The following is a 60,948-nucleotide window of genomic DNA, read 5'->3' as shown; positions in this document are numbered from 1 at the left end:
CAAGATTTAAAATTTCCAGAAAACTTCTGAAATTTGGAGTCTTGTCCATCCCTATTAAAAACAGAACAACCAGTGTGATAGTGACAGTGAAGTTGGTGGAAGAGGAAAGAAGAAAAGCAATATAATTTATTCACAATTTTGAAAAGAAGAAGGAAGTGACAAAGAGCATCCAAGTTATAGATGAAGACCTCCTCAGAGAAGTAAATTGAAGGAGAAAAATAAAAACGACCGGAGAAGAGAATGATCAAGAACTAAATTTCTAGTGGACCACGATGTGACTTAACGTTTAAATATTCAAAATAGATATTAAAGGTTTTAGTAGGGACAATTGTCGTACTAGGCAATAGGCATAGTCAGTTATTAGTTTCAAACCCAAATAGTTATTTTGTAACTGGTTAAGACTGGCTCTTATTTATTGTTGAAATTTATTATTGAAGTTGACTGTTTTATTTTGTTACTTTATTTAAAATAATTTCATGATAGGTTTGTCATTTAACATTTTTGTAAAACTTGGTAAAATCAACAGCTTTGTGTTGCTTTTAGCAGCAAACTAAAGTACTTGTTTACCCTTTGAGACAATGTGATTCATACTGAGTGTGTACCTAAGCGTAAAGTCCCTTTGATATGAACTTCAAACATTTTAAAGAAGCAAAAAATTTGGAATTCGTCGACACCCAGGTTTTCTGCAACAGGGATGTATCTGGGTAGGGAATTTATCTTTAATGAGACAAACAGCTATTGTTGTGCACATCTAATGATTCCATGTAAATTCTAAAAGCCCAAACATACAAAATTAAAAAGGAGGAGGATAGAAACCATAATTATTTTAAACACTGTTGTATATTTCATCACAGCTTTACAAAAATGACAACTAATTATTACTACGAGACCTACATTTAAAAGTTAAATATCACATATAAAAAACTATATTTTAAATCTGAATTAAATATGTTTCTCTAAAAATCGAATCAAACTACTTTAATAAGTACAAATATTTCTACAATTTCCAAAATGTAATTAGAACACATATCCATCCAGCATTAAGTCAAATCATTAAGGCGTAGAAGGTAAGCACCACAATGTAAGACAAAACAGAATTATTTCATACTGTATACCTGTAAATAAAACAATACTGCAGTTGTATATTTTAAATGATTTAAAAAGCTGTAAAATAAATAAAAGACATTAAACACTTATAACATCAATGCAATAGAAGCAATAATTGTCATCTCAAAGAATACTGGTTTTCTCCTAAAAATATATAAATAATAACTAAGACAAAATACATTACAACATTTGTTCCATCAAACTCTCTACAATGTTGATAACTTTTCAGTCTTGATCCCTGGACGTTTATCGTTGCCTGGCCTTCTTGTTGGTTGGCGTCTTCTTAGAAACAGGCATCTTGTTTTTAGCCTAATAAAAATAAATCGTAAAGTAGAGAGTGATAAAATTCATAGTAGGGTAACTTAACACTAATGAGAATTATAAAATTTACATTAATATGCATCAATTCAGCAATCCAATTCTAAATTATAATCTCACAATTCTCAAGTTATTAAAATCAAAAAGCAATGCATAACATTGACTCTAATTTCTAAACAGAAACATATTAATTTCCATTAACACATTGAGTGTGGTAAATATATCAATGGGCCCTTCCCCAGGGCCTGAACATTTTGTTTACCTTACATAAAATCTTATTTTTTGTTGCTAGAAGTGAGGATCCAGGTTGGAAATTGTGTTTTGAGCAGTTTTTCTCAACAAAAATGGCGTCCAAAACCGGGCCGCCCCGCGCAATGACGTTTGTGGGCACCGTGACAAAAATACTCCGTTTTATGTCTCCGAGACACTGTTTTTCACTTTAAAAATGTTAAATAGCAATAAAAGTAATATTTACAATTATATATAGCCCCTTTCTCCCTCCCAACCATTGTTTATTTCAATAACAGTAAATCATATAAGTGCTGATAACAATTTGGTATTGGGGAGTCCATCTTCATTAAAAGGCTTATAAACTAAAATAATAAACTATAAAATATATTGTTGTGTCACTTAAATAGTAAAAACACAAAAGAAATACGTCAATAAATGTACAAAGTCAATAAATTGTGCAATTTTCCCAATTCAATTTGAACTTCCTTCACTCAAAACTTCTTTAATTTGTCCTTTCTAATAACTACTAATAATAATCACATTCGAAAATAAGATTTTAAGAAAAATCTATGGACCATATTATGAAGGTGGTGAATGGAGGAAGAGACACAACAGAGAACTGAGAGAACTCTACAGAGATCCAGATGTGGTGTGTGAATTTAAGTGTAGAAGAGTTAGATGGGCTGGACATGTTTTACGAAGAGAGGAGCAAAATAAGTTAAAATTAGTTTTACTAAGAAATCCTGAAGGAAGACGACCGAGAGGAAGGCCAAAACAAAAATGGTTGAGCCAAGTAAAGAAAGACATGGAGCAACTAGGAGCAACTGAGGAGGATGCAGAGGATAGAGCAAGATGGAGAGGCTTTGTTGGTGCGGCCAAATATCTTCTTAGATATGCATGGCCCTGAGAGTAAGTGTAAGAGTAAGTTCTAATAACTACCTATAACATGACCTATGTCAAAATAACAAGAGTAAACCTAACTTGAAATTAATTTTGTTTGTGCTTGCAAAATAAGTAACTGTCATCATAAAGCCAAATCAATCTACTAGTATTTATTAGTCTTCTAAAAAACCTAGCTTTTAATAACGCTTAAGATTTATTGAGTATGTGTTGGGTATGTAGTACAGTAATCTAAATGAATCTTTGACTTTTTCACTTACAATCCATTTACTACAAAAATTATCTAATTCGAATTTTGGTATTGGCCCCTTGGTGTCTGAATTATCAAAAGTTCCACTGGATCATAATTGAGAAACATTGATTTGATACACACCATATTTGGAAAATTGCAGAAAATTAACATGTGCACTATTGAAAAGCTACCCCCTATAACGTTTGAATCAGTGCTTACCTCTTTGCTTGAAGTTGGCGAGCCTGGTACAATGTTCATAGAGTTAGGTGTCATAGGTCCGTTGACAGATGGCGTAGTGTTGTTTTTCCCAGTGTCTTTTGCAGGTCCCAAAGGCAGTACGTTGTCTTCACTTCCACTGTTACCAGTCTGTGACTCGCTCTCGCTGTTGGGTTCCCCTAAACATTGCTCGAGGATATTAATCAGTTACTCACTTGTATACAGGTAATAACACTTACAAACACCAAGAGGGAAATTTTCATATGAATATATACTCCATGTAAATATGCCATCATTCAAACCTCAATCACAAAACGGTTGGTGATTACAAAAGGTACTTTTGAATTATTCTTTTTATGGAGTGTTAACAAAATAATAAAAAATCAAATGACAATTTACCTTTTTCTGATGGTTCCACAAGCCCGCTAACAGCCTGTAAACAGAAATAAACCTGATGAAGTTTCTCAACAGAAAGTTGCCAAGCACATTACAAAATGCTTAATAAAACTATATATAGTGGACTACCCCTTATCCGGACCAGTCCAAAGAATCACTCAAAAACTAACCCAAATAGGATTATTTTACTTAAATTTGGGAGATCATTGTATTTAGATTTATGATCTGTGGTCTCAAATCTTTCCCACAAGAAAAGTTGTTTTAGTGGCCCACTTACTGCGGATCCAGTCCGGTTAAACATATGTGATAAAAGTTGCTTGGTTAAGAGATGTACTTGCCATCTAAGCAGGCACTTGGCCGATCGCTACTAGTATCTAGTTAAAAAACATTAATGTTCCGTCATGCGGGCTGCATCAACTGTCTTCGCGACTCATATGTAGGCGCTCAAGTACATAATACAAGGGGAGTCAACCCCGTGAGGCAGCGGAAATGTTTGCAGTCCGGTCTTTTTCCTACCTCCACCGTCCTCCCGCCTACACTGCCCGCGCTAGGCTAAGTGCCAGCTTAGATGTCATGAGCTGTACTTGTGGCCCTGCATAGTCCAGTTAAACCGATATCTGGTTAAAAGGTGTTCACAAAGGAGAAAGTCTACTGTAGGCCTACTGTAATGGTTTTAACACGTTCAGTGCGGCATAAATTCAAACAGGCGCTCACCAATGGCATCGAGGCCCGGGCAAAGCCCCGGTGCGCCGCCAAATCAGTGAACGCAATTGGCATTCAAATATTCCAGTCTAACGAATAACAAAAGAGCAGCGGTAATTGTGATGCGTTACCCCGAGAGAGTGTGGACGTAGTTCCCTGAAACACTAAGAGGTAGCAGCACTGCCTGGATCCGTAGCCAGTGCCTTTAATGTGGCTCGAAGAGAGAAAATTCCTGATACCGGGACAAAAGCATTGCCATACGGGATTTTACGGGAAATTTTAGTAGGTACCAACATACACCAAAATAAAGCTCGCATTCTAAGCTACAGGCTGGTAATGATTATAACGTTCCCCGGCAATGGCTGAGCTCATGTAGTGGGAGTTGCCCGACTACATCTATAAAAGTAGGCCGATAGGAGCGCTTGTGACGCACTACATCAATAAATGTAGCCCGCACTGAACCTGTTAAGATAAAAGGCTATCAGGAAATGTACGATAAACTGTGACTGTGTAAGTGTTCATGAATATGCTATGCAAGTTGCAGCCACATCTAGATCAAAATAAATTAATAAAACTAAGTTAGGTAGGCCTACCTTTGTAAAACAATTTTTAAATGCAGTGAGATTCATTATTAAGTAAAACTCTAAAGTCTAATTGTCGAATACACTTACAGCATTCGATGTTATAGAAGATTTTGAGAAGAGTCTTTCAGCTTCTTTGAATTTTCTGTTTCTCTTATCGGCTTTACTGTTAGTGTTCTTATTTGATACCAGGTATCGGTCCCAGCCCCTGATGATGTTTCCATACAACTGGGTATCTTCAAGATAACTGCCTTCAAACGCATAGATTTGGCGTTCCAAGTTGGCCAAAGTTTCCTGCAGATGCAATAGAATGGGAATTACAAATAAGCTACCTTAAAGGTGAGGTGGGGTTAAGAGCATAATTGGGGTAAATGCATAACCTGGCTCAGCATTGCTTATTATTTGCTCTACAGTAGCAGGATTTGCATCAAAAGCTTCCTTTATTATCATACTTTATTATAAAGATATACATCCATAGAGTGGTTTCAGTTTTTAGCATATTTTAAAAGAAAGTTTTACTAATAACTTAGGTAGAGATTGTAAAAGTCTTTTTAACATTAAAAAAGTTTTTTTAGTAACTTTTAAATAATATTATTGGTACATTTTTAATTGTACTTTTCAGTCAAATTTGTATTTTGTGTCCATCAACCAAAATTGTAAAAAAATTAAGGAGGGGTGTGTACCTGCTCCCATTTTTTGTTGATTTGAGGCAAGTGCGTAATGTTACAGGGAAAACCCTTACTGTATAAGTATACAGATGGATCGTAGTTCGGTATTACAAATAAGAAGTGTCTATTTAAAAAAAAAAAAAATCTATCACAAATATGTAATTAGAAATAAAATGTCCAAACAAGAAATAGAGGTAGGGCCTACATTATATTTAGATAGAGTGAGGCTGCCAAGAACTCAGAATCATCATACCTACTTGGGTCTTAAAATATTTATAATAGGCTAAGTTTCCTCTTGATTTCAGCTCTTTGCCTTTAAATGTATTCTCTGACAAACTGTTAAAGTGGTGTAAAATCAATCCAATGTACGATAGATGATTTTTTATGTTAAATTCATAAACAATTATCTAGATTTAGACTTTATAGACTTTGTATATAGCCTATTATTTTTTGATGAAATCTATTGTTACTGAAGGGAGTGTTGCACGACGTCCAAGTGCCACGACGTCCAATAATATTTTTCCAGTGCCACGACGTCCAAAACATAATTTTTGAGTTGTTGCACGACGTCCAAGTGCCACGACGTCCAAAAGTACAGTAACTGCCAAAAATATAGTCTTTCTACAAGCTTTGGACGTCGTGGCACTTGGACGTCGTGAAACAGCGCACTATATAATTGTAAAGACGTATCATTTGCACCACGTCCAAAGCCTCTGCCAGTTGCACGACGTCCAAGTGCCACGACGTCCAATCAATATTTGACTGTTGCACGACGTCCAAGTGCCACGACGTCCAAAGTGCCTGCACACTGTGAACACTGTTTGCCGACCTCAGTGCATACAGTTCGCATTGCAATTATTGAAGGCAACTAGTCCTAGTCAACTGTTTGAAAGTTGTCAACCGCTTCGTCTTCGATTAATGTTAAAATTATTCAATATTCAATGGTTCTAATTGAACTAATTATTGCATTAGCTTAAATTTTTTATATGTAAAATAAATACTAGTTCATAACACTTCTCCGTAAAATGTAATGATGCAGTATTTCTGTTGTTATGATTGCATAATTGACTAGCTGTGTACCCGTTCTACGCACGGGGATCTTATAATATTCAGTTGAAACCTTCTTATATAAAGAACAGCAGTTGGTTTGCATATTTTAAGATATGCTGGCCAAACTATTATACATAGCTTCATTTTATGTTGTTTTTTGTTGTTCCGGATCGGTATGACAATCAATAAAAGGTTAAATTACCTCTGTGTCTGCCGGTCGATCCTATAACGGTAGGCTTACTTTTATTTTTACTATCTGATCTCGTTTGCATGGCTCAATCACGTCCTGGTTGAAGTTCGTTCGCTACGCTCACTCACCTGTATGTTGGAGCTCGTTCGCTGCGCTCACTTTCCTTCAGGTTAGCTCGTTCGCTACGCTCACTTGCCTTCAGGTTAGCTCGTTCGCTACGCTCACTCGCCTCCAGGTTGCAAATTAGCTGTTGTCATAAATGTAAAAGAAATAATAGTGCTAGTGCTGCACCCTGTTGGTAATCCTTGTAACTTTAATGCTATTGAACATCACAGAACAGAACCAACTTGTTTAATTGAAACAGCTGTTAAGATTCAATAATTTCATTTCTCATAAGGTTAACATGGGCTTCCAGAAATTCCACGTCAAAAATCGACAAAAACTTGATTTTCAAGGGTTTACTGTTAAATATCTAACTGTCTCATATTCGATGAAATACGTCTAAAACCATCTCATATATGTATAGTATTTGGAAAATAAGTTTCAGGCGGGACAGTGCTATAGTTATTGAGGAGTAGTTGTAATAAAGTGCGTATTTTAGCGTTACCAAGAGAATGACAGATAGACAGACAGACAGACAGACAGACAGACAGACAGAAATTGAGATAAGGTTTGATTCGGTTTCTCTGACCTATGAAATGTAAAAATAACCAAAAAGTTCATTATTCTAAGCAATGTACAGACAAAACTCTAATTTTATTTATATAGATTTCTACAAAATAGAGCTATGTCATAGAAACGAAATAAATAAATTACTACCTACACTATTCACTATATTGTATGATTAATACAATAAATTAATCACTAGCCCAAAAGTAAATATGGTTGGTTTAATGTGAGTAGTGGTAGAATTCTAAGTACTGCAGTAGAATAGAATTGTCATACTATATCAATTGGTAGCAAATTTACTGGTAAGATAAAATGTATGCACAGTTTTATAACAGCTGTAAGACTGTTCATTTAAGTACCGGTATCATTGAAATTGTATAACTTCCATTGAACAGAAATGAGATAAGTAGATATTGATACACAGATATATGAATTTTCATACACTTATAATATGACGAATTCAAAAAAGTTTTATCCGTCAAATGTGCTAAATATTAAGTAAACTATCAACTTTTTAAGCTATAATGATGTTACTACAATGGTTAAAAATGTTTCCTGTGAAACAGTGGGAATAATTCGTTTTAAAAGAAATCATTCATCATGGATATAGGAAATAATTAAGATTCTATAATCATTGCCCTATCAACCTAGGCCCTTTTCCTGAGTGTTATGAGGTTTATGTTTTGATTTATTTTTGTGTAAACCGTAATATAATCCCCCTGCCACAGCAAATCTGTAGACTGAATTTTCATTTGCCTGATTATATAATTTCACTAAAATATGTTAGAAAATTAACCTTTTTCCATATTTATTTATATTTTCCTATTTTTCCTATTTGTCGGTATGGAACTATTGTGATAGCTTTTTGTTTACAGTGCAAACCATGGATGTATGGATGGATGGATGGATGTTTGTGACAAGCAAACGCGAAAAATACTAAACCGACAAGGTTGAAATTTGGTATGATGATAGATGACATCCCCGATTAACATATTCTTACCTCAAAAATTCTTTCAGTCTCCGCCCCGGTGGCTCTGGCTCTGGACTTTCTCTAGTTAACCTTATGAGAATTCATATTTAAAAAAATAAAGAATTTTGTCAGCCGTTTCAACTGTACAAGTTGGTTCTATGACATTAAACAGCATTAAAAAGTTATAAGGCTTGCCAAACAGGGTGCAGCACTATTATGTTGTTTGTTTGCATTAATGACCACAGCTAATTTGAACCAACTAGCAAAAAAAAGTTGTGGTACACAATGAGAACTTTACTTTTTCCATGGTCTAGGTGCAAGAACATCAGGACTATGGTAGATGTGTGCTACACAATAGGATACCGTATAAATTAAGAGACCAGTTTTTTTTTTTATCGTGTCCTCTTCCATAACTGCAATAAGCATTTATACTTATATGTCAACCCCGTACGAAGGACGGGTACTCTGCTAGTAACACAATAATACAAATACAGTATACTAATACAATAATACTGTAGGTTTCCGTAGTCTGTGGCCATAGGTTCATCTGAACTGTCAATCAATTCTGAGAAATTCACAGTTGTAAATTCTTACTAGTCTTTTTCTAAGTTCACGTCGCACTCGCAATTAGTTCGCATGTTTTATGTAGGAAAACAGGTATGCCCTAAGTCATAGCATTTGTAGGTTGAGTATAATAATAACAAACATGCTTATCGTAGGTTTGTAGGCATACTTGTTCTCTTGTTCAAGAATATGCCGTGGTAGGTTTTGTTTATAAATTTTATGTTTTAATTTTTGTCTAATGACGATATTGATTTGTATTAGTGCGAAAATGTTAATTTATTTGTCAAGGGCATGAGCGGCCCTCTAGTCTATGTATGTTACATGAAGCACAACATGAAAAAGAATAAATTAAAGGAAGGTAAAAAACGGATCAGTTGCTGAAGGTCTAAATCTTGGAAGGTCTAATCAGACCTTCGACACACATTTTGCAGTTTGTACTTGATGCTGAGGATCCCAAGAATCCTGTACAAAATAAAAAAATGTTTCATTCAAACTACAATTTTATTACTTTTCCGAGAACCAGCCTTTATCAGGACTTCCGCTCCCACGCGAGTTGGCAACGTCAACTGTGCTATATGAAAACAATAAATCTTGAGTAAATATACTGTAATGTTGAATTTTGAGGTTGTGGTGTTCCTTCGTAAACACATTCCATTATAATCTAGGAATATGTAAATTTATTGTTATACGTTAACTTTATTGATATTTGATTCGCTACAGTACTATTAAACCTATAACATTTTCAATTCATGTGCGTTGTATTTTAGAGTTGGGGAAACAAAAGAACCCTGTGTGCAACTTATTTATATGATACTAGCTGTGTGCCCGTTCTACGCACGGGGATCTTAAAGTAGTCAGTTGAAACCTTCTGATATTAAGAAAAGCAGTTGGTTTGCATATTTTGAGATATGCTGGCAAAACTATTATATATAAACCTTCGCAAATACAGTATCTGACAGTTTCAAGCCAAAACAAATCTATGAGGCATAGCCCTAAGGCCTATAGTTGAAAGTTACCTCCCACGATGGTTAAAGGCATTTAAAGTACTACCTCAACCTTACCATTTAACACTTTATTTGGGTTGACATTTTCATTATCAAGGTGCTCTTGTCCTTTTCGTGACACTGAGAAATAAGGACATACGTGCGTTACCAACAGACATACACACAAAAATACAGAACTTAATTAGGGAATTTGCTACGTTTTAACATAACAAAGTACATATAAAATTAGAATTTGAAATCTTTGTCAATGTCATCAAATTTTATCATAACAATTTATATTTGCTTGGACCGAAGATGACCCGAAATGCTGTCGAAATGACGGCTTACTTTATAAAATGAAGTACTATAGACAATTTAGATTGGTAATGGTAATTTAACCTATAATAAAAATTACCAAAATAGGCCACGAACTATTGATACATAAACAACGTAAATCGTAAACAATTCATGATGGTTTGCTAAACAAATGTTTTACTTAAATGAGTTATCATTTTCTTAGCATAAACTAACATTTTGGAATCCAGACAGAAAAAGCAAAACTTATACAGTTAAGACATCAATTAAATTTAATAAGGCTGTAATACCACTGTATTACTTTTCATTGACTTCTCCAAAGCGTACGACTCGATCACTAGGAGAAAACTCTGGAAAGTAATGGAAAAGTATGGAATACCTAAAAAGTTAATAAATCTATCAAAGTCAACTGTTTCAGGATCTAAATGCAAGGTTAAAGTCAATGGAGAATTCTCAGAGGATTTTGATATAAATACTGGTGTGAGACAAGGAGATGGTTTGTCCCCATTGTTATTCAACCTAGCTCTGGAAGACTCTCTACAAGAATTACAAAAGCTAGAAGCTGGAATTACTATGGGAACCAACATTAATATCCTGGCATTTGCAGATGATGTGGCACTTGTGGCCAAAAACGAAGAAGAACTAAAAGTTATGGTCTCAAAACTCATAAACCACACTAAAAAAGTTGGCTTAAATATCAATGTAGACAAAACCAAGATAATGGAATGTGGAAGAGCTATCCAATTAAATAATAAGAATCATGTAGAAATAGAAGGACACAAATTTTATAAAGTAAACAATTTCTCTTACCTAGGAGTAATGCTGACGAATAGTAATGAGGAAGACTCTGAAATTCAGCAAAGATTAAATGCAGCTCATAAAAGTTTATCGGCATGCCACAAATTGTTGAGTTCTCGCCTACTCTCACAGAAAACTAAAATCCGTATATACAAAACTATAATAAGACCAGTATTACTATATGGCTCAGAGAATTGGGTGATAAGCAAGAGAACTGAGAAACGACTTATAGTGTTCGAAAACAAGATTCTAAGGAAAATCTTTGGACCAACCTTTGAAAACGGAGAATGGAGAGTTAAACACAACAGGGAGTTGAGAGAGTTGTACAGGGACCCAGATATTGTGGCTGAGGTGAGAAGTAGGAGATTGAGATGGGCAGGCCATGTGTTAAGAAAGGAAGAGGGATCCTTAGTGAGAAACGCCCTAAACAACAATCCCGAGGGTAGAAGACCTCCTGGAAGGCCCAAGTTGAGGTGGAGAGATCAAGTGAGAAGAGATCTGAGAAGAATGGGAAGAAGGGAGGATGAAGCAATGGATCGTGCAGTCTGGAGGCAGTGTGTTGGCGAGGCAAAGTACCTCCTTGGGTACCAAGAGCCACGGCAGTAAGTAAGTAAGTAATACCACTGTATAAATAAGGTGCAACACCAACGATAACTAATTTGTAAATTACAGTGATGTGTTGGTACGTAAAAATGATTCTTGCTGCTACCAACGGTTCTAAGGAAAAAAACCAGTACCAAAAACCAACGTTTACAGTTAAGAATTACGTCCGACAGATTAAATGCGTTAATCAAGTCCCAAGGTTATTGATTTCTTGGTTTTGGATTTTCTCGTGAAAGGTTATCGGCAATCAAAATTATTTCCCATTACTGTAATTGCTTTATTCGTAAACAACTTTTAATGTAAACTTATTCAGTTTAAAAAAAAACAACCTTATAAAAACAACTGTTTGTTATTTAATAGATTACGCAGGCCTATTCTCTAAACAATGATTGGTATATCTTTTAACATTAGAATGAAATGTGACAAAAATCACGCAATGCTGGGTTTTTGGACGTTTGTAATTTTATTTCTTAAGTAGGGAGGCCGTGTATTCTAGGGAAAAGTACCGGTAACAAGGATCGTCGTCGAAAAGGTTGTTATGAATAATTGGGTAGGCGTAAGTACCCAAGAGATGGGCTATGGGCCTATTGGCTGTATGGTCCAGCGATTGCATCATACGGTGAGTAGGAACAGAAAGTGACACATTGGAAAAGCGAGTTTAGCATCATCCATAAACCGTAAACCTCTATTACAATCACCCACTGCAGTTGTGATGTTTTACTTTACACTTTACACTTTACACAACCACCATTGAAGCGCCGTCAATTAGTTAGTAAGGTATTGGCGACGATCATTAATAAATTCAACTTTCCCAGCCCTATACAACACTGATTCAAGGTTATCAAAACTCAAGAACAATTTTATACACAAAGAATCTCTGGTTCATAACCTGGATGATGTTATTAAATTTCATTTACGGTTACACTATATTATTCCACTTGCGATTAATTAAATCCGTTATGTAAGACAACGATTTTAATCTCACTTGGATAAATGGGCTTTGCCTTCAAAACGTGATCGGAAATGGTTGTGGTATTTGTAAACATATCAGTGACAGCGAGAAAAAATAATCTTGATCCGAACAGCTGTTTGTTATTTCATAGATCATTATGTGATAAAAATTGGACGAAAACTTGAAAAAAATCGCACAAAACTGAATTTTTTAAAGTCCGTAATATTATTTACTAAGTAGTGAGGCCATATTTTAATGGCTAAAGACACTCTCGCCAATCCAGTGAATACATTAAAATGACTTGGATCTTGATAGGTACTCTCGTTTTCCTGGAGAAGATTGCGTAAAATGCAGACAGACAGAAATTTAGATGAGACTTGTTTCGGCTTCTTTAATGTATAAAACGTAAAAATAACCTACAAATGAATTATTCTGAGCAATGTACAGACAAAACTCCAATTTTATTTATATAGATTCTCATTGGTTGCAATTTAATAAGTGGTGTAGCAAAACACAAACACAAAATTTATTGAAATGAAATTAAGTCAATGTTAAGTGAATACTATTAATAAACATATTTGCGACATAAAGACATTTAATTGAAGCCTAAAAACAGTTCGAAAAAGGCATTCTATTCTTTATACTAGTAAAAATTAAAATGAGGGTATAAAAAATAGATCATGTTGATCAATGTACATTCATCTTGTCTTGAAAAAATAAGTATTTAAAAACTTACTCCAAACATAATGAAGTTGATCGGTTGTTAACAAAATGTCATCATTTTTCAAACCATGTAAACCTTATAGTTTTCCAACTGTTGCCTTGTTTATTTTTTCTTTTTACGTTTTTTTTTACTTTATGATGTTTCAATTAATGGTTTAAATATTTATATTATATATATTTCTGAACAAGAACATATACCCATGTATATATATATATATAACTAATAAACGTTCCATAAGCATTTTACACGAGAAAACACTATTCGGCAAGTAGCCGGTCATCGTAACCGGTCATCATTAAGGAGCTTGGACGTCGTGCAACAGCGCTGAGCTATATTGGACGTCGTGCAACAGTCAAATATTTATTGGACGTCGTGGCACTTGGACGTCGTGCAACTGGCAGCGACTTTGGACGTCGTGCAACACTCCCGCAAATGTAACTTTTTTACAATTCTATAGTGCGCTGTTTCACGACGTCCAAGTGTCACGACGTCCAAAGCTTGTAGAAAGACTATATTTTTGGCAGTTACTGTACTTTTGGACGTCGTGGCACTTGGACGTCGTGCAACAACTCAAAAATTGTGTTTTGGACGTCGTGGCACTGAATAAATATTATTGGACGTCGTGGCACTTGGACGTCGTGCAATGCATCCTTACTGAACGATGAAGAGATTGTCTATTGTCAATTGAAAGATCGATTACTATATAGCCTAACTTACATGTTTTTAAACTGGAATTTTATATTTATTTACCTTCTTAATCTCATTTGCATTCAAATATTAGGTAAGTTACTATACTTAAAATCTATAAATTTCCTTCATAGACAAACGACAAGCAATTTTAAAGATAAAATGTAGGTAAAGTACCTACTTTTAAAGCTGAAAAGTTTAAAGGTTACAAGTGAAATTTAAATGCTTTAAAATTTTAGAGTGTGAAGTTAAATCCTACATAAAGCTAAACCCATTTTGGAATGTGTAATATATCTTAAGAATATTAATACCCGTTGTAACTATGATTTCCTTGTACATCACGCCACTGTGATCGTATGATTTTCAATAAATCTCATTGGCTACAAACATCACCTGATCCCCTCTCCACCTACATCACACCACCGTCCATGTCCGTCCGTCCCTACAACAACACAGTCTACCTCCAAAAGTCATACCTTAACCATCTGTTTGTAGCCGTGTTTTAAACATGTAAAAATATCGTATTTATTTATTTCAGTCCACTTCCTAAGTCCAATTCAACCCACGAATACAACAAATGGCGACGAGGTCGGTCAAATTTACATACCGCGCAATGCAACTGTTCGATTGTGCCGGATAGTGTAAATTTCGAACGCGTTTGTGAATGTCGGACGACGAAGTGGGCTTACTACCGTTGTTTGAAGACAGTGAAGTGTCGGGTTACTCCAACGTGGCCGGGATAATTGGCAGCATCGGCGAGTACGACCAGAACTCCGAAACGTGGTCTTCATACATAGAAAGATTTGAACTGTTCGTCGAGTGTAACAATATTAAGGAGGAAAAGAAGGTTAGCACCTTATTGACTGTTGCTGGTGTTAAAACATATAGTTTACTACGGGATCTGTGCACGCCCGACGTACCATCAAAGAAGAGTTTTAAGGAAATAGTGACTATCATTAAGGATCATCTCTACCCGAAACCATCGTTCATCGCCGAGAGATACAAGTTCAGCAAAAGAATTCAGCACGAGGGAGAATCAGCTGCGGAATACATCGCGCAATTAAGGAAGATGTCTACACATTGCGATTTCGGCGCATCTTTAAATAACTACCTGAGGGATCGTTTAGTCTCCGGAATCAGGAACGAGTCGACCAAACAAAAATTGTTAGCAGAAACCAGCCTAACCTTGGACCAAGCCGTCAAAATAATCACGTCAGCAGAAGCAGCTGAGAAGAATGCCGCAGCCTTGTCGATCAACGGGAGCCGCAACGTCGAGCGACAACAAAAGATAACGTCACACCATCGCAGAGTACCAGGCAGAAGCAGCGCACCATCAAGTGTCACCGTCACCGCACCTTCAGGTCACCACAATCACCCCAAAAGCAGCTCTTCGCACGACAACAAAGTGCAGTGTTCGTGTTGTGGAAGTGCATTTCATTTACGTAATCAGTGTCGATTGTTAGGTGTAACGCGTGTGGAAAGAAGAATCACATTGCTAAGGTTTGCCGATCTTAGAGTAAGTCACAAAAACAACATTCTCATCATTTTAGTAATATATATAACAGTAGGCATAATTATGTAGAAGCAGTAACAAGTGCAAGCGATGATAACCTTAAAGCTGAAAGCTATGCGGAAGATATTCCAAATTTATTCAAAATGAATGAAAGTAAAGTAGAAAATGCTAAAGTAGGGTAAGCCCTATTAGAGTAGAATTAACAGTTCAGGGAAAACCAATTCATTTTGAAGTTGACACAGGCGCTAGCGTAAGTGTACGTAGTGAAAACTTTTACAATGAAAATCTCAACTATTGTAAATTGTTATCCACTGACTTATCTCTCAGTTCGTACACAAATGAACCAATCGTTCCGTTAGGGAAAATTGAAGTAGATGTGCAGTATCAAGGAGTAAGCAAATGTCTAGAATTGTATGTAATTAAGAAGGGAGCTCATCCTCTGATAGGACGTAATTGGCTTCAGAGCCTTGGTGTGAAAATATCTTTCAAAGATAAAATTTTTGGCATTGATAATAACGCTAGTATTGATCAAACTGCACATAGTAAACATTGCACTGAACTAACCAAAGAATTGTTTAAAGAATTTCCCGAGGTTTTCACTGATAAATTAGGTCAATACAAAGGTGAACCAGTTCAATTAAAATTAAAAGCTAACGCCACACCTCGGTACTTTAAGCCACGGTCTATACCTTTTTCACTTAAAGCTAAAGTAGAAAAAGAGCTTGAGAAGTTAACAGAAGAAGGTGTACTTCTCCCAGTCAAAAGTTCTGATTGGGGCACTCCCATAGTTCCAGTACTTAAACCAGACGGTGGAATCCGTATTTGCGGAGATTTTAAGGTTACATTAAACCCAAGTCTAGAGGTAGAAAAGTACCCAATCCCTAGAATAGATGATTTATTTACTGGTTTACAGAAAGGTGAAAAATTTAGTAAGATAGATCTGTGCCAAGCATATATGCAACTTGAATTAGATGAAGAGTCCAAAAAACTATGTACTGTACCATAAGTACGCATAAAGGGTAGTTTAGTTATCAAAGAATGCCGTTCGGAATCTCCTCCGCAACTAGCATATTTCAGTACAGAATTGAACAATGTTTACAAGATTTACCTAATGTAGTTTGCTTTCTAGATGACATTTTGATTACAGATGTAAATGATGAATTACATTATCAAAAGCTTAGGGAAGTTTGCAAACGTCTTAAAGAAAATGGTCTTACCATTAAGAAGAGTAAATGTACATTTTTTGCACCTAAAGTAGAGTATTTAGGTTTCTGTATTGACAAACAAGGTCTACACACTTCCGAATCTAAGGTAGAAGCTATAAAAAACGCTCCAGTTCCTAAAACAGTGACAGAAGTCAAAGCTTTAGTAGGTCTAATTAACTACTATTCGAAGTTCATTCCTAATTGTTCCACTATATTAAGTCCTATGTACAACCTGCTCAAAAAGGACACACCCTTCAATTTTGATAAGAATTGTATTGCAGCTTTTGACAAGGTAAAAGAGCTACTCTCTAATGCTCCTATTTTGGTTCACTATGACACCAATTTACCTTTAAAATTAGCCGTAGACGCTAGCTCAGTAGGCCTAGGCGCCGTGTTAAGTATTGTCTCACCAGATGGCTTAGAGAAACCGATAGCGTATCAGTCACGCACACTCTCAACAGCTGAGCGAAACTATTCACAAACAGAAAAAGAGGCTCTTGCTATTGTTTTTGCAGTCAAAAAATTCAATCAATATTTGTATGGGAGAAAGTTCGTTTTGTATACTGATCACAAACCACTTCTAAGTCAATAAGTCCTTCAACATCACTAATATCATCTTCTAGTGCATTACGTACAGGGTGCGGCAAAAGTCAGTATACCGAAAAAGCAGTTAAACTGTAGCTAGCATTAAACATAACTATAAAAGTATAATTTTAATGTACCTGTTAGAGAAGCTGCTCAAAGTGACCACCATCATTGTCTATACACTTGTAGCACCTTTTCAACACTGACTTACAGATTTTGTTGCATAGTTGTGGTGTGAATAAAACATCAAAATGTTTTGTTATTAATTCTTTTAAATGTTCTAAACTTTGAGGTTTCTCCGAAAACACGTGTTCTTTTAACAAACCCCACATACTGAAATCGCACGGAGTTAGGTCTGGGGACCTAGCAGGCCACTCAATAGTTCCTCTACGTCCTATCCATTCATCGAAGTTATCATTTAAAAATGCTCGAACATTTAGGCCATAGTGTGGAGGTGCTCCGTCTTGCTGCCAAATAATCGAACGACGACGCAACTGTTCAAAAGTGGGACTGTTTTCCAACTCTAAGAACACATCTAACATCCGTATAATCACGATCGAATTTCCACCAATTTTACAAAAGAAAAACTCGATGCTCTAAAGTTAGTTTACGATCCATGATTAAAAACACCAATAATAGAAGTTAATAATATAAGCACTACACTCACCAACTTAACTTCACTGTCACTAGTGGCATACTAACAAAACAAACATTCATCGATAAAGAATAAACAAAGACAAAATCAACCACGACTAGACGTCAGATTAGATAAGGAATAACACTGAGATAATAATAGCGCGAGAGAGCCTTCGCCATAAACGATGTTCGTGTGTCGAAAAATCGACGCGTGACACTACACAAAGTGTGTCGTGAGTCGATTTTTCGACGAGTGACGCTCGGAGGGCTAATATAACTTATCAAGGTAACTTCTTATAACCTACGTAAATGTACCATCTTAATGGGGGTTTTCCTTTTGATGATTGTCATGAACTATGTAGTAGGCCTAGTTTTTACGACAGTAAATCATTTCATTTTGTTTCAAACACATTAAGTTAGGCCTAAATTAGGCTCTGTAATAAGTTAGGATAGGCCCAATTTTAAACTTAAGTAAGTAACACCTAACTTAAGTAAAACCTAATGAGTTTAACCTATTTTTTTAATGATATAAAGAAAAAAATCCAATAGCCTATATGAATGTATTTGGCTGACTTAATAAAGAAATTAACATTTTGTGAAGTGGAACACCGTTCAGAAATATTATTTTGTTAACAGTTTAAATATTATTGATTTCTAGAATGTTCATTCCTAACCTCGTCTTTATTCGGTAGCATTTAGCATTTCATGGGACTACTTACAGCTATGTCTGCTTTCCTCTTCACAAGATCTGCTAGATCAGCTCTTGTGTCTAATGATGGGACGTTTTTAGTCGTCATTTTCACTACGTATTAACTTATTAAGTTAATAAAGTTTAATAATGCTGTAAAATATTAATTTTGCGGCACACAAAAGTTACAATCGAGAGAGAACAATAGCAGAAAAAGAATCGTATCAGCATTCAGCAAAACACCTTACTCCCACTGACACTGCTGAGCTTTTTCTCATCCTTAAAAACGTCTAGTTTTATTTTAACTATGCAACTGCAAATTTTTATCTAATTTTTTTCCAAAATATTTCTTTATTTTTTATCGTATTCTTGTTTAATTTCCTAAGTAACTGCATGGATGTAATGAAGTCAGTTATGGCATAGATAAAACATACTCCCTTAGTAGATTTCTCATCCTTATGGAACAGCTGAAGACAATTTTATTGTTAGTTCTGTACGGTTTATGTAGAGGTCGTGTTTTGTTTACAATTTGTTTCCCGTTATTACAGCCATTTAAAACCTCGTTTAACCAAATAATACGATCTAATCATAAACAATAACTTGTCCCCTAGTTATATAACCAAACAGTAAAGCACAAATCAAGAAAATAACCCTAAAATAATAGAAACAAAGTTTCGTCGACACTAGCGCCTTTGTGTCACGTACATGAACTAGACACGAAAAACGTGCTTCAAAATTTACAATGGGATGAGAAGTCTACTTGTGTTGGTTAGTCTATGGTTATGGTTAATTTAGACGATAGACAATAGACAATAGACAATATATATTTATTCCTTTAAGCATACAGATAATGCAATAGGACAAGTCAAGAATTTTACATGGTAAAATACATATGTGTGAGACATAACTTAAAAACAAGATAACAGCAGCGACAAAGATTTAGATAAAATGTTTACATCAGATAAAAATCATTTACGTTCATGATAAATAGTTAACGATTCCCATTTATGTGTTTTGAAAAAAGAAAACATATAAATATATAATAAAATTTATTATATATTTATATGTTTAAAGACAACATTCTTCTTCTGTGGTAAACATTCTATTTAATAGAATGTTTCATCTACTAGGGCGCAAATTGACTCCTTATTATCGACTCGAGCTCAGGGAAATGAGTGAGGACACTGTTTGCCCGTGTGACGAACTATGCTATATTTTGTCATCATACAGCAGTATTTTCTAAGGAAACTAAGTTACAAGACAAAAATACTTTTCATGTATGGATAAGCTCCTAAAATGACTACATATAATATTGTTTTCCATTTTGCCGTTGCGAAAAATATTAAGATATTCCAGTAGTTGAAAAGACAACAATCAAAATACAACCGATACCATAGATAAAACATACTCCCTTAGTAGATTTCTCATCCTTATGGAACAGCTGAAGACAATTTTATTGTTAGTTCCTGTACGGTTTATGTAGAGGTCGTGTTTTGTTTACAATTTGTTTCCCGTTATTACAGCCATTTAAAACCTCGTTTAACCAAATAATACGATCTAATCATAAACAATAACTTGTCCCCTAGTTATATAACCAAACAGTAAAGCACAAATCAAGAAAATAACCCTAAAATAATAGAAACAAAGTTTCGTCGACACTAGCGCCCATGTGTCACGTACATGAACTAGACACGAAAAACGTGCTTCAAAATTTACAATGGGATGAGAAGTCTACTTGTGTTGGTTAGTCTATGCCGATACTTATGATAAAACCGATTGCTTAAAATCAAATTTAACAAGTGAGATAAATGTGCAAAAACAAAAAGTTCAAGTGAATTAGTAAATACACATTAACACATTTAACGAGGTTAACACAAACAAACTATTAGATTGGTTCATGATAAAAATCAACGATGTGACCATTGTCATTTATGTACCTGTTTTCATGGTCAACCAGGCTCAATGATATCAAAGAAAATAAGAAAATAGCCTCACTTTTCACAATCAACAGAAAACAAAGATGGAAGGAACATGGAACAGGAACAGCAACAGCTGACTAGCTGACAAAATGAGAATGTCTGTCTGTCTATGGTTAGGAGGCTGTCTGCTCTGCATTGTTTGCTGTAGTTTGATTGTGTTGAAGAGTTTTAAGTAATGTCATCCACTTATAGAACTGCTTAAATATAAATATACTAACAGTAGTGGTTAACATTAACAGTGGATTAAAATTAGTACATTTGTGCCCAAGATTATGCTGGTTAAAAATACCACCGTTTTAGAGTTGGATTCGTTCTTCCTGTTTTAAGTAATGAGGATATCATTAACCAAAATATTAATCGTAGCAATCATAGTTGTAATATCCGTTGTAATTGGCAACATTAGTACTATAATCAAATTAAATCCCGACCCCAGCCAACAGTTAACCTCAAAGAAATCTGAAATTAATGTCAGGTCTACTGGGAACTCAAACTGGACAACTGAAAACCCCTTACAGCTTCTGGATGACATCACTTGGTTTTTACAAGTAAGTAAGAATCACAGTGTCATAAAAAATACTTAAAATCCTTAGTTTAAGAATAGGAAAACTTTTAATGGATAGGCTAGTTAGCATACAATTTGGCTACCTAATGTAGTCAGGGCCGGATTTAGCATTTTGGCGCCCCTAGCCCCAAATTATTTTTCCGCCCTCTAGTCTGGTCACGGTTACTTTCCTACAAACCTTTATTATCATTCTTTTATTGATCAAATCCAAGAAATCATGATTAGGTAGGCCTAATCCCCTTGCGAGTTCTTGCGTTAGGGTGACAGGCATGGACATTCCAGGGTTAAACAAGGGAGGGCTGAAGCCGCCTTAAACACCTGAAATCAGTTTTATGGTGATTTGGTAAAAATATAGGCCTATATAAGTTAGTTCAAGCCTTGGTACACAAACAACTTACTGGTATCCCACACGATAAAACTACAATTTTGACTAAGTTAGGTGAAATTGCCAAAATTACGGAAGCCTGAAACTTACTTCAAAGCTACTTGTAAGTTAATGGTAACTTTTTGCTATTCTTTTATAAATAGGTGTACATATCCTCAATATAGCCTGGATCGTATATCCAAGTCAAAGAAGCTCTGCACCTAGCCTAAATAAAAATAAAAAATACCCCCCCCCCGCAGCAAACCTGCAGACTTAGCAAATTTCCATTTGCCTGATTGGATTTACACTAAAATGTCTCCTTAAAAATATCACATTTATACCTTATTTAAACAGAATTAATGACTGGGATGGGTGGCGTCGTCCTGTAATCCAGCTACTAGGAGGTCACGAATTGTGGATTTATAGGCATGCACTGTGGATACGATACTCCCTGGTGTGGATTAACGTCCGTACGAGTGAGTACTACGACTATCCGTAGTACTATCCTGATAATTAGACCAATTCGTATATACCAAGGAAAAATGTGGTTCGGATTCCACTATAATCTGTAGGTCCCTTAGTTGCCATTAGCTGTATGGGCTATTAATTAACAGCTGTGTCTAAGGAATGTCGGCCTTAGTCACTAACAAGACTACAAGATTGCGCCACTCATCCTACACTCATTTCCAATCATACTTGGCTTAAAATACCTACTATGTATGGTCGCCATTTCATTGAACAGTATTAACAGTATTAGTTTAATGAGTAGGCCTACTTAGGTTTGCTGCAACAGGGAGGGTAAAAAAGTTTTTTTTTTATGTAAAATGTTAATAGGTACTGTAGTTTAGTAAGAAATTAATGTATTTTCCAAATTTGATCAAAATATGTTCATAAACAAGCAAACTACAACAGTTGACTTATTCTCCATAAGAATAACATGGGAATTTAAAATTAACATTTTTAAAATTTTCTCCGTAACAATTAGGCGCATAATGACGCTTCAATATACTAAATTATTTGTTTTTTTAAGCTCTAAAAAATGGTTCAGAAAAAAGTTGTGAAATTTTGCGTTTTTAGGGTCAAAAATGGGAAAAACCTATTTTTAACTTTATAAACCCCCGTTAACATAGTCCGATCATGCTGGTTCGCGAACTCATTCAAGTTTATCCCGCCTTACACCTTCAAATTAAATTTTATCAAAATCGGACAAAAATTACTCATGTTATCGTTCGGATGGACACATATATATAATGGACACATATATCTGCACGATAACTTGAGTAATTTTTGTCCGATTTTGATAAAATTTGGTTAACGATATTCTTAATTATATTATTTTTCCAAGCCAAGATAAAACATGTGATTGTATTTATTTTCTTTGTTTACATATTTATATTTAATAACATTGTGAAAGACTGTGACCATGGCCTTAGTGTTGAAATGCATCAGTCATTAAAAATAATTTAAAAAAAGTGTACTATGGTGTATTATTTATTGATATTAATTACAGTAGCCCTACACGTGAACAATATCAAATACTATATAGATATATACAAATTTGAACGAATGGTGTTTTTGGCCTCTGGGGACATAAAAATGAAAAAGTAAATCGGTCCCGGGCCTAGGTCTTACCATAAGACCTACGGTAATAGCTACTTCCTTATAGGGAAATTCGCTAATAAAAAAATTTAGTAAAACTTACCATTGCATTTGATTGAACTTAACATTCTTTATAGAATGTTCCTCATAATTCTAACTTTTCATCTACCCTATTCATACACTTGTGAATAACATGACATTGTGAATTCATTGCATGTTATTAACTTATTAGGTAGGTAATTAATTGCTTTAAGTTTTCAGGTAAAGGAGTGATAGTAGGCTTAGTATTAACTCCCTTGATACTTACTTGATACTTGATACTTGTCTTCTTTATCTTTGACCGTGGTTACGGATTGATAGCGTCAAATTTTTAATACTATACAATAGAAACATATATTTACAACATAAATACTAATACTAAGGCTGTGGCGGAAATTTCAACCAGGCATGAGAGGTTCCTCTAACAACTCTTGCACACTATAGAGGGGCCTTTGCAAGAGAGAATTGCTCATTGTGGCTTTAAAAGCTTTCATTTCTAAGTTCCTGACTCTTGCGGGCAGGGTGTTAAAAATCTTTATAGCAGAGTGCGGGTAGCTCTTTTGTGTTAGGCTTAGACGGCAGCGAGGCATGTCCAAGTCATGAGCTCTGCGTGTTCCGTGGTTGTGATGGCTACTTCTGCTATTAAAGCTGGTCAGGTTCTCTTTTAGCAGTAATAGGCTGTTCAGGACATACTGGCTAGCAACGGTGAGGATACCCAATTCTTTAAAAAGGGGTCGGCAGTGTTCTCTTGGGCCGGAGGATGTTATTACTCTCAAGGCTTTCTTTTGCAGCAACAGTATATCCTGGGCAGAAGGAGATTGGCCCCAGAGTACTATTCCATACAGTATATGGCTATGGAACAAGGAATGGTAGATGGTAATCAAGTAGTTTTTAGTGATAACCTCTCTAAGCTTCCTGAGAAGGTAGAGTACTCTAGACAACTTGACGCAAACCTTGTCTGTGTGTATGTTCCAGCCAACAATCCAGAATCCTAATAGCTTTACAGCCTCGTCCTGCTCTATCCTCGATCGCAGAGTGCAGATTAGGGATTGGGTTTTCGCCTCATTAATTTTGAAGCGGTTTGTTATGAACCAATCCTTAGCCATTTCCAGCAGGTTGTCTCCCTCTGCCCTCAATTGTTCAATGTTCTTCCCCCTATTGAACAAGGTGGTGTCGTCAGCAAACAATAAGGTTTGTCCATTTGGGTCCAGATCGTTGATCATTATGCTGAACAACAGGGGTCCGACCACCGATCCTTGAGGCACCCCGTGCGGGATAATCTGCACACTAGAAGAAGTTCCATTTAAAGACACAAGCTGCTTTCGGTCTGCCAAGTAGCTACTTAGGGTGTTCAAAACTGTGCCTCCGATACCATACCTCTTAAGCTTGGCCAACAGTATGTCGTGTGAGACTACATCGAAGGCCTTGCTCAGGTCGCAGAGCCTCAAAAGAACCGACTCGTTTTTCTCGAAAGCATCTGTAATGGCACTTACAAGATTCAAGAGAGCAGAAGATGTTGAGCGCCCACTCCTGAAACCATGCTGAGCATTTGAAAATAGTTGGTTGCTTTCAAAATATGCTGACAATTGCCTCTTCATTATGGTCTCCAGCACCTTGGAAAAGACTGGCAGGATAGAGATGGGTCTGTAATTTGCTGGGTCGGAAGGATCACCCTTCTTGTAAATGGGAATAGTCCTGGCAATCTTAAGGCTATCCGGAAAGATTCCCTTAGTCAGACAGAGGTTTATAAGCTTTGTCAGTGGCAAGATTATCATATCAACTGTGCCCTTTAAAATAGAGCATGACAAACCATTGATGTCCTGACTGTCAGAGTCCCTAAAACCTTTCACTAACCCTAGGATATAGTTTTCACTCACCTCAGTCCAAGTTGTTAGTTTGTTATTTCCTGCGATGTTTATTGGTACATCCACTGTCCCAGTCCCTCTTTGCTTCGGGGTAGGGAGGTTAGACACGATGTCATCCGCTACCTTCACAAAAAAAATCATTAAAAATATCAGGGGACACTGTTACCTTGGGTGCAGGGGTGGATTTTCTGCACTCATTGACCAGCTCCCATGCTGCTTTGCAAGTGTTGGGAGCAGCAGCTATCTTATTAACATTGCTGGATTGGTTCGCTATCTTAACTCTAGAACTATAAAAACTTTTTATTCTCTTGTAAAGCAAGAAGTACCTCTCTTTAGAGTTAGAGTCTAGGGCAAGTTTGTAGTGGTCATGAGCAAAGGTCATAAAGGATCGCAGTCTTTTCAGATCAGGGGTGTACCAGGATTTGTCCCTTATCACAGGTTTTACTGTATTTGACTTACATTTGAATGACTTAATAGGATAGACTATATCAAATTTTTCCTGAAACAGTGTAGAGAAGTTATGGAAACCTAAGATTGGATCTGACACTGACTTAAAGCTGTCCCAATTTACGTTTGAAAGTTCGTTTCTAAGCAAAGGCAAATTATCTTTATCTACAGATCTCTTATGTACTACGTAGCTATCAGAAACACTATTGGATGTTACCTGGTCTGTCTTTACCTTAAGGATTACTGCGCAGTCGTGGTCCGCCACCGCCGATTCAGTCACCTTCACATCATAGTCCCAGGTATTGAAGTTCGTAGCTGTCACATCCAGACAAGCTGAAGCTCGTGTGGGAAGCCTTGTTGTGATGTAGAGCCCGTAGCCCCGTAGCAGATTTACAAAAATTGTCTCCTCTCTGGAAGTACGCTCGAGATGCACGTTGAAGTCACCACTGATCACTAGTTTTTTATGTCCAAGCCCACTGAGGAAGTCCAAACAGAGTTCAAGCTGAAGTAGAAAGTTGTCAAAAGCCCCGTCTGGGGACCTGTATATGCACACTAAAATCGTGGAGATGTCAATAATCTCAACCGCAGTTGCTTCAAAGATTAATTCAACACAAAAGGCCTCTAGGTTGATTTCTTTGTATTTGTACGAGGGAGCTGCATATATAGCAACACCACCATTTTTACGATTAGTGCGGCAAAAAAAATTGCCTACACAATTCTCCTGCAATGCCTGATTTGGTTAAGTTTGCTTAAGTCTAACTGCCTAAGCTTTTTTCTGAACTAACATTGTCTCATCATCACAGGTGTCAGATATCCACGTCAGTATTTTTCGAGAAATTGACAGGATAAATGAACTAGAAGAATTTTGTAAACTGACCATATCTACCATCAGACCGACTGTGGTGCTTGCGACAGGTTTGTAAGCAATATTGATTTATTTAATTAGTAAAGAATTAAGGTTGTGCAATAACAATAACTGTGCCCATACGTCAGTAGGTTTCCAATAACATGTTAAAAATGCTATGCTATATTTCATAATTACCGGTACCGGTAAGTCAAAGATACTTTTTGTAAGTTCTTGGATGTTGTCAAATACGAGCCTAGGCAAAAGAATTAAATATTGACTGACTGCAGTGCTGCGGTTAGCATGTATTGTGGCGACCATGAGTGTAGTTTTGGCGCACACCGCTGCAGGTCAAGCACTATTGAGCGTTGCCATGACAAGTTGGTAGTTTGAGGCAGGGTTGCCAACTTCTGGAGAATTCCCCGGAATCCGGGGAGCAGGAGTTTGTTATTATCTTTCCGTGTTTTAAAAAATTTCTGGGAATTAAAAAAAAGGATTTTTTGTTAAAATTACGAGATTTCAGAATTTTGTACTTTATCCATGTTGAATAGTGGGCCTGCTACGTTGGTGGGATTTTGTTTGCAAGGGCGGTAGTGCTGATAGCAGGTACGGCGAGACAACGATGGCAGGGATCGACGAACACTGAGCTTGCTCTAGCGGCACATCTCCAAGGAACCTTCCTGTAACAGTCTTTTATTCTATTTGCCTATGATACGAGTAATGAGTCAACTATGGATTTAATGTTTGTATTTAAAGCCAATCCCGTTGTGACATTTTTTTATACCAAATCATCTTTCTAGCACTACAGGCATATGCAATATTGCAGTTGATTTTGAATTCTTGAAAATTATATGGGTTGAGTATTATCATAGATAAAACATACTCCCTTAGTAGATTTCTCATCCTTATGGAACAGCTGAAGACAATTTTATTGTTAGTTCTGTACGGTTTATGTAGAGGTCGTGTTTTGTTTACAATTTGTTTCCCGTTATTACAGCCATTTAAAACCTCGTTTAACCAAATAATACGATCTAAACATAAACAATAACTTGTCCCCTAGTTATATAACCAAACAGTAAAGCACAAATCAAGAAATTAACCCTAAAATAATAGAAACAAAGTTTTGTCGACACTAGCGCCTTTGTGTCACGTACATGAACTAAACAAGAAAAACGTGCTTCAAAATTTACAATGGGATGAGAAGTCTACTTGTGTTGGTTAGTCTATGGTATTATTGAAAGACATGGCAATATATATTTAATCCTAACACTCTCAAGTTAATGGCATGCGTGCCCTAATGAATAATAGTGCCTTAGATTTATTTATTTAAGGTTTTATTTATTTATTTCCAATAGATTTTCCAATTGCAGTAATGCATACATTGGTAGGGCCTAACAGTCTAATAGCAGAAGACTAGTTGGTTTGAATCAAGAACATAAACAGTGAAAATACAAATTAAACATAATGTAATGTTTAATATATTGCAACCTTATAACTAACTTGGATTATTTATTACTCGTTGTGTATGTTTTCTGTTAGTTATAATAAACTGTTTTGATTATTGTGTTCGATCCATATATATCTAAAAGACTAAATTATTGTCCTAGGTGATCTAACCGATGCTAAGAGCGTAGATACTTTGGGATCCAGACAGTACGAAGATGAGTGGAAGCTGTACAAGAATGCTCTCGATAGATGTGAGGTTACCAAAAAGACAGTTTGGCTTGACGTACGAGGGAACCATGGTATTTATCATATTACTCACATTTACTATAGTTTTGTATTTTTTGAGTACCGTACCTTTAGACATTTTACACTGTTGTAAAACTAAGCAAACGTGTTAAATACAAAGCCGAATATAACTAAATATCTTGAATTCTTGTAAAAAAATTGGTAGGGTACCAAACGCTTACATTTACTAAATGTTCTTTTTCCAGTAAAACTGTGCAATTGTCTGAGTGGCTTTCCTCTGCTAAAGCACAGAAAACATACTACTATAACCCAGAATGCCAACCGCGTGGTAAAAAGCATTAAGTGTTTTGAGAGAGCTTTGCCTGTCAATCGTAGGCAGCGCCACCAGCGTTGCTATGCTGAGTGCATGGCAACGCTGGTGGCGCTGCCTACGATTGACAGGTTGCTAAAACTGCCCTGACTGAACTAGTTGCTAAAAAGATAATTGTACTTATTCATGATTTTGGAAATTAAAGTGCCAACTAGTTTTCTCCTTTGCTACAGACAACTTTAATGTTCCTGGGCCGTCCTCGAAGGAGAACTATTTCCGCAACTACTCTATCCAAGGCAGACAGAATCCTCGGTCCTATTTGTACACTGTCCGCAACCCTAATGGGAGGGTATGTATTCTTATAAGGCATAATTTACGAAAGTAAAACTATTTTGAATACTGAACTAATCATCCAACTTGGGCCTATAAATATATACGAGCTGTAGCCGATGTTTTGTTCTAGTAGAAAATAGGCCTAGTTTGAAAGAGCTACCCACATAGTATGCTAATCTCGAAATTCTATAATCTTTATAATTTTTATAATACATCAGACGTATAAAAGATGCTTTAGTTTACAGTTCTACACAACTTGACAGAATTGCTATGAAGTTTTAAAAAATCTGTGGATGCACAGTTGAAAGTTGGTGTCAGTAAGAGTTGAATAGGCCTAGTCATAATTGTGGTTTTCATTCAAATAACTATTGAGATTTTCAAAACAAATGCATTAAAAAATATATTTTGCAGGTGATATCTTTCATCGCTCTGGATGCATGTCTGGAGCCTGGACCTAAGAGGCCGTTTAATTTCTTTGGCCTGTTGAACCAGAGAGAAAGGGAGCATGTCAGTGGCCTCATGGCCGAGGCGGCCAGTCTCAACAGTAGCCACAGTGTTTGGTTCGGCCACTATCCTACCTCTTGCATACTGTCTGCAGACAAATCTGTAAGTATGTAAGCGTGAGTTGGAAAAAATGGTTGGATAGCAGGTTTAAATGAATGGTAAAGAGTCCAATCTGGAACAAGAAATAATAAACTAAAAAAAAAACAGCATATTTTACTATCAGTGACAGTAGCAGAGAGTAGTAGAACTACCTCATTATACCATTCTTCTGAAGGAAAAATACCTTTCTTCTTCTCTTTGGGGTGAAATATCAAATTGTACTGTCGACAGTGTTGGATTTAGGTTACTTGCCAAATTTAGTTCTAGGCCAAATCAACACAAGCGACCTTATTTGGAGTTTCACGGCAAAATCATGAACATCTTAACTTTAAATGTAACATTTGGATCCAACCAAGTTGTTAACTGACCCAGTGGTTCTCTTAGCAGTTTTATGGGTATTTTAACCTTTTTTGTAAAAAACTTTAACTTGAGGCTAAAATTAATCAAATAAAAAATACAAATTCATCTCATGCTGATTTTGTTCTTGATCAACATAAGCATTTGGATTTTAAAACTTCTATTCTTTCAATACACTAAAATATATGAACCAATCCTGGTACGTCCTTTTTACTTTCTCCTTCTAACATAGTATATTGATATTAGGTTTTATTTTAAATTTTTTTGTCTGAGTTTGCGTGTTGCTAGATATCTTTGTTTTTGGTCCTACTGAACTTTAAAAAATGGTTTTTGAAATGATGTCTGTCTACGTGTGTACTATCAAAATCGTTTGAGCCATTTTTGTGAATGTTTGATTTTCTTGAGTTTTTATTACATCTCATGGAAAAATTGCCATAAAAAAATTTAAAGACTTGAAATCTGAAATTTCTTTGGGTATGTAGGTACAACCCCAAAGCAATTCTAGGTCTTTAATTACTTCCATCGCTTGACGCTTACCAAACGTAAGGGTAGTTGACAATTTGCTGATATTGTGTATTTAACTCTGTAAGTATTACATTACTGACCACTGTTATGTGTAAGGCTAGAGAACTGATAGCCAGTGAGACAGGCAGCATGGCGTATCTATGTGGTCATCTTCACACCCTGGGCGGTCTGATGCCAGCAATGTACACGAGGCAACAAGCTGGCTTCCTAGAGCTGGAGCTGGGGGACTGGAAGAATAGTCGGGTGTAAGTGTTTCACCTTTTTATTTCGGGTCCATGACAAATTGTTATTAAAAAAACTTATTCTCATTTTACATGTATGACACTGTTAGAAATATAGTACATATTCCAGCACTATTTGATTCACTTACACTTGTGTTATAAACATTTACATAGGCCTATGTGTAAAATATGATAGCAATTATTGATTTAGACCAGTAACATCAGTCATCGTCTCAGGCCCAATTAGAGCAATGTTTAGCATCTCAGACTTTTGGTGTGAGAGGGACTGGCCCGATTCCTGGCATATTCACTAAACATTGAAGGGATTTGGATCACTTTGGCACCTTCACTCAAAAGTGTTTCTCATTTTCATCAATGCCACTGTCATAGGCACAAAAAAATTGAGTGTAAATTGGAGTGAAATGCCTTGTGTAGCTTTGTTACTGCCTAAGATCAGCTGTTTAAATAGGATAATTTATTGTGGTATGAGTAGCCTCCGGATTGTGAATAACAACATGATAGTGGTTTAAATGCCTTATTCTGGCAATCCAATTGTTGTATTCCACAACTAGTAGGTTGAAACTAGTTATGGAATTCAACACTTGGATTGCTAGAATAATCTAAACCACTATTATTAGGATAATTTATCAAAAGCCTAATGAATAAGGACATCTAAGTACAATTGGAAGCTTCAAAAAGGTGCTGAATCTTCTCAAGATTAAACCAATACCAATTGGTTGGTTCATACAGTTTCAGGTGTTTATATCATGCAGCCAGCCTATTTTGATGCTTTACCAACACAGCCTACATTTCTAGGTATCGTTTAGCAGCCATTGATCATGGTACATTCAGCTTCGTGGATGTGCACCATCACGACTGGCCTTTGGTGCTGGTTACCAATCCTAAACACGCTCTGTTTCACATACCAGGACGAGAGAGTCAACAACTAGTGAATCAAATCAGGTCTGTCTATTGTATGTTTGATTAGACATCCCATTCCGATCTAGTCAGCTGTCAGCAAAGTTTCAGGATGAAGTTTAATGTTGTTGAACTGTGCCACGGCATAGTATGCTGATGTAAATAACTTCTTTCTGTTGAGAATGTCAAGCAAAACCGAATGGCCAAGATTGTAAATAACAGCTCCTCGTTATGTCACATTGACCATCATCGTTTAAAAAGATTATGAAATATAAATATGGACTTTGGCACACTTTGTCAATGGATCGTTGAACCATGTACTTTATAAATAAAATTATTCCGTGTGTGGTTGTCTTAACTGGTTAAATATTCAGTTATGTAGTAATCTAAAATGTGTTCCTTTTCTAGAGGCTTTAAATCTATTCCAAACAGATTACCACCTAAAAGAGATAATCTGCTGCATCTGAATCCTAACAAAGTATGTTTTACAGAATTTTAGCATTTTCAACAGCAGAAATCACAGAAGTACGTGTGAAGATTGACGATTCCGCTTGGTGGAAATGCTCACACGTGAAAGGTCCACTTTATGTGACTCCGTGGGACCCAGAGCTCTACTATCATGGTCTTCATCACATATATGTAAGCCAACTGACCCAGTCAATTAGTTTACATGTAAGGGTGTCATATATACCCTCCATCTTCTCCTTTCCCTGTACAGTTTATCTTTCTCCGCTATATTTCACTACTTACTTCTTCACATCCCTCTTCAGTAATTACCAGACAGCTTTATACCAACCTTGTATAGGCTTTGTTGGTGGTTGTAGGCAGGTATTAAACATGTACCTATCTAGGTCAGAAGTCCCTCGCTCTATCTACCGTACCAGCTGTGAACTAAAATTTTTGCTGGGTTGGTAATATGATTTTTTAATTATTCCTCAAAGTAATCAGACAGGACATTTGTATCGTACATTGTACATATGGGAGAGAATTTTTAGGAAAATGAATTTGATGGTGATAGAGGGAAGGAGACCGAAATGAAAACTTAGAAGATGATTGGTAGATGAGGTGAATAGGAAATCCACATACTTCAACATCATTTATGTACTAAAACATCACCTTAATTTTATTACACTTGAACAATTTTCTTATGACTTTTAGCTGCACTCTCTTCCGTTTGCAGAAAAAAATTCTCAAATCACACTTTCCAAAAGGATTACTAATGGTAGCCATTTTTACGTAGCTGTGTAGTACAATATCTGACTAAAAGGTTGAGGTTGACAATGGCAATATGTGTTGTGCAAGCGTTGGCTGTTGTCTACCATGCAAGCCGGTTTTCTGCCTGTAGAAAACTTCCTGTTGAAAGTTTTTCTCAACGGTCATTTTATTATTGTTTGTTTCAAAAAGGAATACCTTTTATTTGGGGCGATTGTTTGATGCAAATAACACATTACAGAAATAATTTGAATGCCTTTTACAGCAATCATTTCTTGAAAAAGTTTGATTTTTGTATCTTATTTTGTTTTCCTGGACCAGTAACAACGACCAAAACAAAAATCCTGCTTACCAGGTCAAGAAAAACCCTCATTTTTCTCGCTTTTTTGTAATGAAAATTCCGTTTTATCCTGCATGAATTTTCCATTCAAAGTGATATTTGAGATGTGTTATGTCTAAATAGCTCAATGCTGTGCTAGAATAATTTAATCAGTTGGGGTTAGTTTTAATCTGGAAAGCGGTGTAAAAAAAGAAGATCAATCGTCAGAGCTGAAAATTCTGTTTCATTTGCATCCCTTTTTAATCCCTCTTATGATCTAAAAATCCTGTTTCCAGGATAAGAGTCCCGCATATGGAAACACTGCCCACGCCATTTAGAAAATAAGTTTTGTTCCATCAACAACTATATACCAATCATATTTTATAACCTCTTGATTGATTTTTTCTTCCAAGGTTATCTTGAACAATTTTCTGTCAATAGGTTGAAGTTCAAGATGGATTGGGAAGATTAAAAAATGTAAAACAGCCATTTTCGCTGGATGGAACAGAAGTAGATTTTGACATTTGGCCACGGATTTTACTTATGTCAAATATCACCACTGTGGTAAGAAGCAAATTTAAATTGTTCACTGGCTTTATAGAAGTTATGTTTATTTTCTATGAATTTTATTAAAGTCTAGGATATTTTTTAGGCTACTAAATTTGAAGTCCCGTAGCTCTTTCCGTGAATATTATGCGTTTTTTCTAAGGCAACTCAGATAGGACAATGAAATATTTTTTTAGATAGGTAGTTAGTTAGTTACATATCTGATTTGTTATGTTTGTTTGATAGAAAAACAAATTGACCTCAAACAAAATAGGTATACCATAGGCTATTTTTCTGTTTTATAAAGTAGGTAGTAGAGTATAGATACTGTAGGAAGAAAATACCCCCGCCACAGCAAACCTGCAGACTAAGCGAATTTCCATTTGACTGATTGGATTTACACTGAAATGTCTACTTAAAAATATAACATTTATTCCCGATTTAAATAGAATTAGTTTTAACAAGTACTTAGGTTTGCTGCATCAGGGAGGGTAAAACTGTTTTTTTTTTGTAAAATGTTAATAGTTAGTAAGAAATAAAAACATTTTCCAAATTTGATCAAAATATGTTCATAAACAAGCAAACTACAACAGTTTACTTATTCTCCATAAGAATAACATGGGAATTTTAAATTTACAATTTTTTGGAATTTTCTCTGTAACCATTAGGCCCATAATAACGCTTCAATATACTAAATTATTTGTTGTTTTAAGCTCTACAAAATGGTTTGGAAAGAAATTGCTAAATTTTATGTTTTTTGGGTCAAAAATGGGAAAAACCTATTTTTACCCCATAAAACCCCCCGTAAACCCCCGTTCCCATGGTCCGATCATGCTGGATCGCGAACTCGTTTGAATAAACGTAGGTTTACACGTTTGTACCAAATTTCATCAAAATCGGATCATTTTTGCTCGAGTTATCGTGCTAACGGACACATATATATATATCTTCTAATATATAAAATTCTCGTGTCACAGTGTTTGTCTGCAAACTCCTCCGGAACGACTTCACCGATCGTTATGAAATTTGGTGTGTAAATTCTGTAGGTATGCGAATCGGACGTAAACTATTTCCCGTTTCGAAATTCTTAAAAGGGCTCCGCCCCAGTGGCTCTGGAGTTTCCCATGTTATTCTTATGAGAAATGGAATTAATGAATCTTAACAGCTGTTTCAATTAAACAAGTTGGTTCTGTGCTATGATGTTCAATAGCATTAAAGTTACAAGGATTACCAACAGGGTGCAGCACTATTATTTCTTTTACATTTATGACAACAGCTAATTTGCAACCAAAAGGTGAGTGAGCGTAGCGAACGAACTTCAACCTGGAGGCGAGTTAGCGTAGCGAACGAGCTAACCTGAAGGCAAGTGAGCGCAGCGAACGAGCTCCAACCTAAAGGTGAGTGAGCGTAGCGAACGAGCTCCAACCCAAAGGTGAGTGAGCGTAGCGAACGAACTTCAACCAGGACGTGATTGAGCGATGCGAACGAGATCATCTTGAAAATTAAACGTAACGGTACTTTCTTTCCATCGGTCTGTCATAGGGGAAACCTATAACTTAGGCGATACGAAGTTCGCCGGGTCAGCTAGTATATATATATATATATAAATATATAAATATGAAAAATAGAAAAATAGGGCTACTATATATAAATAAAGATTAAACATTAATAAACTTAGTACCCAAGTAAAATTATTTATTAAAATATTTACTGACTATAGTTTCGGCTCTAAGGCCATTTTCAAAGACTTTTGATATGAATTTGAACGGATGGTGTTTTTGGCCTCTAGGGACCTCAAAAAAAAAAAAAATCGGTCCCGCGTCCAGGTCTTACCATGAGTACTACGGTAATAGCTTATTCCCTATATGGGAAATTCGCTAAAATAGGTAATCTTAAACATATGTAAAATATATTAATTTTACTACAAACAAATTTGAAACTTTACGTGATCCAGCAAAACAGTTGCCAGAAGCATTTTAATGTAGTTAGCCTAACATATAAAGAACCAAACACAAGTGTGCTCAATTAAATTTTCATTTGTATATATCATCCTCCAACTCCACTTAGTTTTCTAATTTAAAAACTTTTTTTACAAAAAATTACATTGTTTTGCATATTTTTTGGGTGTATGGATTACTTCGGATTAAAAATTGTCACGTAAATTTACACGATATGTATTGACCCTTTTAGAAAGTTTATTTGAAATGACACAAACAACCATGACCAAACATGCATTACACATTTAATTATTCTCTTGTTTCCAGCTACAAACATTGTTTGGTCTCTCTATCCTGGGTTGTGTGGTTCCTCTCAGTCTTCTCAGGCTGTTGATGTCAAGAGTTAGAGGTGAGTAAGTATGTTAGATTTATACAACACCAACACATCAGGTGCATATTTTAAGATGAAGATGAGTGGTGGATGATTGAAATAACAGCTTTCTTCTTCTTGTAATACAGCACTTTTTCATTCATTCATGGCAAAATGGCTTTTTCATCTATTATGGCATTGGATTACTGTGTTGGATTCTCATTTGCCAACTGTATATCTTGACTACAGACTGCTGCCATGAATGCAATAGAGAATTGTAATAATATTGACCACTTTCTCTTTACAGGGGGTCACAGGCTTGTGCCTACAACCAGTGTCTCCCTGATCAGGAGATGGTACAAGAGGTGGTGGATTCTTGCCAACCTAGACTCCTTCTACTACCCTCTGGTTCTATATCCTGTTTACACTACTTTTGGTGAGTCTGTCAGAGCTTAAGATGATATTCCATGTTTCTATCAACACATTTACTATCAGGTCTCACAGAGTAATGTAGCGGCTGGTAGGCAACGTGTTAATGTTGGAACTAGTTTGTCTGTTCCACCTGTTGACCTTCATAAGGGTATTCATAAGCTATATAGCCCTGGAACCATTTTACACATTCCTTTACGCTAAACCTACAGAGTCAAGCCATTATAACTTAGCTAATACCATTGGGGATAGACGGGATTTTAATTTGCGACCTCGGAGACCAAAGCCCCAAGCTCTATCAGTATGCCAGCTTCCCACAAAGCCTGGTGGATTATCGGTGCTTGGTAGTCCAAACTCGTAAATATCTATTGATAGATATTCCCTGTTCAATGAATATTTATAAAAACTTATACAAGCTGTGATGAGCTTCGTAACTTTACTTGCATTTATGAGCACTTTGATGGAAGTTTTACGGTTGCTGGTTTGTTGCTCAACAGGTCCGTGGGCAGTTGGGGAAGTGATAGAGAACCACATTGGAGTTATATTCGCCTGGGGCACTTTTGTAAACGGAGCTTACCTTCCTGGTTCATTTACTTACGGCTACGGATTCTTCCAGGTAAGTATTTTTTTATTATTTTGGATTTGAGTAAAATATGTTTACATTTAAGCCTCGGACAAAAATCGGCTAAGATCAAAAATCGTTATCTCAGCCAAGCAAATAACAGTAAACAAATAATGAAATAACTGTAGCCTACCACCTGGTTTATTCACCTAGCACAAATTTTCAGTCTCAACTTTTGATATTCTATTGAATCAAGTGAAGTCGTAGTGATTAATTAATTATTTAAGTTGGTAATTATTAAAATAGACACATTTTTCATAAGAAAAATCTAAAATATCAAAAATCAAAACTTTATGTTTTCATTATTATTTTTAATACACTTTCCTTTCCATTATTACTTTTTATTTTGTTGACTAAAATGTTTTTTATTACAGATGGTCACTTTCCAGTTTCCACTCACCATGGTGTTGGCCTACAAACTTGATAAGAGGTTAGCAATTAAAATTATAAGTCTTATAAATACTTCTGTTTTGTTTAACCTTTAAATTAATTTATCACCCATTAAAATACCCACTTGTTCTACCCTTTTAAAAGTTGTGGAGGCTAAACTACCTCAAAATATAAATCAAGTTCTGAAGATAAAATGAATAGATGTAAAACTTATATCTTTAGTAAAGAAAAATCTGCTATAAAAGTGATCAATGTTTGAATGATATTTATTTGGCCATCAAACATCCTTATTTTACATTAATAATATTAGAATGAAAAGCCTTTATCATATAATACTTGAGTTTAAACGTTACGTAACAGAAACTCGTAAGATTTTCAATACAATTTAAACCTTTGCCACAGATTGAACCCTCCAAGTCCAACGTATGGCAAGATCCGTTCACTACTGTGCCATTGGTGGACCAATCTTCCGTTCTACATTATCTTGTTCCTCCAACTTCTCTTCCTCTATTTCTTCTGGCTCTCGTATGGTTCCTTGGCAGTTCTTCTCGGACCATTCCGTTCTTGGCCGATCCTCAACACTTGGCTGTTCTGGAACAGGTTACATTCAATTCCTCTACAAAGGATAAAGTGAGTTTTAACATAGTTTCTGTAAGAGTCTTTAAATTTGTTTGGATCAAATCACTTTATTGTCGTAAAATATCAACGTTTAAAGCACAATTGAATTGGATAGAGTTTTTTTAAGATGCCATACTGCGACAACTTCCAATCATTAAAATCAGTTTTAGCTCCTTCCTTGTGAGCCAGGATTGAAGATTGAACAATATTCAGATATCAATAAATAAAGGCTGCTCCGAAGAAATAACCTTTTGTTTGCTACACCAAATTTAGTTATTAGTTATATTAGTTATTTTAAGTCTTCCTTTTTTGAACAATTTCCGGATCAAACATTTTTTGCAAAGAGTGAGAAATCATATTTGAAGTAGATTTTATGAATTGTTTAGACAAATTTTACTAGGCTCTCATATAACTATATCATACGGATATAAAAATGTCTTGAGTTGATTATAAGAATTACTAAAACATTGATCTTATACTCACCCATGTATTTTCAAATGATAATGATAGTTTATTTTGAATATTAACTGTTGAATTTGACACCAGAAGTATCACACCGTTACCATCACTTCAATTATTTATAGAGTTTTTCTTTTTGGTTGCAGGGAAACCGCAAATATTTTTGAAGAAGTAAACAAAATGTCTTCTAGTTCCAAGAATTCCCACTGCATTTAGAAATACATTTATATTTTGATTTAATTTTTGTATAGATAAATCTTATATTTTTCACAATGCTGTATATTGGTTATAAGATCCACACATAATAAAAATTCTTTTGTAATGTACTGTTATACATTTTATGATTTGTGATTTATAGATGGCTGTAACTTTAAGATAGTTATAAGGTTACTTATGTTTGATTTTAAAATCAAGTTTTAGTTTATAGGCGGAGTAAAATTTGGTAATAGTTTTAATGTGTATAGACCATATTTTTAACTTATGCATACTTGTGGAAACGATTTTATATATGTTTTACATTATACTATTTATATTGTACATTTTAAATCTTAATTTATTCTTACATTGGTCATGGCCATTTCTTACATTAAATGTTTTGTGATATTTTTAAAGTTTATATTATGTTGAATGTTTAAAATATTTTTAATGAGCCGTATTAATAAAAAGAAGGATATGCTCAAAAGGAAAAGGTATGAAGCAAAAGCATTTGCTTCTAGTAAAAGGTAAAAGTAAAAGCATATCCTTCAAACCGTATTAATAATGATTACCTTTTACTTCCGAGCAAATCCTTCTGCTCGGAAGTAAATGGTTCTATAGGAACATCACATGTTACACGTATGATCCTGTCTATTTTTGTCTACTGATACCCCTCGAAGGCATAACTGTGCCAACTCCGTGTAATGGTTTTGCATCCGGCTTTGAATTTAATCATAACAAACTAAATTATAAAATCTAGAGTGTGTGGGCCGGAATTTTACCCCGGATTTTGGGACCCCATAATCTTAACCCCTTTCTAGACATAGAATTTGGTTGATGATAATAGTTAGTCGGGTACATAATAAATTTGTTTATAGAAATCATCATATATGCTTTGTAGATAGCATGCAGTACTGTATAACCACAGGAACCCTCACCACAGCTGCAGACTAAATAAATTTCCTTTTCCCTGGCTGGATTTCTTCTAAAATATTCCCTGAAAATTGTCAGATTTATTTCCTATTTAAATAATATTAATTTTAATGAGTACCTAGGTTTGCTGATTCAAGGAAGGTATTGAGGTGTGTTTTTATTGAAATGTTGATAGCTTAGTAGGAGGTAAACAAAATACTCCCGTTACAGCAAACCTGCAGACTAAGTAAATTTCCATTTGCCTGATTGGATGTACACTAAAATGTCTCCAATATCACATTCATTCCCTATTTAAATAGCTTTAGTTTAACTGAGTACTTAGGTTAACTGCTACAGGGAGGGTAAAAAGGTGTTATTTTTTTTGTAAAATGTAATAGTTAAGTATGAAATTAATGCAAATTTGATCAAAAAATGCTCATAAACAAGAAAACTACAACAGTTTAAAATTTCTCCATTAAAATAACATGGAAATTTTAAATTTACAATTTTTTTGAATTTTCTCCTTAGCCATTAGACGCATAATATCGCTTCGATATACTAAATTAATAGTTTTTTTAAACTCTACAAAATGGCTTGGAAAGAAGTTTTTAAATTCTATGTTTTTAGGTTAAAAAATGTTAAAATCCAATTAGGCCTACCCCATAAAACCGCCCATAAACCCCCGTTTCCATATCCTATTATGCTGATTCACGAATACCTTAGAATAAACGTAGGATTACACGTTTGCACCAAATTTAATCAAAATCGGATCACCTTTGCTCGAGTTATCGTGCTAACGGGCACACATATATATGAATTTGAACGGAGGAGGTTTTTGGCCTCTGGGGACCTGAAAACGGAAAAGTAAATGGGTCATAAGTCTAGGTCTTACCATGAGACCTACGGAATAGCTTTTTCCCTATTTAGGAAATTCGCTAAAATTTAGCACCACTCTGTAAAACCACCACCCACCTTTTACTTAAACGTATAATCTGCTACTGATCAGATGCATCATTTTTGAAGGATTTAATTCAAAGGAAAAGTAAATGGTCAGTTTTATTAATAACCATTTACTTAAGTCATGAGCAAAACCTCAACTTTCTATAGATTACCTTTTCCTTTTTAAGTAAAAGGTTTTGCTTGAGTTTTTATTAATACAGATAGAAGGATTTGCTCGAATTTTCGCAAGTAAAAGGTTTACCTCTTCTTTATTAATACGGCTCAATATCTGTTATTTATCTTCAAAAACATTTACATTTGCCACAAATAAATAACCTTTTTATCCAAAAATTTTTTTGTTTAGCTATTTTTACATGGAAAGATATGTGTCTAAATGACTGGTCAATTAATATGACGTAATTCTGGTGCAAAGTATTATTTCTAGTATATTTACACTACAAAAAATGCAATCGTTTTATTATATTACATATTTTTATAAAAAATAAAAACAAGGAGTTGCTATATTTTCATCAATTAGAACTCAACATATTGTTTGATAGATCATAAAAAATACAGTATCCGTTTTGGTAGAATGTATCATAAGTGTTGTTTAGATACTTTTTGACATAAGAATATTTGTATTTATATCCATCCTTAATTTTATTATATTTATTTACCACTCCCAAAAATATCTGGTATTAAAAAATAGATTGTTTACAGTTTCTTTGATAGTGAATGCTTCTGCAAATGTAGTCCTTGCCGAATTTAGTTCTAGTTTACTCTCATTCACACATTCATGTCTTCAAACTGCATACTATAATTAATTGATGAAGTTTTTTAATACAAAAATAATAAAGATTTAATAGGAACTGTTTGTTAAATTTAAAATTAACTTGTGGAAGAAACCTAACCTTATTTAGAAGTAGACAGCAATCGATTATTTCCTAGCGGAAGCAATCAACAAAATGCTCTTGACTAAAACATCTACAATTAAGGACTACTTAGCTAAGCTATTAAGATGTGAAATTATTTTTGTCTTAGGTGCAAGTATGTCTAAAGCTTAATCAATAGAATGTGTGAATTTTGTTATCAGTTTTTCCCTATGGGATACATATTTTATGTGATATATTCTTTGTTTTCTGACATTAGTTCAAAATTGAAATACTAGAATCTAGTGAAGTGATCAGTTCTTGTAGTACATAAATATGTACGTTTCGTGCCAATAAACGTACAGATTATCTGACCAAAGAAGGAAATTTATATTTGTAGTGAAAATATGTTTATTTATTCGTGTGTGTGAAAAAACGGAACAATGATTTTGTGATGAAGATTATTATTGTTAATTTATTTATTATACTCCTGTATTAGTTTTGTTTGTTAGCAGGATGAATTATTATTTTTAAGTAGAAACAATACCAAAAATTCCTTTAGGTTTTTAAGATGTTTTCCCTGTGACTAAAGTGTTCTTGTTAAACATAATCATTAGTTCCTTGAACTGTGTTTAGTTAGGTTAGTACCGTAGTTGTGTTGTGTGTTCAGAACTAATTTGAATAAAGAGAAAATTGGTTAAAAATCAATGTTTTCTTTTAATTAACTGTCCTTGGCTCCTTGAAATAATATGCCATATTTTTGCTTTTTTGCATTAATTTCTAGAAAGGAATTCATTTTTGATAACATTGATATCAACCAAGCCCCCCCCCTGGATAGTCGGCACTCAAACATTTAATATTAAACATGTGTGGACAACTTTTTAGTAGGTTACTCCAAATTATCAAAATTGAAACAAATATAAACCAATTCAATAATCATTCAAATACCTTTATGCTTAACAAAATAGTAGTGTTGTTCAAAGGTTTATTGCAGACATTTTCCATCACGAATGTAAAAAAACAATACACAACGTTTCGGGATCTGGAATCTGATCCCGTCCTCAGGTGAAAATAACTTAACTAACACATTACAACTAACAATACACAAACGCCCAACCTAAGTTGGAATACACTACTGGTACACTGGTAGTAGTAAAAAAATATGCACTGTATAGCAGTCAAGTCATACATTAACATTAACTCACCATCACCAACAATGAACTTCAAACAAAGAAAATAGTAGTACTTTGCTTTGTGAATGACTTTTGTTAACGTAAAATTACAGTAAGTTAATTTTAAGTCTTAAATAGTAACGGAAAGACAGTCTTCAATTTATTGTGACTTACGGTATTGTTTCTGGTGTATATTTTTGTAATTTGTTGGGGATAACACCATTTTATTGTACTTGGGTATATGACCCTTGTATAAAGTATGGTTTGATTTGACTACAGTTTAAAACAAATTGCGTCCAAATTCCAAATAAAGTAGATGTTGCAGAGCTTAGATTAAGAGCTCAAATCATTTGTTGATATTATTGTACAAGTTTTTAAGTTCATGAATAGCTAACAAACTAATGTTACTCTATTCAGAGAACAAATATCAGATGTGGTAACCCATTTTCAGTTAAGACTAAGCTAACAAATAAACCAATTTCTAGTGGGGAAAATAATGAACACAATTGAATCCAATAGTTTTAAAATATTTCTTTGCGAACTTGGTTCACAGAAATATTATGGATGTCATGATGTATTTTGTACATTTTGAATTGTTTTATGTTGATAGATTGTTTCATGTTGTAAATAGTTTGTTGGAACTTTGAATTATTTGAAAGCTTAAACAGCATTAGTATTAAAGCAACCATAAAACCAGGAATTCACAACATGGTTGCTAAAAATAAGCTTTTTGGAACTTTTCAGTATTTTTTGCATCCACAAACTCATTTGCTGACAAAATATGAGTTTTCCTTGTTTGATTACATCAGTCAATTTATTCCAGCACCAGTGCAACAGTGTTTAACAAGTTATCTATCCTCCAATCTAACCTATTGTCCTGACATGGTACATATGAGATCATGCAGTGAACAGCTGATAACTATGATGCGTGATTCATAGCAATTCTGTCACATATATAACCAGTATGTTTGCCCAGGTATCTCTCTTGTTTGTTGCAGCTTTCGATGGTCGTCCACTGTGTATGTGTTATTCTCCTGACGATCTATGTATCCAGTCTAATATGGGGAGCCAACGGAGAAGAGAGTGTGAGTGAATTTTTGATAGTTTTAGACAGTTGTAGTCTTATTTCGTGAGTTTATTTTGAAAAAAAAAATTGTTTTTAACCTACAAGTATAAAAGAGGATGTTGGTTTGTTTGTATATTTGTTTGGCAGTTCACTCAGACACCGATGGCCACGAAACTTGGTACATACATGTATAATTTCATGGAATAGGTTTATACACCATCGATTTTGTGATAACCTTCAGGGCTTAGCCCTGGGACCGTCTTAAAGGTATCCATGTCAGGGATTTTGAAAGAATTTTAGTTAGATTTGTTTACTAACAAAACACATGCAAGTAAAATAATATTGAAGATGCATCAGCTGTTACATTTGTTTTCATTTATATTTATTTATATAGTTTGTGTACTTTTCCCTGAGTTAACCTTTTGATTCTGCCCACGAATCCTAGAAAAATACCGGTATGGATCATAAACATAAACAAATGACGTTGTTGGCCCGAATCCTATACTAATAGCATTGAACATATGTTTTGGCAATTCCATTTAAGCAATGTTAAATATTGTTTATTTTCGGGCCAAAAACATCATTTGTTTATGTTTGTTTATGTTGTCTTTTCTAGTATTCATGATTCTGCCACACAGTTTGATGCAAATACACAAGAGATTTTAATTTAAAAATCGATAAGTACAATATTAAGGCTAGCCTGTATAATTATCATGGTAAGTGTGTGTGTGTGTGTAAGTGTAACTGTTTTTACAGTAGATTTTGTGGCCCACATATTCTCTTCTCAAGTATTCTTGCCTCGCTGCAACAACTAGTCAGTTACCAATTTACCTCAAGTTAGAGTAATCAGAATCAGACAAATCAGAAGGTGCTGTATCACACCTGAAGAAATTTTCGAAATGTTTAAGGTTTCATTTGAAAACTAATTGCCATATATCATTGGGTTATTGATTTTTGGTATTTAGACAAAAATAACTGCCTAATTACTTGGACTACCTAATTTCTTCGGTACCTGTAACTTATCCTTCTGCCATCGTATTTGAATATTTGACCATGGTTGTGGCACCTTTAAGGATCTTGATGTTTCACTGTTATTTACACCACTGTCCTATTACCAGCTACAATATTTTTTAGGGGCCGTACAATGTAGTCTTGGAAAGTGTCAAGGATTGCGCAGAAAAGGGTACTGGCGAGATCACAGTCACCGCCAAGGCAAGAACTGATGAGAGTGGGAAGATAGTTCACACGGGCTATCTCAAACTACCCTTCGGTTTAACAGACAAGCTTAAGGTAAATGGTTTAAAGTTAAACTAAAGCTATACTAAGATTTGATTTTTGTAATGAAGTGTACGATCATAGCAAAGAACATTTTTAAAGACAGCAAAACAATATACTGAATCTAGGTAGTGAGGGCTTGGGCTACAATTTTTAATGTGGTTGTGCTCTTCGCTCTTTATTTTGAATTGGGTTAGTTTATTTTGTTTTTCTAAAAAAGTAAGAATGAATATTTGATCACAGTACTAACAAGGGCTCAAATTGTGGCGAAATTGAGGGTAGAGGCATCCTGAAAAATCTCTTTTAATAAAAATGTGGATGTTTTAGAAAATTTTTTAGAAAAACTCATTTTACAGATTTTTTTTGTATTTTGAACTGATTTTCATTGTTCCACCTAAAAACGGTTGAGTTAAATAAAAACTAGTTTCATACTTTCCCCGAAATAGTAGTTCTAGAAATCTAGCTAGTCTGAACAAATCTGAATTTAAAAGATCAAGAGAAATAAGGAGATATGTGTTTAAATCTTTAGTTGTCGTTTCACTCAACCTTTTGTTATTGCATGAAGTGCTTGTGATACAAACATATTTCAGTATAACAGCAGGTTCGAGAAGAGGTAACATTTTACAAGAAACCACTTAAAGAATTTAAAAATGAGGTAGGTGGCTTCCTTTAACTTGCATTTGTCTGTCCACATGGGCCACAGAACCCTGTGCAAACAACATATCAAGCAAATCAAGGGGTGCGCTAATACAGTAAAGGGTGAACTGTACTGACACTAGAGACCTTGGGCGCAAAGTCTGGCGCCAACTGAGCCACCGACTCACTAACTGTTCTGTGGTTGTGTTGTATTTGTTTACAATTTGGAAAAACTTCTTTTGACTGTCATGAAAGATTTTTGATTTCTTGCTTCTAGTTTTTGACAAAGCCTCAATGAAACCAATAACATTCAAACCCTTTCCAGGCACAAGGAGATGCTTCAATATTGACTGATGGGAAGTGGACACCTATTGGACTCATTTGGAAACTGGGACTCCCTAAGGGCTGTAGCAGCATAAAAACTATGACTCCTATCTGGTTCCAAATGTTGAAATCCGCTAACATTCAGAACCCGGAGTGTCCAATACCAAAGGTAAGTAAAGTCATGTCTGACCGTCTTAATTTTCAGGTTCAGCCTACTTCACAAATTGTTTATCAAATTAGACTTGACAATAAGTCTTTAGCCCTTAATGTTTATTGCAGGTACAAAATCAATTTGTTCTCCCCCCTCCATAGATTGGATTCTTTTTAGTGATCTATCAACCAGTATATTGTTTAATCTGGTATCCAAGATCACATGTATCCTCGTGAATTATTACTATTAGCATTTTCATAGTTGAACTTATTGAATTATATACATATACGTATAGTTCACTGTACAGATAAAAGTCATCGGTGATTTGTGGGGTTTAAACTCAGGACAAGGACAAACTGCCTTCTTTGAAAAAGCCAAAACGCTTAAATAGTGCACTTTTTCTATTTTATTTTGAACTAGCTGTTTGCCCGTTCTACGTACAGGAATCTAGTAGTAAGTTAAAACCTTATATTCAGAACAGGAGTTGGTTTGCATATTTAGTGTGCATTTTTCCAGTTACGATGGCAAAACTATAACTGTTTAGGAACACATATAAACCTTCTCAAATACAATATCTGACAGTTTCAAAGCCAAAACGAATGCTTCGCAATTATGTCACCCGATCGTGTTAGTCCATATTTTATATCAAACGATGAAAGGATTTGCTTTACAGTATAGATCTATGAGGCATAGCCCTAAGATAGGCCTGTAATTTAAAGTTACTTTTCACACTGGTTAAAAGTAGTTAAAACACTACCTCAACCTCACTACTGCACACTTTATTCGGGTCGAAATTGTTATTAACAATGGTGCTCTTGTCTTTTCCACGAAAAATAAGGACATTAATGCGTTACCAACAGACATACACACACAAATACAGAATTGAGTCCACACAACATTTTTGAGTCCAGACAGAAAACGCTAAAAATTATACAGTAAGACATCAATTAAATTTAATAAGCAATAAGGTGCAATGTTTATAAATAAATAGTGAAAATAGTTATGTGTTTGTATGTAAAAATGATTCTTACTGCTACCACCGGTTCTAAGAAAAAGTAGCAGTACCAACAACCAACGTTTTTACATTTGAGAAAAGAACTGTAGTACCGTACTTACGACTAATGCAAACTATCCTTCTAATCAAACTGTATTATAGGTGTTAATTCATCTGTTGGCAAATATATAAATAAATAAATGCACAGGCCACAAAACATGTAACATGTAACATTAACAACGTAAAGCTTTAAAAACTTACTATGGTTTGCTAAAAAAACTTTCACTTGATGTGGTGCAGTACCGAAGTTATTAATCTCCTTTCGTTTTAATTTTGTTTTTAAGTTTTCGAAAATCAAAGTTATTTTCCATTAATAGCATTATTTGTAAGCAGCTTTTAATGTTAACATATTAATGGCAGTTTGAAGAAACCACCTTTATCCAAACAAAGGTTTTTCATTTAAAAGATTACGTAATCTCTAAACGTTAATCGGTAGGTACATATATCTAGCAAACATTCGGAGGAAATGTGACAAAAAACGCACAAATCTGGGGTTTTGTACGTTTGTAGTTTTATTTCCTAAGTAGGAAAAGTACCGATATCGTTGTCGAAATGTAAGTAAGTAGAAACCAAAAGTGACACATTGGAAAAGCGAGTTTAGCTACATCTGTTAAGTTTAACCTCCGTTACGGTATGATCACAGCGAAATCAGACAGATCTTCCAAAATCGCAGCAACATCCACGATCACCCACTGCAGTTGTGATTTTTTACTTTGCACTTTACACAACTGTCCTTGAAGCGCCGTCAATAAGTGGAAACCTTTGTAAGCTACGGTATTGGTGCCGATGATTAAAAAAATTTAAGTTTCCTTGCACTAATACAACACTGATTCACGGTATTTTCCCCGGTTATCAAAACTCAAGAACAATGGTTGCACTTGCGATTAATTAAACCGGTTAAGTAAGGCACAACGTTTTTAATCTCACTAGGTTTGGATGTGCTGACTAAACCTGATCGGAAATGGTTGCGGTATTTGTAAACAACTTTTAATGTAAACATATCAGTGACAGCTAGAAGTGAGAACTAATCCAAACAGCTGATCGTTATTTCATAAAATGTAATAGTAAACATTGGGAGAAAATTTGACAAAAATCGAACAAAATTGGGTTTTTGATGGTTCGTTATTTTGTTTTCAAAGAAGCGAGGCCATGTTTTTATAGCCAAAGACACTCTCACCAATCCAGTAAATACAGAAAAACGATTAGAACCTTGATCGGTACTCTAGTTTTCTAGGAGTAGGCCGCGTAAAATGACATTTTGGCGTTACAGTCGAAGTCACAGAATGGACAAACAGACATACAGACAGAAATTGAGATAAGACTCGTTTCGGCTTTCTTAGGCTATGAAACGTAAAAATAACCAAAAACTGCATGATTCTAAGCAATGTACAGAGAAAACTGTAATTTTATTTATATAGATTTGGTAATTCTTATAAGGTTACATTTTTCAGGGAACCTACCACTTTATAGATTATCATGTCAAAGGAAAAATTGCCAAAATGGATTCTATGCGATTTGGGAAGTATAGAGTTCGGCTAAGTTTCTCTAAGAACAGTCAAAAGATAGGCTGTTTACACTATGTTGCCAGCATTGTGCCCAAATAAAAACTGTTATCAGCTTGAAACTACCACATGGATTTTTTGTTGAAACCTCAGTTTTCTCTTTTCTCAAGAACAACCTCTTGCAAATTAATATACCTTGATGACAATTTTGTGATGAGACGTTTACTCTGTGGTTGTCAAGGTACTTAATACTTAATTAAACTTCTTGACACGTCCATTTGCTACAAAAAAGTTTTAATAGGTAATAATAAATTTAAGGGGGAAATTAACAAAGTTAATTAAATGTTTTATAGCAAATTTCATCCATAGATTTTTGCTATCAAGGGGTTTGCATTGTACATATTATGAATAAAGACATATTTGATATGATTTGCCATTGAAGCACCCAAAAATAAATAAATTTCTCATTTAAAAAGTCCCACTTTGGTTTAACTAACAAGGACAATCAGAGGAATCTTAAATCCATGTTAGACAGATTCATCTGATTGTTGCATTTAAATTACATTTAAATTAGGTTAGTCTTAAAACTTTGTCCTGCCTAAATATATACTGGTATGGTCTAATTTCTTTACTACTTACTTTGTTAATTTTTACTAAACTTTCTGATCAATCCTTGTACCTACTCAACCCTAAGTCTCAATAACTTTCTCTTAACTAAACTAAGTGAAGTTTACCTTTGTCGTAAGATTTTTTATTGTTAATGTTCGTTCCTACTTTTGTTAAACGATTGTCAATGAATTGGGTAGAAACAGAAAGAGAAGAAACAACTTTTATTGTAAACTTGAGTTTATTTACAAACTATTTAATAATACAAATAACTCTTTCAGGAAACAGACTTTAAAATTAATAACTATCTGAAGCAGACAATTACGTAATTTTTCTACTAAAAAACACCACACACAAACATTACTAACTTACAAAACATTGAAAACAAATCCATACCAACATTTCAAACAAAAACATGATGGAATCAAATAAAAAATTGTTTATTCCAAGAAAATCTGTTTCCTGCAGTGAACAAGTAAATAAATTAAATTAAAAAGTAAATAAATCAGTCTTACAAGGTACGTATTGAGGTGAGACCTCCAGTCTTACTTCTTCTTCTCCTCTACCTGCTGTGGATGAGGTTCAGCTACTTTGAGGGCTGGAGCGTTTGTATGCAAGATCGGAATAGTCCTGCCGACCTTCTCATGGATTTTCTTAGGAGCCTGCAGCTGCAGAACTCCGTCAGAAGACAACGTAGTCTGCAGTACACTGGCGTCGACATCCTCCGGCAGGTGGTAACGACGAGTGAAATGCCGAGAAACGAACCCGTGGTGGTCTTGACGCTCCTCGTGCTTTCCCTCGACAATCACAAAGTTGTCGACGACCTTCACTGTCAATTCTTCAGGCTTGAAATGTTGCACGTGCAACGTCACCTGGACAGTAAAGATTGTGTTAGTATACATGAATCAATGTAGATGGTCTAAATGGTAGATGTTGAGTCAGCGCTACAGGATTAGGGCCCAAAAGAAAGCAATGTCATATGTTTGGATCCTGGTACGGCCACTAACTTTTATCAGTACAGTTCACAGTTCACTCTGGCACTGTACCGGCTCACCCCTTGTTTTGCTGGATACGTTCCATGTACAGCAAAGGGGGCGACCGCCCCCCCCCCCTCGGGCATACATATATATTTTTTTACTGCATGTAATACAGTAGTGCATGCACAGTGTGTAAAATAATTTGTCACACTAACTTTGGACAAATAAATGGTATAAAACAGCAATTTTAGAGACTTGGTTTACACAAACTTTTTGGTGGTACCCCCGAACACCCCAGCTCCCCCACAGTTCACCCCCCCCCCCTCCTTGTGACTGTTCTAGATCCACCACTGGGCTTATATGGACGGGCAAATACAAAATAAGAGGCCTCAAACCTCTAAAAAAAAAATGCTTTTTGAAATTTGAAGTTGGATCACTTGAGAAAATTCTTTGATTTGTATGAACATTTGGAACAAACATGTTAAGCCGCTTCTATTTGGAGAATTCATAAACCAGGTCAACAACTCTAAGAAAAATTATTTTGTGTTGCTAAATAATAAAGCCTTATAGTCAAAATAAAAAAAAATTGTTACTGAGATATTTAAAGTGCTAAACACATTACTGTCTTAAATGTTATCCTACAAAACGAACTATTAATCTGTATGTACATAGAGTGCTTGATTATTACACATTTATGTAGACCACCAATTAAATCTAAGAGGATAAACTTTTACCTTACAAACCTTTTTACAACTCAAATTGTAATTCAATAAATCACCCTTTGAAAAATTTGACTTTTCAAATATATCCTAGTTAGGCCTACCTTGAAGTGTTTCTTATCATTGACAATGGTTGCGTCAGGCTCCACTTGGCTAAGCAGTTTCCAGGGTGGTACTTCCAGCATGGAGGGTGTATGAGGCATCCCGAATCGGTCGTAGTGTCTCGGGTGATCCATTTCGCGGATAAAGTCTCGCATCAAGAACGGAACCAGCGACATCTGCAAAAGTTGACGTTATATATTGAGCATACTCACGTCATTAAACTCAAACATAAATAACATGAAACACACATTAAAATTGCTACATATTTTACGGATAGGATGAAACATCTACTTGCCCATTCAAAGTCAATGGCATTGTTTGTTTGTGTGAAAAAAAAGCATTGGTGAAGTTTTATAGAAAAGTTTTAGTAAAATAGATCTCAAGTGAAATAGTATATTTCATAACAAGAGTAGAAAGTGACCATTACTAAGTAAATTCCCCATCCTTATGGAACAGTTGAAGCCAATTTTATCGTTAGTTCTGTCCGGTTTTCTGTAGATGTCGTGTTTTGTTTACAATTTGTTTCTTGCTATTTCATTAATTTAAAACCTCGTTTAACCAAATAAAACTATCTGATCATAATAAACAATAACTCGTCCATTAGCTATATACCCAAACAGTGTCACAAATAATGAAAAACTAACCCTAAAATAATAGAAACAAATTGTAATCAAAACACGACATCTAAACAAAACCGGACAGAACTAACAATAAAATTGGCTTCAGCTGTTCCATAAGGATGGGAAATCTACTAAGGAACTATGTTTTATCTATGGTAATACATTTGAATAAGAATGAACCCAAATTTTTCGGACCCACTCGGCTCACGGGCCTCTCTGCTCGCCGTTTCCCGCTCACCGGTTCGAGGGCCCCCTCAGCTCCCGGGCCCCCCCCCATTGCGGGCCCTTCTGTTACGCCACTGCAGCTTGACGTTTTTAATGGCAACACTCCCTTTCACACTATGGTATCCGACATCTGGTTGAAAACACTGTACAATTTTATGTCAGGTCTATGTTTCTTTTACATTACACGTTCCTGACTGTATGGTGGGATAATTGTGTTTAAAAAGTCTTGATAAACATAAACAGTGTCCAATTGACAGGTCAGATTGAATACGATAAACATTGCACAGCTGATCTATTTACACTGGCTGGTGGGCTCCCATTGGAATAAAAACCGTACAGAGTATTAAAGCTTGCATTTAACCATGTGTTTCACTGACGCATAGCCATGGCACGACAACCAACCGCTCGGTTCAGTGGACAGTCGACGATTGCAAGAAGGCGGCACAGGCACAGTTTTCCACTGTCGCCGTAACCTTAGTGTGAAAGCTCTCATGGTCTTCTTTACGTTAGCGCTCCTTTTACACAGCACGGTCTAAAGTCGTTAGGCTACTAACAAAAATTACCCATGTGGTTTTCAACAATAAGGCGAAAACCGTATAGTGAAAGGAGAGTGTGTGAGTGGTTGAATGAGTGTATAATGTGTGTAATAACTAGTATAACGTTTAATATTACTGACTAAGATGAGTCGATTTTATTTTGGGTCATTAAAATTCTGGTAAACATTGACAGCTGAATTCAGTTTGAAAAATGTCGTTGATAATAATATAGTGGTAGAATTTATTTTTAGTCATACTGCAGCTAAAACAGCCGTTTTTAATGTATTTTGCGGGTCTAAAGCAGCTCTTTTTCTCCCCAGTGAGTAAAAGTCAGCTGTTGTTAACTTATTTGGAAGCTTGGTGACTTGTCAATAGTTTTACAAAGTATAATGTACACTAAATATAATCGTAATGGACAAAATTATTCACTTAGTTACTTAACATCATTGTTTGAAATAGCAACATTTAAAACAAGTTACAAGTTGTTTGTTTCTTTACATGTAAAGTATTTTTGTTTTTTAACCTAGTTTGCTTAAATAATGGTGCAATATGATGAAAAAGCTTGTGAAACCTTGTCAAAAAGTGATGAAAATATACTATTAGGAGTGCTTGTGAAGTAGTACCATTGAATATTGGATACTGAAGTATTAATAGTAGTTGTGTTACAATAATAGTCAAAGGTAGTACAAATAAAAATTTCTCTCCCAAACAAGTTAGAATTAAAAACAGCATGAAAAATGAAAAAAATAATGCATTAAAAACGAAGATTGCTTTAAAAATCATGTTGGATAAACACCAAATTTTATTTAACGACTTTCATGCTTTGTAGTATTTGAGAATGTTGAACCCCTTACATTGTATGAGCGTGTGTGTGGTAATTGAAGCAAACCCTGAGAAGATATTCTGCTCAGGGATGACAAGTTCTTGAAAATTGAGCTGGTAGACCGCATGACAGGCATAAAGGACATTGTGTTTTGGTACCTAAAAAGGTGACGATACTTGTTATTTTTGACAACATATTATCTGGTATTGTCATCTAATTTAATTTGGCAAATTTAATAATCGCCCAATAACATGCGATGTTATAGTTGTCCAATTTGAAAAAGAAGTTGTGAAAGGTAGTTTGAGAATGAAATATTTCAGGAAAATTTCACCAAGTAACAATGATGAGAGAAGATCAAGGTATTCAGACAATAGTGTTTAATATTTAATTGTTCTTAGCAGTTTTTAGAGTTTAGATTCTCTCGTGAAAGTTTTAGTAGGCACTGTACTTTGCAAAAATCTCCAAAAATACAAAAATCCTAAAGAGGTTTAAGACTAAGACTACAGGTATGCTTAGACAATGCAATATTATTTATAAAATTAAATCTGGATTTTACTATGTATTTGTGCACAGTTTTCAAAACCAACATTAATTATATTCAAAACATTTCAAATTTTTCTACTAATTAAACTGTAGAAGTATGCTATTTTAGCATGAAATAGACCTCTTCAAATAGTAATTTCTGATTATAAGTCAACCTTACAAATGTACTTATAAATAACCTGAAGTAAATAGTAAATAAAAGTAAAAACTTACAAGGCTATTAAAAAAATTAGCTAGCAGCATACAAAAAAGGTTGTAAAACACAATAGTTATTTGTGTAACTAGTGTGCGAACTGGCATTTTGTACTCGTATGTTACACATTATTTTGGTAAATAAATAATGTATCATGGTTAGTTTTATATTGAAATGCTAGTGTTCAATATTAAATAATTATTTATTTTGAAGCTGATTTCTCTAAATTAAAAATATTAAAGCATTAGCTCGCTATTGCGGGAATAGCATGCTGCTTTGGATACTGAAATCTTCTTGATTAGGTAGAACTGGTACATCCTTAAGTTGTACAAATTATATTGTAAATTTTGTTTGATAATGGTAGTTTTACAATGCACAAATTAGTTTGAAAAATAGGCAGTCTTTAATAATTTTGTTAAATAATGCAAGTGTAAAGTTCTTTGTGAGTCAAAGAAATTATTGTTACGCGTTTTTAAATTAGTACCTAAAAAATTGTAAAGTGTTTCTTAAATCATCGACTATTAAACTGCTTTTAATTTTTTAACCGTATACCATTTTACTATTCATATCAACTGTGGACACTTTACACAACAATCATTACTAATAAAACACACTTACGTTTAGAATATCAGGAACAACAATGAAAATCAGAAAATAGCGTGAACAAACTTTTGTAAGATCTTGTATCAACTCACAACATCGACTGGCCGGCTCCCGCTAGGGTGCGCTTTTATATTGGGTATACGACCACAGAAAATATACTACGACGCATCCAGAACGTTCTAGAACATTCTATGAGTTTCCACCCTTGTCTAATTGTCCCCTCTCTCTTGCACGTAGGCCAAACTGTCAACTGTCAAATCTTTATCTCTCTCTTTTCTCGTCACACCCACACAGTTCCATTAGGTTCCTTCCTACACGTTTGTTGGCTATAATCCAGTGCCAATAACTGAATCATGAATCATCATCGATTAGTTTTCCATTGTTGATTGTGTTTCAATAGTAATGGGTTTATGTAAAGTGTAGGAAACTTACAGAGATTAAATTTGTTGTGTAAGTTGTTATTTCTATTTCTAGAGAGTTGTTTACATTTTTGATAGCAATGATAGCGAGAAAATTATGTTGACGTTTTGGAAATAGTTATTTGTGTAGCTAGCAAAGACACTTTGCGCTTGCGTTACATATTTATATTTTTCCTACAGTCACCCGACAAAGTTGGCTTCCTTGTACTGTTTATAGTACAGAAAGCTGCTAATTGCTGCATATTTATACTTTTCCGTACGGTTTATACTTTGTCGTACGGTTTATACTTTGCCGCACATCAGGATTCCAACGAAACAACACAAAACAGCGTGGTTCTATTATGCACGTAATCCGTGTACGCTTGGAAATAGGTTGGCAACACTTAAAGATAATAATACTATGAGCAGCTGATTGACTATTATAACTACGATTTAACCTGTCATTTCGTGTTTATAGTTTCGGTATTTCTGAACTTTCTGGACTTTTCTTTTAAACGTTTTTAAAACATTCCTACGATCTTAATAAACAAGAAAATACCTTTAAAGCATTTTTTTAGGCGCGGAAACCACTTCAAATTACAAAAACATACGGAACTATATTCTCAAAACGCGGAGCACATTTCTTGCCGAGGAAAAATAGTGGAGTGATACGGACCGCGGGTACTACTTTCTCTAGGGCACCATTTGTGTTGCCAGCTGCACCTAAATACTTGTTGTATAGTGTTTGAAAGACTAATTATTTATATGCTTTATAGTGACTGTAGGAAAAATATAATGTGTAACACGAGTGAAAAAGGCCTTTGCTGCACTCGAGATCATTCCGCACGAGCCGCATGATCACCTTGGTAAACATTGCTCTCGTGTGCAGCAAAGTGCCACTTTCACCACTAGTTACACAAATAACTATTTCCTACCACTGAATGGAAACGATCCCATTGCCATGCCTGTAAACAGAACGCAAAGTAGCTCATTGCCGCGCGCGGCAATGGGTCGTTCTCGCTCGCTAATCAGTTGATTTCCCAGTTGTCGTTTCTAGACCAATCACAGCCACGGATCTGGAACGTTAGTTAACGACCGGTAACCTAATAACATTAACCTTTAAAAGCAAACATAACCTAAATGGCATTTTATATTTATCCAGAAAATTAATCTCTATGTTATTTTAAGTTAATTATGGTGGTATGAAAAGTCTTGAGTGTTTTTCGAGCACAAACAGTCATTGCCGCTCTCGAAAGGGGGGAGGTAGTATAGTGTGTATAGTACCGGTATGTAGTATAGAGGTAGTATAGTGGAAAGGAGGGAGGCAAAGGGGTCGTGTCAGTGCACTTACAGTCATTAAGAATTACCAGCTTCTTTACAAGGTCTAAAGCATAAAGTCCAAGTTAGGGATTGCCATTACAAATATTGACGTATAATGCTGAAAAGTTGTAGGAAATGCTCTACTGTTGTAGGCCTACACGAGGCAAAATCATCAAGGAGCTCGTCATCAATGATTTAAATAGACGCTATTTTGAAACGATTTAGATGTTTTAACCATATTTTGCACTAGTAACGGTCAATAAGATGCACGTTTTTGCAGATTCTCAAGCTGTGTTGTAGCTCAAGCCGGGAGTGTGCATGTTTTTGTAAAATACAAATACGAAATACAGACAAATCAGACATACGCTAAACGGATCGAGTGTTGTTTGTTTTTTTTTTTTGCTGAAGGAGGAAAGCGGTTTTCCAGGTTAGAGGGAGAGCTTAACACCCTTATTTTTTTACAAGTGGTTTGATTGAAGCGAATCTCCCATCTTATGAAGTAATTGCTATTGCGGAGACCTTTGAGATACTCTAGTTTTCGCATAGAATTTGGACGTGAGATTCAGAACCCTCCACGTATTGCGTCAGGCCGTTTATTAATTTGCGCCAAAGTGTTGCTTAGCTGCGCCAAGCCCAAGTAGGGATGAGTTGCCGGCAGGAGGAATAACCTTCTTTACGTGTCATCCTAACGTAACCAATTATACAATGAAAGAGGGCCACCACTTGCGACCCCGTTAATGAACTTATCGGGTGGCTCTTTGGGGTAGTTGGTGCCCGCCCTCGTGTCATAGTTATAGTTTCGTATTAGCATAGATTATGGAGTAGATTAAATTTGTTAATTGTCTACCTCTATAATCTATGGTATAGTTATCACATGTATCTTAGTTCATTCAATCATTCAAGATACAGTCCACTACTGTAGTGTCGAATTCATTTGACAATGTTAATTAACAGTTTTCTATGATTGTGTATCATCAATTGTGTTCGTATTCGTTTACTGAAACATTGAACACACGCCGCACCAGAATTGTTATTGCTTTTTGCAACTAAATTAAATATTTCAGTTTCCTGCATTTCAAATTGGTTTAGGAACAAATGGCAATTTTTTTTGTATGTGGCAAATATAAACCTAGGTTGATCTAATTGCAAATCTCCCCGTCAAGATTGCCATCCGATCAGCGCTTGTTATTTCACCAAACTTCAAACATTTAATCACATCAAACGATATCAGGCAATGTAAGAGTAAATCCACTTGTGTATGTACCCTCAAATTAGAGAATAACATTTAAGTAGTGTACCTGTTGCTCGAATTTGAGCAATTGATAAGTAACGGACATTTTAAAATGAATAACAGTCACAATTTCTGATGACTAAAAGATTCGACTCAAAGATTATGGAAATACTCAAGATGTACATAACAGATCGATATAATCAACATTTCTTGTAAATATCTTATCATTTTTCAAAGCTGATCTTGTTTTTTAGTGTTTTCTACAAATAGCCTTACTCATAGCCGCATTAGGTTGTCCATAATAACGATAAAAAAAAAACAAAAACATTATTTCTATTCCTTCTCCTTGGTGGTGTTCTATGACTTTCCTATGTTTCCATAGTTTGCAAATCGGCTCTTTCAATGATTACTAAGAAATGCAGCACGCAGTGTTAATTGAGTTTTCGTTTTAGTAGGATGTATCAATTTATCCAGGCTCTTTCGCTTTTTTCCCTTGTAATATTTACGCCAACCCAAATTCAAATAGTAAATATTTCATTTCAAACAAGTAAGTTAAATGTTTGTAGCAAACTGTTAAAAAATTAGAAAACCTATTGACTGTTTACAATTAACATATGTTCTTCTTCTCACTTTTAATTTCTGACAACAGCTGATCGGCTCTTTCAATGATTACTAAGAAATGCAGCACGCAGTGTTAATTAAGTTTTCGTTTTAGTAGGATGTATCAATTTATCCAGGCTCTTTCGCTTTTTCCCCTTGTAATATTTACGCCAACCCAAATTCAAATAGTAAATATTTCATTTCAACCAAGTAAGTTAAATGTTTGTAGCAAACTGTTAAATTAGAAAACCTATTGACTGTTTACAATAATTAACATATGTTCTTCTTCTCACTTTTAATTTCTGACAACAGCTGGATTTTCATAACAATGTTTGTTTCCCATGTTAATCTTAAGGAGAAATAAAAAACTTTAAAGGGCCTCGCTCTCTAACTAGTAGTACGGTACGCTTATTCTGCGCGTAACGGGATGAGTGAACATGAGCGCAATAATGAAAGAGTCCACCCACACCTAGCATACTTACCGGTGTCACTGGTGAACACAATAATGTTATTTGTATGGGCAAATCAACCCATGATCGCGGCAAATAATGGTGAGTCGGTGGCTCAGTCGGTAGCGTCACGCGGACTTCGGGCCCAAGGCAGCGATGTCGTGGGTTCGGATCCTGGTCACTGCCACTAAATTTTATCAGTACAGTTCACCTTTGTACTGTACCGGCTCACCAATTGCTTTGCTGTAAACGATCCACGCACGGGCGCTTAGTCTATGTGGATGGGCAAATGCAAGGTCAAAAGAGGCTGCCAACCTCTTAAAAAAAAAACCTAAATCTCAGTCAACAACAATCCTAACTTCTCGTCCATTAATTAACCAAAGTCATTGGTAATATACGTAATGTATTTCCTGTTTCCCTCTCTTCTCATAGCATTTTATTATTGCAGATACGTTAATCTAACTTTCACAAAGAGTTCCCACACTCTGGACTGTTCACCTTGACTACTTCCTTCACCACTTCCTACGTCGTGGACCTGTTTCCCTCCCTTCCTATAGCATTTTAGAATTTCAAATAGATTAATTTAACTTTCGCAAAGGGTTCCCACACTCCCGACTGCTCACCTTGACTACTTCCTTCACCACTTCCTACGTCGTGGACCTGTTTCCCTCCCTTCCTATAGCATTTTAGAATTTCAAATAGATTAATTTAACTTTCGCAAAGTGTTCCCACACTCCGGACTGCTCACCTTGACTACATCCTTCACCGCTTCCTACGTCGTGGACCTGTTTCCCTCCCTTCCCATAGCATTTTAGAATTGCAGTTACATTAATCTAACTGTCACAAAGGGTTTTTACACTCGAGAATGCTCGCCTCGACTACTTCCATTACCACTTCCTACGTCGTGGACCTGTTTCCCTCCCTTCCTATAGCATTTTAGTATTGCAGGTATTAATATACCTGGTATATATATATCTAACTGTCACAAAGGGTTTCTACACTCCGGACTGCTTGCCTTGACTACTTACATCACCGCTTCCTACGTCGTGGACCTGTTTCCCTCCCTTCCCATAGCATTTTAGAATTGCAGTTACAGTAATCTAACTGTCACAAAGGGTTTCTACCCACCAGCATGCTCACCTCGACTACTTCCATCACCGCTTCCTACGTCGTGGACCTGTTTCCCTCCCTTCCTATAGCATTTTAATATTGCAGTTACATTAATCTAACTGTCACAAAGGGTTTCTACACTCCAGAATGCTCGCCTCGACGACTTCCATTACGTCGTGGACCTGTTTCCCTCCCTTCATATAGCATTTTAGTATTGCAGGTATATTAATCTAACTGTCACAAAGGGTTTCTACACTCCGGACTGCTTGCCTTGACTACTTACATCACCGCTTCCTACGTCGTGGACCTGTTTCCCTCCCTTCCCATAGTATTTTAGAATTGCAGTTACAGTAATCTAACTGTCACAAAGGGTTACTACCCACCAGCATGCTCACCTCGACTACTTCCATCACCGCTTCCTACGTCGTGGACCTGTTTCCCTCCCTTCCTATAGCATTTTAATATTGCAGTTACATTAATCTAACTGTCACAAAGGGTTTCTACACTCCAGAATGCTCGCCTCGACGACTTCCATTACGTCGTGGACCTGTTTCCCTCCCTTCCCATAGCATTTTAGGATTGCAGTTACACTAATCTAACGGTCACAAAGGGTTTCTACACTCCAGAATGCTCGCCTCGACTACTTCCATTACCACTTCCTACGTCGTGGACCTGTTTCCCTCCCTTCCTATAGCATTTTAATATTGCAGTTACATTAATCTAACTGTCACAAAGGGTTTCTACACTCCAGAATGCTCGCCTCGACGACTTCCATTACGTCGTGGACCTGTTTCCCTCCCTTCATATAGCATTTTAGTATTGCAGGTATATTAATCTAACTGTCACAAAGGGTTTCTACACTCCGGACTGCTTGCCTTGACTACTTACATCACCGCTTCCTACGTCGTGGACCTGTTTCCCTCCCTTCCCATAGTATTTTAGAATTGCAGTTACAGTAATCTAACTGTCACAAAGGGTTACTACCCACCAGCATGCTCACCTCGACTACTTCCATCACCGCTTCCTACGTCGTGGACCTGTTTCCCTCCCTTCCTATAGCATTTTAATATTGCAGTTACATTAATCTAACTGTCACAAAGGGTTTCTACACTCCAGAATGCTCGCCTCGACGACTTCCATTACGTCGTGGACCTGTTTCCCTCCCTTCCCATAGCATTTTAGGATTGCAGTTACACTAATCTAACGGTCACAAAGGGTTTCTACACTCCAGAATGCTCGCCTCGACTACTTCCATTACCACTTCCTACGTCGTGGACCTGTTTCCCTCCCTTCCTATCCTATAGCATTTTAATATTGCAGTTACATTAATCTAACTGTCACAAAGGGTTTCTACACTCCGGACTGCTCGCCTTGACTACTTCCATCACCTTTTCCTACGTCGTGGACCTGTTTCCCTCCCTTCCCATAGCATTTTTAGAATTGCAGATACATTATTCTAATTGTCACAAAGGCTTCCCACACTCCGGACTGCTCACATTGACTACTTCCTTCACCACTTCCTACATCGTGTACCTGTTTCTCTCCCTTCCCATAGCATTTTTAGAATTGCAGATACATTATTCTAACTGTCATAAAGGCCCCCCACACTCCGCAGCGCTCGCCTTGCCCTTGACTACTTCCTTCACTATTTCCTTCACTACTTCCTACATCGTAGACCTGTTTCCATATCTTTCCATAGCATTTAAGTATTACAGATACGTTAATTTAACAGTCATAAAGGGTTTCCGTACTCCT

The 60,948-nt window shown here is 35.5% G+C and overlaps 4 protein-coding genes across 6 annotated transcripts; 2 read left to right on the top strand and 2 right to left on the bottom strand.

Annotated features, from left to right (window-relative positions):
• Positions 1-837: 837 nt before the first annotated feature.
• Positions 838-18,710, bottom strand: LOC128987993 (chromatin modification-related protein MEAF6). Its single transcript, XM_054409155.1, has 5 exons — positions 18,515-18,710; positions 4,774-4,977; positions 3,404-3,437; positions 3,008-3,183; positions 838-1,416 (listed from the first exon to the last, which is right to left on the bottom strand). Exons 1-5 carry the CDS (start codon positions 18,590-18,592, stop codon positions 1,354-1,356), a joined length of 555 nt encoding a protein of 184 aa, XP_054265130.1. The 5' UTR covers positions 18,593-18,710; the 3' UTR covers positions 838-1,353.
• A 1,885-nt stretch (positions 18,711-20,595) lies between these two features.
• On the top strand, positions 20,596-41,666 carry LOC128986634 (transmembrane protein 62-like). The gene is made up of 15 exons (XM_054407098.1): positions 20,596-21,007; positions 26,142-26,253; positions 27,790-27,927; positions 28,418-28,533; positions 28,929-29,123; positions 30,099-30,247; positions 31,040-31,186; positions 31,633-31,780; positions 33,114-33,236; positions 35,483-35,564; positions 35,833-35,961; positions 36,452-36,570; positions 36,951-37,006; positions 37,369-37,596; positions 38,190-41,666. The coding sequence occupies exons 1-15, from the start codon at positions 20,792-20,794 to the stop codon at positions 38,257-38,259; spliced, it is 2,028 nt and encodes a 675-aa protein (XP_054263073.1). The 5' UTR covers positions 20,596-20,791; the 3' UTR covers positions 38,260-41,666.
• Positions 41,667-43,130: 1,464 nt separating this feature from the next.
• LOC128987903 (uncharacterized) lies at positions 43,131-48,264 on the top strand. Of its 2 annotated transcripts, none has more exons than XM_054408989.1 (4): positions 43,131-43,215; positions 44,331-44,486; positions 45,433-45,600; positions 48,088-48,264. In XM_054408989.1, exons 1-4 carry the CDS (start codon positions 43,135-43,137, stop codon positions 48,238-48,240), a joined length of 558 nt encoding a protein of 185 aa, XP_054264964.1. In that variant the 5' UTR covers positions 43,131-43,134; the 3' UTR covers positions 48,241-48,264. The 2 variants fall into 2 exon arrangements, with proteins under 2 accessions (XP_054264964.1, XP_054264965.1); XM_054408990.1 differs by lacking the exon at positions 43,131-43,215 and adding an exon at positions 43,858-43,912.
• Positions 48,265-49,064: 800 nt separating this feature from the next.
• LOC128986528 (protein lethal(2)essential for life-like) lies at positions 49,065-54,211 on the bottom strand. 2 transcript variants are annotated; one of them, XM_054406937.1, is made up of 4 exons: positions 54,101-54,211; positions 52,778-52,904; positions 50,545-50,718; positions 49,065-49,616 (listed from the first exon to the last, which is right to left on the bottom strand). In XM_054406937.1, the coding sequence occupies exons 2-4, from the start codon at positions 52,889-52,891 to the stop codon at positions 49,290-49,292; spliced, it is 615 nt and encodes a 204-aa protein (XP_054262912.1). In that variant the 5' UTR covers positions 52,892-52,904; positions 54,101-54,211; the 3' UTR covers positions 49,065-49,289. The 2 variants fall into 2 exon arrangements, with proteins under 2 accessions (XP_054262912.1, XP_054262913.1); XM_054406938.1 differs by lacking the exon at positions 52,778-52,904 and having other exon boundaries at positions 54,101-54,170.
• Positions 54,212-60,948: the final 6,737 nt, after the last annotated feature.

Source organism: Macrosteles quadrilineatus, unplaced genomic scaffold (genome assembly GCF_028750875.1).
Source record: "Macrosteles quadrilineatus isolate MER2022 unplaced genomic scaffold, UCM_ALF_1.0 Scaffold_2__2_contigs__length_208266976, whole genome shotgun sequence".
Classification (NCBI taxonomy): Eukaryota; Metazoa; Arthropoda; class Insecta; order Hemiptera; family Cicadellidae; genus Macrosteles; species Macrosteles quadrilineatus.
Note: the sequence above shows the minus strand (reverse complement) of the source record. Positions and strands in the feature narration are given on the sequence as shown.

Bases quoted from the DNA above. Each gene is read 5' to 3' on its own strand.
- LOC128987993 (XM_054409155.1), bottom strand. From the start codon at position 18,592: ATGACGACTAAAAACGTCCCATCATTAGACACAAGAGCTGATCTAGCA. The intron at 3,438-4,773 runs GTAAGTGTATTC...TTCTGTTTACAG, and splicing joins CTTCTATAACATCGAATGCT to GCTGTTAGCGGGCTTGTGGA. The intron at 1,417-3,007 runs GTAAGCACTGAT...TATTTTTATTAG, and splicing joins CGCCAACTTCAAGCAAAGAG to GCTAAAAACAAGATGCCTGT.
- LOC128986634 (XM_054407098.1), top strand. From the start codon at position 20,792: ATGAGGATATCATTAACCAAAATATTAATCGTAGCAATCATAGTTGTA. The intron at 31,781-33,113 runs GTAAGCCAACTG...TTCTGTCAATAG, and splicing joins ATGGTCTTCATCACATATAT to GTTGAAGTTCAAGATGGATT. The intron at 36,571-36,950 runs GTAAGTATTTTT...TTTTTATTACAG, and splicing joins ACGGCTACGGATTCTTCCAG to ATGGTCACTTTCCAGTTTCC.
- LOC128987903 (XM_054408989.1), top strand. From the start codon at position 43,135: ATGGTCGTCCACTGTGTATGTGTTATTCTCCTGACGATCTATGTATCC. The intron at 43,216-44,330 runs GTGAGTGAATTT...AATATTTTTTAG, and splicing joins GAGCCAACGGAGAAGAGAGT to GGGCCGTACAATGTAGTCTT. The intron at 45,601-48,087 runs GTAAGTAAAGTC...TACATTTTTCAG, and splicing joins CGGAGTGTCCAATACCAAAG to GGAACCTACCACTTTATAGA.
- LOC128986528 (XM_054406937.1), bottom strand. From the start codon at position 52,891: ATGTCCTTTATGCCTGTCATGCGGTCTACCAGCTCAATTTTCAAGAAC. The intron at 50,719-52,777 runs GTAAGGGGTTCA...CAACTTTTGCAG, and splicing joins CACACACACGCTCATACAAT to ATGTCGCTGGTTCCGTTCTT. The intron at 49,617-50,544 runs GTAGGCCTAACT...TTTACTGTCCAG, and splicing joins ATGATAAGAAACACTTCAAG to GTGACGTTGCACGTGCAACA.